Genomic DNA, 69,000 nt, shown 5'->3' with positions numbered 1-69,000 from the left:
CACACCGGGCTCAGCCATGGCACAGCTGAAGCCAGCGCCTTGTGCCCCCTCTGTGCCACAGTTTACGCCACCACCACCCCCCCCGAAAATCCATCAGGTTCAACCAAATGTAAGCCAGGTCACTGCCACCTCCTCGTTGCCGCCACCACCTCCTCCCGTGCCTGCCCCTCCGCCGCCCCAGGCACCCCCAAAGCCTGTCATGGCAGCTCTCCCCCCCCAGCCTAGTGGGAAGGCAGCGTCACCAGGGATCACACACGTCACCCCCTCTGTGCCAGCTCCTTTGCCCCTTGCAATAAAGAAACAACCAAGTGTCACCTTGCCCCAGGTGCCTCCACCGCCCCCAGCCCCTCCAGGCCCGACTCCCCCTCCAACATTCCCAAAGCAGCAAAGTTTCTCTGTGAAGCCTCCTCCCTCCCCTCAGTCCCCAGTGCCGTCGTCGGTGGTTAAACAGATAGTTAGCCAGTTCCCACCTCCTCCCACCCCACCTGCCACTGAGCCCCAGCCTCTGAAACCCCTTCCACTGAGCGTGGCTCCACAGTCGCCTCCAGCAGTGAAGGCAAAGCCTAAATGGCAGCCCACTTCTGCTCCCTCACCAGATTTCCCCCCTCCTCCACCAGAGAGCAGCTTAGTGTTTCCTCCTCCACCTCCTTCCCCAGCTTCCTCTGCAGGTTCTCCCCCCCCTGACAAATCAGGGTCTCCAGTCAAAAAGACCAGCAAGACATCAAGCCCTGGAGGGAAGAAACCACCTCCAACGCCTCAGCGAAACTCCAGTATCAAGTCCACCAGCTCCACGGAGTACCATGAGTCCAAGAGACCTTCAGTGGACCGCCTTGTCAGCAAATTTGCACACCCACCAGAGCCGTCAGGGTCTCCTTCTAAGGAGTCATCACCTCCTGCAGCCCCTCCAAAGCCAGGAAAGCTCAACCTTTCTGGGGTGAGCCTGCCCATTGTCCTTCCGCAAGGAGGGATCCCGGCCAAGGCTCCTGCTCCAGGGGTGTCTGGGAAGGAACCTGTGGTTGAATTTCCTTCACCACCATCTGATTCAGACTTTCCACCACCACCACCTGAAATAGATCTTCCTCTCCCACCGGTTGAGATCCCATCCATGTTTTCAGGCAGCACTTCCCCAAAAGTCGCTGTTGTCAATCCCCAGCCTCAGGCGTGGTCAAAACCATCAGTGAAAAAAGCCCCACCACCCACACGTCCCAAGCGGAACGACAGCACTCGACTGACACAGGCAGAGGTCACAGAGCCACCAGGGCCAGCTGGGCCTCAAGTGCCCACTTCACCCAAGTCCAGCCTTAGCGTTCAGCCGGGATTCCTGGCCGACCTCAACCGGACGCTGCAGCGGAAATCCATCACCCGGCATGGCTCCCTCTCCTCTGCACGGATGTCCAGAACAGAGCCCACAGCCACCATGGACGACATGGCCCTGCCTCCGCCTCCGCCCGAGCTGCTGGCTGACCAGCAGAAGACGAGCAGCTTTGGGGGCAGTCATATATCTGGCTATGCAACGTTACGGAGGGGGCCGCCCCCTGCACCTCCCAAAAGGGATCAGAACACCAAGCTGTCACGGGACTGGTAGTCAGTGTCCAGGGGCCGGCGCTCTCCATGACTTGTGGGCCGCTCCATGATCAACCAACCTGCGATCTTGCGCGCTTGGAGAGAACGTGGGGCTGCGGATGATAGCTCCATCAAAAGAGGTGATCTCAAACGGTAGCTAAGGCTAAACGTAAAGACATTCCCCTTTCATGGCTAGGCCAAAAAAACTGGGGGCTTGGGGGTGTTGATGTTTATTGGAAAAGGTGGGTAGAGAGGCATTGACTTGTCCTTTCAATTTCTTTTACCCTTCATATGGATTGGACCAAACCCCCATTTTCTTACTTTTTCTGCATTTAGGGGAGGGGGGGGAGATAATTTTTTGTAGTGTCTGTCCACGTGAGACATGTTTGTGCATGTATTATAAGTGTAGGTATATAATATATTGTGATATATTTCGTCGCAATTATAGAAGATAACCAGAATGTTTTTGTAGAACCGTATTTATTGTTTCAGTCACTATATTATCTGGAATTGGACTCTGTAACTAGTCAACTCTTACCACAATGATGAAGATGTAGGGGGCACTTTAAAGAAAGGAAGGAAAAAAAAAAACAAACACAAACAACAAAACCAACCAACCCACAAACCAACAAAACCCCACACACAAACCTCTTGGCAGTTTGTGGTGGATAAATGGTGCAGAGCTGAGGTGCTCTGCTAGTAACTGTACATTGTCCATTGATTGAAAAGTGCAGATGCAACATACCAAAACATTCTGGTCATAATACTACTGAAAATGAGTATGTTCTGAGGAAGAAAATAGATTTTATATATAGTGGGCTGGAGTGAAATATATTTATACTATAAAGAGCCTCCCCCTCCCTTCCAAACAGTTGAAAAATACACACTGCTACAAATTATTTCAAAGTTATTTGCCCATGTAGTAAGTAGGATAAATACCTATTATTCCAATCCATTATGCATTCTAACTTTATAGTAGTCTCAATCATTTTGTTCCTGTGGCTCAAGATGAATATATTTGTGTTAACCCCTTCTGAAAGCTGCCAGGACTCCTGCAGTCGATGCCGACCCACAAGGCTGACCCACGCCGATACATCACTTGTACGTGTAATTCTTTTCCCTGAATGAACAGGTAGGTTTCTGTAGAGAGTGTTACGGTCTCGCACAAGCATACACAGCGTACAGTCTCACCTTGTCTGTGCCTGAGAAGATGTATTATCTTTACAAAAACAAGCATCTGGAAGCATTCAAATAAAGTATTGTTTGTAATTCATTAGAAACTGTCAGGAAACTTGCCCTTCTAGAAAGAGAGAAGGGAGTGGTAAGTTCAGGCCAAGTGGGAATTCTCTCTTCTTTTCTTCCACCTGCCCTAGACTGCAATCAATGCTAAAACCTGTTAATTACAAAGTTGCACTTCTAGCAGTCAAGGGAGAAGACTAGAAAAAAACCAACCTTGAGAGGCAATAACATTTGCTAATATAAGGGCCCGTATGAGTAGTAAATAGACTTATCGTGTTTGCTTTATGGGTTTTTTTGCTTGCTACCGGCTCACAGTCAATCACCAGATCAAGTACTAGAGCCCTTTTTCTTGTACTTCAGTAGCTTGATTGTACGGTCTTACCCATATCTTGGGACACGGGTAGTGTAGTTAGCATAAGTGGTCTTAGGTATCCTGCACGTTCATTACAGGGTAGTGGTACACAACTTGTGTAAAGTAACTAGAATACTTGGACTGTACCTACCCCATCCTCAGTTGTTACAACTTCCCTCGTCACCACAGGGATACTGTCAAGGCTCAGATGGCAAATTATTTTACTGTTTACCTCTTCTCCAGAAGCAAATTTTAAATGCTTTCCTTCCCCCAAAGAATGAAACAAAGGAAGTAGCTTGACCTGACAGTATCCTCAAGTGTGTAAAAAAAAGATGTAAAACTAATCTCTCAATAGAGTAATTCAGGCTGATGGATTTAAGAAATATTGTGACAGTGTCCCCCATTCCTTTTTTTATAAGATGTTTTTTAAGAAATCCAAATAATAAAATAAATGTCTTTGTGAATAATTTATGAATAGGAAAAAATCTTTGCTAATTAGAGGGGAAAAATGACATCTATATATAGTTTTAAATAAGTGCATCATGAAAAGAGAAAAATTAATGGTGCTGTCTCTGCTGACCTGTTTCATATGATTTTTTAAAAATCTGTTTCAGCACCTCTGGAAATTGTTTTAATATTTCAGACTAGTTTTTTTGAGCAATAAGAGTATATACCATTGTGTGCATTTTTAAAGCACTGCTATGGAAAGGCACTTTTTTGTATCTTTCAAATTGTTCACAAAGTTTTGTTTCTACTATTTTTGTGCTTATAAAGTGTCCTTAAAAGCATTTGCATTGTTGATTTTAAGCTTGCTCAGTGTAGCTGGTGAATAACTTCACAGAGAGGTTGTTAAGCTATACTGCAATTCATGGGTGCTGTGATTTTCAACATTGGTCCTCCTGCTGCTTTGTACTGTACGCAGCTCCTGGGGCTCATACCCACCAGTGGAGCAAAAGGTGTGCAGACACAGTCGTAACTCCCCAGCTGTTACTGATGATCGGTAAGCGCACAGGTTCTCCTGCTACTCCCTGGCAAGATGCAGCTGGGCTGATGCAGTGTGTGCTCCCAGGTAGGAGCAGTCAGGGAATTCTGCTTGCCCCATCTGTTCTTCTTTCCACCCAAGACAGCTCCACTGGTGTGTGTCAGTTCCAGCCCTTTTACTTTTGTTCATTCAGCGCGGGTACCTCTGGGCAGAGCAATCGTTTGAGTGCAGTTTCTTCAGAGGCATTTGAGCTTTGTTCTCATTTTCCTGTGCCCAAGTTCATTTACCCAGTATCTCTCCCTAGACAACTAACCCATGCTTACTACTGCAGGCTGCTACACAGCTTGCTGGGAGATGGGAGTTTTAACTCTTAAGTTTGCAGCAAAAAAGAATGAGCGTCAGCAAAGGTGGCACCCTGTATTCCTTCTTGGTACAGCTTCCTAAGCCAATAGCGATACAGAAATGGAGTGGCTGCAGCTTTCTCTCAGCTAAGCACTGAAATTTGGCTACAGTGTGGTTCAGACAACCTGGTTGCCTTTTCAGCTTATGAGATTCCTCATTGTAACTTGCTTTTCCAGTGTATTTACTGGTTTTGTGACAGTAAATATTTATGCCTTATTTGCAAGTAAGTTATTTTCCCCCATGTGCACTGGTCTCACAATTGCACCATTATATATTTATTTAAATCGGAAAACAAAGGGGCCAGATCTCAGACACACAGCAAGAAGCTTCTCGCTGCAAACACGGGCTGTAATCCTTTTTGGTGGTATTAAATGAGCATGTGAAAGTTGAGCTTCCGTACTCTGGACATAAAGATAGCAGATGCTTTGATCCTAAAACACTAAGAGAGTACAGCTGTAGCAGTGTTACGTGATGGAGCGTTTGGCCTTTGACACTTGTTAAGGTGGGTGTTGGGAAAAGCCCTGCTGCTGCAGGGGCAGCTGAGAGCGAACAGCTGCGTTCGTTAATCTGTTCCAGATTTGGTCTTCATTTCCTCTCTGCCATACAGCAGTAGCATCCCCCTCTGTGAGCTGCAGGGTGTCCCTCCTGTTCAGCCAGGTCCCTCTGTGCCTGCAGCACAGGTGTAGAAAGCAAGGAGCTAGTCTGCTCTGACACTTTCGTTGTAATTCAGGTCTTGGGGAGTTGCTTTGGAAGAGAAAACTAGGCTCTTATATCAGCACTAAGATTAGAGGAGAAATTACTTTAAAAAACAGAACAACCACGGATTCTAAATAAACCATGGGTAACATGTTTGAGGTTGGGGGTTCCGTTTAGTCTTTCAAAATCTGTGGTTGGGGGAGGAGGTTAGGCACAGGTCTCACACTAAAATAATCCTCTTACTTTCTATGGAAGAGGAAAGTTTCTGCTTCACCCCGTGCAGTGGTTTCCTCCTGCGGCAAGCCACCACTGCTTGCTCTGACTTTGGTGCATGACCTCAAAACCAAAGAGCTCCTCTCCTGAACTTTGCGGTTTCCTGCAGGGCAACAGTGACTGACGGACACATCAGGGAAACAAAGTGAAGGTACCTGATCCCTTTGGTTTCAGGCCTGATGGGAGAGAGAGCAGTTTTTTTCAACAAGTGCATTTTAAGAGTGACTGTTCTGGACTTGCACATTTAAAGGTTTTCTAATTTCTGCTTATGTGCCCTTAGGCTAGTTTTCCTCTGAGTTAAAATTATTTTTTTCACAGTTAGTTGGTTCCTTTAAGTGCTGTTTCAACAGCAGAAGGGCAGAAAAATTTTCTGCTTGTTACAGAAAACTGCATAGAACTAAATTGGTTTACTTCAGTTGGTACCATTGCAGGTAAATTTGTTTCCTACTCAAAACAACATTTAAGTGGGTCTTACTATGAGTAAGTACTTTCAAATAGAGTCCCGTTAGAATCAGCTGCACTCCGGGAAAGCAATATAAATCCCTGACAGAAGCTAGTGAGGATGCAGCCAGAACATGTGAGTTTGTTGGGTTTTTTGTGTTTGGTTTCTTTTCACTGCTAAATTTTAGATTGTTCAAACTGCTCCTCACTTGGAGGCGAGGGGAGTCTGTCTTCTTTGTGGGAAGGGATGTTTTCCCAAAGCCCACCTGTGGCTCCTGGTGTTTAGCTTTGCATTCCCTCACACAATCAGGACAGACTCCAAACCATAGAGGATTTAACATTATGGGGGATAGTTTCTCCTAGACATTCTTGTAATGTGCTGGTGGGTTTTAAGCTTTTGTTTTGGAATTATAAAGTTTGCCTAAAGTTGAGTAATGATCCTTTCTGAATTATTTTTCTCCTTCAGTTAAAAAAAATGCTCACGACAACTGACAAAACCAGTGTTACGTTGCAGGGGGTCAGCACTCACCAATACTGTGATCCGATGAGTTACAGCCTCTGTCTAGTTTTGAAAAGTTTAAGACACTAAACTGCAAGTGAGGGGACAACACATACCTCACAATGTAAATTAAAGTAATTGCCACCAACATGGAAAAAAAAGTGATTAGAGTTGATGGCTAGTTGGTGCTCCGAGGCACTCAACAGGGCTAGGACTGGGTGAGCTCTCTGTTCAGCAGGAGTGTGTATCTTTGGGAGTTGAGCTAGAGAAATTGGAACAGGAACTAGTGCTATATGCACAATCCCCCATGGCAGGGATTTAGTGAGGGAAATGTGTGAGAAGGAACTTGAGTAACAGCTTTTGGGACACCCCACACCCACCCCCCTTATTTAAATACTTAAAGACAACTAGTCTTTTAAGAGACTGAGGAAGAGAACCAACTTCCCTACAGTGGAAAATAGTTTCCTCCCACCTTTCCCAAGATGCCAAAGATGCATTCAGAGCTAAATTCCAGGTCCGCATACGTGCTTGCACCAGCCTCACCTGAGGCTAAGGTGCGCAGAGCTGAAGTGCAGTTGGGCTGGAGAACAGGGCTGCTGCTGTTAGATGTTGTGCATCTCTTGCCTCTAACCAAGGCTGGGGCAAAGGACGGTTTAGCAAATGAACCTGTGCCCGAGGCTCCCTGCTGCTGGTTTGGTGCGGCACTATAAAGCTTGTACTTCTAAAAGGAAAACTAAATGCTTTGTCACAAGTTTTAATTGCAAATCTTAGATCTCCTTCTAGTGGACTGCAGTGGACCAGGAATTAACTGCAGTAGCAGTTTGTTTCATGGCTTAGACTAACTATTAGCAGCCACTGGTGATACTCTGTATAATACTGGGGATGCAAATGTAAGAAAAGAAGTGTCATTGCAACGATGATTTGTCTGTGCAGCAAACTTGTGCTGAGTGCTGTAAATACATTCATGTTTACTGCTTTAAAAAGAAAATTGCACATTTTATCTTTTAATGGGATTGCCTCCCCTCTTCTTCCCTTTCCAAAAAGAAAAATCAAAGCTCTTTTAGACTGATAGCTTCAGGTTGGGGGGAGCTTTGCCATATTATAAATATATATAAATATATGTATAAATATACTTTTTTAAGCATGGGAGAGGACAAAAGAAATACTACATTATAGAATACCCAATATAGATCATTATACGATGGAATATGCACAATTCAATAAAGATGTAGTTAAATTTAATAATCTGGTTTTATCCTCTGTCTTGCTATTTTCCTTTTTCATGAGTTCAGAACTCACACTGTGTTCTCAGGGCATCAGTGGTGCCCCTCTGTAGGAATCTGATACCTAATGGCCTACAGGTTACCATTTATATGCTCGCTCTCAATAAAATTGCTTTTTATTGTTCCTTTGCACAGTTCTTTCCAGTGGGTCAGAGCTGGCTGTACCAGTAACACAGTGCACACCAATTACAGGTCTAAAGAGGACCCAGTGTGAAGGCTCACCTTTCCCATCTGCCTCCTCCCGCAGGCGTGCAGAGCCCTGTCCTGCTCTGCTCACGCAGGAACTGCTGATGGCTGGTAAGTGGCGCTGCAGCCCCTCTCTGGGGGCCACTGGAAGGGATTCAGCTCTGTTCCCTTCCTGCATCAGCCACCAGCTTTTACAGCAGAGATTCGAGGTGTTGCATTAGTGGCAAATTCAGGAAATGCCAACGCTGGCACCTTTGCTGCGGGAGGGGCTGTGCTCAGCGCTCCTCTGGGACGGGGCTCCCGCATACAGAAGGGGCCGTCCCTGGCCTCGCGGTGTTGGGAAGGCTGTAGCCAAAGACAAGGAATGTGACGCAGCAGTGGCATGCTCACAGGACACATGGTGTGTGCTTTGTTCTTTTTATTTAGGGCTTGTAACAAGAGGGTTTAGTACACAGCAACAGTTAATTCCAAGTACAATTAAAAAAATTTAAAAATTGGGTTTTGCACTCACTGGAAGGTGGTTCAAATGGCACACACAATAAAACGTTACTGGCGGCGTACAGCTCCCCAGAGTCCTGCGGGCTTGGTCATTTACAGTGGGCTCTGCCCTCATCCACTGCATCAGCAGTGCCAAAAGCAAAAGCACAGGGTGCTTCTCCTGACTGCAAACCAGGGGGTGGGGGGGTATCTGCTTTCAGAAAAAAGTGCATGGACAAAATCCATGTTAGACACTGACATTTCCAGAGAATTCATAGAAACTACTTGTCCATGCAAGTTGCAAAAGACACTTTTTCAAATGTGAAAAGAAGCACTTGTTCTTTACAAAATAATCTCAGACATGTCAGCACTTTACCAAGGCGCTGCAATGGAAATGAATTTGTACACAGCTCTTCCTCATTAGTCAATAGCAGTAGGATTCTTCCGAGGTTTTAAGAGAAACAGGAACAAATGTACTGCACACATTTCAGCAGTGTCGCCATGTCAGTGGTCAGCAGGATGCTGGGTGTAGGCTTACCGCTGGACAGCAGGCTGCTGCTGACTTTACTGGTTTGTATTACGCCTTGTAATAACCAAAGGTGCTAATAAAATTCTCTGTTTAGGGTACCAAAGAAAAAAAACACTTCCTGCAGGGGCAGGAGATTGCACAAAACACAGGTGGGGTTTTCTGAATGAAAGCAGCAGAACACCATGGTCTGTGAATTATTCTTTGTAACAGCAGCTGGCACACCTTGGCCGCATCAAGCTTTCAGCAACTTTCCCATGGGTGTGAGATGGGGTCCCACTATTCTTGCAGTTTCTAGATCAACAGGACTGCTACTACACACTGACTTCAGCTACCAGGGTGAAAAAAAAAAAAACCAAAAACCAAACAACCACAAACTGTTCCCTTCTTGCACTATTCTGACCTCTGTGTAATACCATTTTATCCACAAAATGTGGCAGTACCTAATACTGAAGAGATGCCAGAAGGTGGGGAAGGTGAATATACCGGTAAGCACAGTAAATTCATGAATGTTACCCTGTAAATTAGAGCCCATCGACCTGCTAGTGCTCCATTTACTCCATCTCTAGATTAGGGTTGTAAATACTTGCCTTAGTGAATGCAGCAGTGCTGCACATTTCTCACTGCCACTGTTGTGAACATAGGAACCGAAGTCTCTGCCTGGGGGCTGTAATGGTTCCTGCCCTGCGCCAGCGCTCGATGCTCTCCGTGCCAGTACCGCTCCGGGAGGTGCCCCCGCGCCACGGCCTCTCACAGGGGCCTCTAGCACCCGCCGCCAAGTTGCCCAGCTGAGAATGCAGAGGCCACCTGTTCCACAAGGTGATATCCTGTCCCACCTCTGGGAGGTGAAGCCCTGTAAACACTAACCTGTATAACATCGCATCCGTGGCAGAAAGGAAAATGATTTATGCCTGAAGCCCAGGGATGTAACTGAGAGCTCATTTCCAGGGGAGAGGCACCTCCACGGCAGTTGCTAGGAAGTGGGAGTTGGGAAGAGCACAGCATTAAGTCACCATCAAGCACAGGCAGGAGACACGACAGAAGCACAACAGTTCATCAGTGCACGACTCTCCTCCCCCTCTAGTCTACGACAGGCACATACACAGCGGGCAGGCAGCCACCTCTGCCAGAAAAGGAGCATCAGTCCTGCTGCTGCACTTTCTTTTCATGATCAACTGCAATGCCCTAGGTAAAAGTGCCACTTTCCAGAAGCTGCATCACTGCCACTGTCAACTTTGGCTGTCACTAAAATCCCTCAGCAGAAAAAAAAGAAAATGCCCAGGAGCTGTGAAGAGAGAACCACCTGCTCTAGCGAGAACAAACTGGGTCTAAGCCCTCCCAGCAGGCAGGGGTAAGCCAGGGACTGTGGGGGGCTGCGGTTCAAACCAGCAGCAATCTGCAGCTGCTTTCAGGAACACCCAACTCAACTAACCGCAAGGCCAAGCTGAATGCCAGGAAGGTGGGTCAGCCTCCTGGTAACACCGACCGAGCTCTGCCACCTCCGCCGGGCCGGGCCATACCTCTTGGCCTCAGGGTAGGACGCTGGCTCTTCAGTGCATCCCCGTCTGCCTGTGCCTCAGCAGTCAGGCCAGCAAGTGTTCAGGCACTGCCTCAGCCCCCTGGCGCCTGCTCCAGGCAGTGGGCACGGGCACCCCAGCAGGATGCTCAAGCACAAAACTGGGCTGCTTGCTCCTCCTGCCCCTCTCACCCCTCTGCTGCAACTGCCAGAGAGAGACCCAAAGAACGTGAAGGGGGGTGGGGCGAGATAGATACACGAAACCTCAGCCATCTCTCTTAGGCTGGAAATAAAGCACCAAAATAAGCTGCTTCGGCAGTAGATGGGGACAGAGTCAGTCGGACTTCCTCTTACGCAGGCACATGGCAGAGAGGCTGCTGTAGTTAATAGCCTTGTCCCTGGGGCCAAGAGCAAGGAAATCTCTGATACAGCAAACCAAGGCAAAATACACAGCTAGAGGATGATGACCAATTTCTGTGCACAATGAAAACAGCTGGCTGGGCTAAGGCAGCTCTTACCAAGGAAGAAACATACTCATTTTGGCTGTACAGCAATCTTTGGGCTATTCTGGAGTGTCTCCTTCCCTCACCTCTGTCTCATGCATACACACTGCTGATTCAAGAGCCTGAGATGCAGAACACCTTCAGCTGTGGCAGCAAGACGCACTTGACAATTTTGTGCATGTATTTGAAATACTGAGGTGTTCCACTCCCATTCTCGACCCCCTTTTAAAGTAAACACATAAATTAAAAAGAGGCAGAGGGGAGAAGTTTTTGGAAAAGTACAAGGGACAAAACTGGAAACACAACCCTCACTGACTTCACTAGCATGCAATCTATGTAACATTAACATACAGAGCCTGTTAACCTTGCCCTGGTCTATGACCATAACATCACATCATCCCCAAACAAGCCACAGAATTAAAATCTGTACAAAATAAAAAATATGCATAAAGCTCAACAAATTTCTTTACATTTGAACTGCATAATAAAGCATAAAACCAGCAGGAGGTGACCCAAAGACTCCATTCCCAGCAGCTCTTGCAGGATAAACAATTCCACGTGCTACCAGCAGGGACCAAACTAACCCCTGGCCCATCTGACTGAAGTCTGATGTTCTTTAAGGAGCTTCACATGTTCCACTTTCAAGGTTTTGCAGCCTCATCCTCCATGCTGAGCTCTGGCAAGCATTCAGCACTTCCCGAGTTCACACTGCTCTGCTCTCGCCACACAGAGAACTTGCAAGATGAACAACCAACTGAATGAAAATGAAGGACACCCGATCCCCACCCGTCAGAAGAATTCAAGCACACGCTTTTACACAGACTGTTAAAAGACGTTCCACTAACAACACGTGACCTCCCAGCTGGAGCATGGGTGCACTGGGAGAGAGGTTCAGCTCTCATTTAGTAACTCACTAAGCTGCCATAACTGGATCTATGGGAGCACCATGTGCTCAGTCTTTCCACAAACATACCCAGAGCAAGAGACACCAGGAATGCTCTGATATCCTGGAAAACAGCCACCCTGCGAGCACCAAAGGCTTGTGCAATACTGCTGTTCAATCACCCAGGCTCCAAGCTGGGCTGCAAGCACACCTCCCTGTGTAAAAAGTGTAGCCCTGCCCTGTGACACCAGAACAGTCACTGCAGTGACTGCACAACCAGTGTTCCTAGGCTTGCTCCCAGAGAAACGATGGGCTGATGGAACTGAACGTGGACACTTCTGTTAGTCTTGCTGTGAAACAGAAGTTTTCAGAGAGGCAGGTAGAAGGGTATCTGTCCTGGCTAACATCCCAAACAATAATGCTGTCAGCTTCCAGGCAGAAGACTAGGGTGTCTTGGCTCCACAGCTGTGGATTGAGCAGAGGAGAAAGTAACTTCTACCTTCACTCCAGTTTCTTCAAAGTTGTACCTCCTGTAAGCTTCAACCAAACGAACTCCTTACGCACCATCGCAGGAGTTAACTCACTCTTCTGCAAGCAGGTGATCACATTCACCCATATCCCACAAACACTCACCTGCTTGTTTCCTCCTTCCTCCCCCATAGCAGCTATGGCTCTTCCCTGCCCAGGTTTACACCAGGCCTGCAGCTCCACCCTGACACTGCACTCACCACCAAGCGAGCAGATGGGGTCAGTTACCTGTACCCTTGCCAATACTGTCACAAACACAGCCCTGGCAGCGCTCTCTTGTGTAGGGCTCAGTTTTACACACAGGCCTCAGAAGACAGCTGCAGCACTGTCTCGCCCTGGACAACCAACTGTTGGTACCAGCTGGAACTTGGCCAGGCAACAGTCAAAAGTCATCCAGGAGGATGCCCTGGCCCAGGAGGCTTCATCAGTTCACTCTGTTAATTCATGACATTTACCCAAAGATAACACTCAGTCCTTCATAAGGGCAGACTAGTACTCCCATCACTTTACACTGCTCTGCTAGGCAGAATCACTGAGCAGCAGTTTTAACTGAGACTAGATTAAAAAGCAAACTATCAACACAAGGGGCTACAGAGCCTTCACTTGGTTATTACTCCACCCCAGATCCACCAGTACAGCTCAAAATATCTATTTCTTTATAATGAACAATGGAGAGGGCTGGGTGAAGAGCTAGGACTACTACTAGTTACTGCTTGGATTTCCATGGGAAACCATTACACACAACAGCCCTTTTTACTTCCACTGAAGAGATTTTGGCAACAGACATGAAGACGACAATTGCCGTTTGTCCTGCCTCTGCACAGGGCTCTCACAGTACATATGCAAATCTAGTCGTCAAGTACAAAATAGCCAATTTACAATACCTGATTGGATTTTTAAGATTATATTGTGCATAAGACTAAAGTTGGGGGTAAGTTTCTCTAGTGCAAGCAGGCATGAGTAGATTTGAACCTTAGATCACAGCCCCTAGAGTTTATCCTCAGACCCCAGGAGGACCTGTAAACTTTGTTTCGCCTTCACTGTCAACTGCCTCTGTGAGTTCTGTTTAAACCAGCAGCACCCATGGCGAGTAACTCACTGCGCAGAGGAGCACGTTTACATCGGTGCTGAACACGAAACAAATCTGTGGCATTAAAAAGATGAGGAAATGGGGGTGGGGTCCTCTGGGCTGCAGCCATCTTAAACGTCTAAACTGAAAGGTGAGTGAATGAAAGCCAGCTCTGTGTGCCCCTGTGTCAGCCTACATGTGCAGAGCAGCTGCAGAAGTGTTTACGCTAAAGACGTAGCCAGCTATCTGGAAGTCAGTTACAGGAACGGCTCTGTGTGGAAATCCCAGTGTTTCCTAGCACAAGACTGTTCTTCCAGCTGCACAGGAGTGTAGTGTAGAAACAGGAGGGATGTCCACTGGCCAGTAACCCTTCACCGCAAGCATCCAGGACATCCCAAGCGCCAGGCACTGCTGCCAAGGGTAGTACCATGAGGGCACAAAGGATTCCTGAGACAGATCCCAAAGCCTGTCAGAAGTCATCAGAATTCGAGTGAAGTATCAGCTACTCAACAAGTTTGTTACATCTGAATGGGTCAGCTTAATTCAACATCAGATGGCTCAGGATGGCCTCTGCTGGCAGCTGGAAGAGCCATTTGTTCAAACTCAAATCACTATTGTTTTATAATGAGGGGAGGGAAAAAAACAAACAAACAAACAAAAAAACCCCAAAAGAGTGGTTGTTACAATTATCCTTCATTCAGTTATACTGGATGGGGCCCCACAGGCTGGTGGAGATCTGGGAAGCCCTGACAGCTCCTGCAGCAGGAGATGCAGTGTTCTGTCCTCTAGTCTTCACTCTGAGTAATGCATGATCGACTCCACATAGTTCCCTGGGAAGAGCCCCGTCACTCCATTCATGACTCCCTCATACCAGCCGTCATCATTTTTCTTGATAACATAAATGATGGCACCTTCCTGAAATGAGAGCTCATCTTCTTTGTCCTTCGTGTAGTCATAGATCGCCACCACTAGGAAAGAAGAGAGCATGACTGTTAGGAGAGGTACAGGGAGGAGGATGAAAATCAGCCTACCTCATGCAAAGTTCTCCACATTCAAGGCAATCCCAGAGAACTGCACTGCCGCACCTCTGTGTGTGCAGAATGACCTGCTGAGGGGGGCAGTTTCGTCCAGCCCCTCTTATAAAAGCTCATGCTTTGAAGCACATGAGCCAGGACGACTTTAACTCTTCTATTCCTATTATTTCCATACCCACCAGAGGTAAAGGTTACAAATATGAGTTTCACTGAGGGCAAATGCTGGGGGCTGCCCTTGGGCCACAACAACCCCCAGCAGCGCTACAGGCTTGGGGAGGAGTGGCTGGAGAGCTGCCAGTCAGAGAGGGACCTGGGGGGTGATTGACAGCGGCTGAACAGGAGCCAGCAGTGTGCCCAGGGGGCCAAGAAGGCCAATGGCATCCTGGCTTGTGTCAGCACTAGCGTGGCCAGCAGGGACAGGGAAGGGATCTCACCCCTGTACTTGGCACAGGTGAGGCCGCCCCTCGATTCCTGTGTTCAGTTTTGGGCCCCTCACTACAAAAAGGCCATTGAATGACTCGAGCGTGTCCAGAGAAGGGCAACGGAGCTGGTGCAGGGTCTGGAGCACAGGTCTGCTGGGGAGCGGCTGAGGGAACTGGGGGGGTTTAGTCTGGAGAAGAGGAGGCTGAGGGGAGACCTCATGACCCTCTACATCTACCTGACAGGAGGGTGCAGAGAGCTGGGGATGAGTCTCTTTATCCAAGTAACAAGCGATAGGACAAGAGGGAATGGCCTCAAACTGCACCAGGGAAGGTTTAGACTGGGTATTAGGAAGCATTTCTTTCCAGAAGGGATTGATGGGCGTTGGAATGGGCTGCCCAGGGAGGTGGTGGAGTCCCCATCCCTGGAGGTGTTCAAGAGTCACACTGACAGCACTGAGGGATCTGCTGTAGTTGGGTTAGTGTAGTCAGTTTTAGGTTAACAGTTGGACTAGATGATCTTCAAGGTCCTTTCCAACCTAGCTGATTTTGTGAAATATACAATAAAACTTTTAGTTTGGAATGATAAAAGGAGGTGGATCTAACTCCCCATAGCTATGACCACTCAGACCTACTCCAAGATTCATGTATTAAATACGTGTGCTAAACCAGATCTCTGCACAACCAACAGTCAGCTGGAAAACATGGAAGAGGATAGGAATAAGAGCTCTCTTCAGATCACAGTATGCCCACAGTAATATCCCAGACTTCCTCCACATTTAAATCTGTAAAATGTGTATGTGGAGTCCCAGGAGCTAGAAGTCACTCCAGGGTATACAGTGCCAAGGTGGGTGAATCCCAGTTAGGAGCTAGGAAGAAGTAAGGTAGTTCTCTTGAAACAAAATGTAGGCCTACTGTATCAGGACATTTTTTTTTACAGCTGCAGAATATTTTACTGAAGGCACAAGAACTGTTAGGAAAGTCAAAGAAATTGGACAAAGCACTGACAAATATTAAAGAGAGCATTGTCCTGAAATAGCAGAAAATAGACATCAACTTGGTATGTTTTTCCATTCACAGTCCTATCATTATGTGTTCCATACAGAAAATTAGCTATGCCAGACTCTGAATACTTTAATAAATAGCATCAGTCACTGCTTTGAGCACTTGGCAATGAAACATGCAGTGCTGCCATTGAAATAAAATGGATGTTGGACAGGGATCCTAAAATCCTGTACTGGGGATAGAAGGAAACACAGTCTAAACCAAAGCAAGGAGAAAAAAAAGTTAACAGCATGTGTTCATGAGCCCAGTGTCCAAAAGTCCTACTAAATTCATCATTCTTTTCAAAAGAAAGTAAGTCATTCCCTTTTGAGGGAGCAAAGGAATCAATACAAATATTTACTAGGGAAACCTGGATCCTGAAGAGATTATAAAGTAAAATATACAAATCAATCCCAGTGGAGAATCAGCTTATGTGTAGAGATTTTTTTTAAAATAAATAAATCTCCCAAACAGAAGATTCATATCATTTGACTAGAGCATATTTAAAAAACACATGTTGCTGGCTCTATGCTTATGCCAGGAGAGTTGTTAAGTAACTCATTCCAACAAGTTTTAGATATATCATTCTATGGAAACAAAACACAAATAGAGAAACGAGTAAATTTTTAGCTTGAAAAACAGAAGTCATTATATGAACACAATACATTCAATTAAAGCCCTTCAAAATTCCTTTTCAACTGCCTTCTATACCTGGTTCATTTTAAAACATTTCTTCCTAGAGTCAACTGTGCTGTTTTTCTTCACTCTCTTGTTAATAACAATCCAAGGATCGCAATAACTTCCAATTCCTTTCTCATTTCTGAGTTTATTCTAGTCCCTTGTGACATGGAATGGATTCATTATTTCACAATCACAAGCAGGAAACTCTTCCCTAAATTTGTGATGAAAATTCGCTTCTTGTTAAGCCTCTTATAAAATTACCTGAAACCTGGGTTTTTTGATACGTCACCATTGCTTCCTCCCGCATGTTACTTTTGTTTCTCTCTCTTTAAAAGTCTTGTTTAATCCTTCTGTCTGTAGTTCCACTGGTTCAAGCTGTGAGCTTGTCACATACCACGAGTTACCAGGAACCCAGGCCAGTATTGCAAAGAAAAGGCTCCAGATGAGACAGGAAGCAGCAATAGTGACTCAGGAGGTGGCATCCTTCCCTGCGAGAGTGAGCCAGGACCTCTTTTAGTTTCTATCCGAACACGTTTCAATGTAGATATGAAAAACAGAATTACTCATTTAGCTTGATATTCTTCCAGTCAGTGATCCTTGGTTCTTCAACAATTACACAGAGTTTGGCTGAACTCTGTTACCTCAAACCGACCACAAATGTAGCCAGACTGATTATCCAACTGAAATCTGATAGCTGTGACCACACACTTTCTCTGTGTGGTATAAGGGCAGTTTGTCCTTCTGGATACCCATTTCTGTTCATCTGATTTGCAAAGTTGGACCATTTTCTTACCTCTTCATACTATGCACCCAGACAATATAGCCCAGTGGAAAACTGCAGCGTGCTTCCTTGGACATCGCAGGTTGGCTGTTGTTATTACAGCCACATGGTAGCATCCTCAAGTTCAACATCCCCAGTAAGTGTATCCCACCTAAGAGTTTCTCCATCTGTTCAGAACGGATCTGTTATTCACTTCCTTCCTCCACTCTAAGTTAGAGCATGACAATGTTATACATACCTCCCACACTGCACAACTGCTTTATGGACCAGGATCATACTGAATCCCACCTCAATATATAGCAACCCTCTGTATTTGACACCTCCCTGGTGTCCCAACTTCTACATTCTCACTTTTGCAAAGGTTATCTACACTAATCCTACTAGAAATGCTTTCATATGAACTTAAACAAGGGAACAGTCACACCAGGAGGACATGCACAAATCCTAGGAATTGCTACTTTACTTACTGGGGAAAACAGTGTTTGAACAGCCATTTCCTTCCATCAGTTTTGTCTGCTTTGAATCATGTGGCACAGAATACTACTTATTGGAACTTAGGGAGTTGCCATAGGGATAATTATTTTGCAGAAGATAAAGCATTATTAGTTCACAGCAGGGTAAGCATACACATTATTTGAGTATGAAAGTCTTCTTTTAGCATAGGGCTTCTCATCAACTTTAAAGTTTGTTTGCTACAATAAAATCACAGCCAAGCACTTCTCTCCCAACTCCAGCAAAGCAGTCAAATCTCAAGACGTGGGCTGAATACAAGTAGAACTGTTCATGTAACTACAACAGAATCCACACCTATATCAGTATCTGGTATCTTAAAACTACTATTTAACAGTTCTTCATACATTGCAAGCACTTTAATTTTTTATTACTTTTATGATTGTTTCTAAGAACAGACCAACCTTTTAGATGTTTTAGTCATCTAGTTACCAAAACACAGATCAAAATTATGTTTTTGCATTGGATTCTATATCAGTGTGAGAGAATGTTTGGTTTCCTATACTTTTGTTTTTCTGCAGGAAAAACGTTCTGACTAAAAGCCTGACTATCTCCAGTTTTATCTTTGAAGACTCCCATTACAGTTTTGCTATCCCATGTGATTTTCCTTGCAAATATCAAACTACAAGTGCCTGGACTGCCTGCTGAGATTAATAGATCTGTGCATATATGCACCTATATAAATTATTTTAGTTCACAAGCTCATAGAAGTCACACAGAAAAGCAGATCAGAACAGTATGCTATATATAGTCCAAATGTCATTATTTCTTCAAATAAAAAGTTGTTTCCCCAGGCCATGTGCCACATGATTTTGTGGCTTCTCTCCCCCTTCCACCTTCCTCTTGGCATTAGTATGAGATACTATAAACAGGCAATGCACATCAGGGTCCTCTTTTTCCTCTTTTGCTCCCAGCTGAAATGCCACTGAGGATTTGCTGAGGGCCAGGTGGCAGAGGTAACAGAAACATAACATAGATAATGATATGAATGTAGAATTAGGCTAAGGAGTGTCTTATGCCTGGAAAAATCTTGAGACTCACTCTCCTATCAAAAAGTAACATATATGCAATCTTCATCCAGCACAACATACATCAGCCATAATGAAACTGAGCAGATACTGTGCACTCTCACAACTACCTGATAAAGAGGAGTTCATTAAGTAATGTAGCACATCCAGTATTTACTGAAATTACCTGTACTGGTCCCAAGTTGAAGAAATTTGCCATCCTCCCCCAAAGAAAGAAATGTAAGACCAGGAACCCCACCCTACTCTAAAAACCTGATTTTGTGAAGCCAGGTGACTAATACCAATAATCAGGAATACCCTCCAAACTGCACAGCAAGAGGAGTACTTTGTATAGAAGATCCCTTTTTTCTATATCCTCCCTCAAGGAAATAAGCTTCCCTGACAAGAAGCTGAAGCAACTTTTAATCAAAGAAAGAGCTGGTGTGCATCAACAGAATAATAGTGACACTTGCTGTCAATCAGGGTGTCGAGAGGTCAGTAGATAAAGCAAGTCATGTAGACACCATGCAAGTCAGCCACTTTGTCTGGCAAATGGTCTCAGCTTGTCAGCACACCCTGGGTACTCCTTGCACTAAACACACCAGCTAGACAGAGGGCAGAGGAATAACCAAAAACTTCCCACATATTCCACCATCTCTCTCAAGAATATTAGTATTTTCTTTGGGCTGGAGTTGGTAGAAAGTGCCTCTTCCATCTTCTTTGGTTTTTTTTCCTCCCCTCAAGTCCTGCACTGGGTTTATCTTTGTGGCATTCTTGAATTTTTTTCCTCAAGGAAGACTGAATGTGTCTGTCACTCAGCTGAGATGCCTGGTTGCTTTGCAACATTAGGTTTTATAACACCCTTTACTGAGAGGTACATGATCCTGTTTCACAGTACAACATCAGGCAGTAGATTTCTTCATATTCAAGTGCCCCTAAGCCATTTATCTACTCAGGCTATTTTATCTTAGTTTTACTCCAACATGTTTCCACACATCTGAAGACATCTGGATGCAGCCACACAGCAATGCCTTGGTCGGTCCTACGCAGATCCAGCGCTTTTCACCTCAGCACAGAGCCCCAGACACACACTGCAGCATTTCTCCAGATGCACCCACACATTCGAAGTTCAGGTGAAATTGCAGCACCGATTCATTCATTTTTTATCTCACAGGAGTTTGATTATTAGGATTAAGGAGACTACTGAAAAGTGAGTCTTAAGTAAGTAAATTACAGAGATTTAAAAAATATGCAATTAGCCAGCTAATCATTACCTTCTCTTTGTGGAGAAAGGGGTAAAAGAGTCAGACTCAGAAGAGTAGCTTAACTTCAGTTCTTTAAATTTTCATTTGGAGGAGCACCTCTACCACAATACCAAATAATAGCTACGAGTCTAGGCACACTCCAGGTCCAAAGTGGGATGGCAGGAGCTTATATAAAATGTTACAAACACAACCCTACACCATCTCTACTAGCTCTAAACCTACCCTTTTCTAAGTAGGTCCTTGGTGCCCAAGGAGGGTCTTCCTCAGCATATGGATCACTGTACTCCACCACAGCTGCTTCCTCCTCCTCATAATCCTCTGGAGGTGGGGGCGGAGGTGGAGATTCATCAAACACTGGCTCATCCACAGGCGGTGGTGGGGGAGGAGTATCCGAAACTGAAATTAAGCAATAGTATAACCATGAAAAATGTCTCTAGAACCACGGTAGCAGGTTGAAGTATCCCTGTCTCAATTAGTTGCACTGGGACCAACAGTTAGAACTTGTGGAAATACACTAGAATCAATAAAATTCAGAGAAGGAAGGATCAGGTTCCTCCAGTAAAATTATTTCCTTTTCCCTCCCTCCACAATTTCAGACAAACTTGCAGTCAGTAGAGAAGGCAGAATTCTGGCTATATACAGACAGATCTTTCATCCACTCAAAACAAAAGCCACATCCAGTGATAAATCATAGCACAAGGAAGCAGCAAACTTACTGTTTTCTTGAACTCTGGCCACAAATCCCATTAGCGGTAACTGTGGAGTTACCTGTAGGATGGAGGGGGGAGGAGGAGCAAGGGAAGCTGCCACAGAAATTAAAAAGAGAGGCATTCAGTTAGAAACACAACAAAGCAGCAAACAGGAAAGAAGACATCATCGCTACTCAGACAGCGTAGGCCTGCCAAAAAGCAGGGATAAGAGGCTGACATTCAGAGAAAAATGTCTCAGATTGTTTAAGCATATTCCTAATCCTTACTTCAAGGCAATATCTCTATTTTTAAATTATCCAGTTTAGCTCTTTTTCATAAGATTAGAATCCATCCTGAAGTATTTTTCTGATCCAACTATGAGATTTCCTTAAGCTGAAGTTTATTACTACAGCAATACAGCATTTTATGAACAGATCTAACTAACAAATATATCAAGAGGATTCTCTTCCTAATAATCCTCCACTTTCAGATCACATTGGGATTTATAGATGTGACTTGCTTAGTAATAAAAATGAATATAACTAGTTTTCTCCATAACAAAGGCCAAAAAAAAAAAATTCAAATGAGGCACTTATTTTAGGATAAACAGAAAAAGACACCTTTGAGAACTGAGCATACTTCAAAGACACAGGACTCCTGACCTTACAGGTAGAAGAAAGCACACTGTGCTGCTGCCAAACAGGGCCTATTCCAGATGTGCTGCCTTGTTTCCTTCCCACTGATTCGCAGACCACTGCACTGAACTCTGAACAGCCCTTTCACTGGTGCCAGAAGAGCTGTCTTTATACAATCCATGTGAATTCACATTTAGAAAGACATTCTCAGCCAATAGCAAATGTTATAAGACTGAATGGTGGTTTAAGGCAGGTACAAAAGTTTGAATTATCTAGTTAAGTTAAAAAAATAGTTAACCAGATTTATCTAGTTTTACTATCACTTTGCAAGGGTAATGCAGTAATAGTCTCTAAGCAAATTACAAGATTATTTTTCAGAAAGCACACCTCAGGAAAAGCACAACTAAGTAATTCTCTTGTTAGTAGTGGCATACAAAACCATCTAGTCATATCCAAAAGAATGAGGGAAAAAGGTCTAAACTTCATACATCAGGACATTTATTTAGCTTGCAGAACAGTATAAATTTCAGACTAATTTCAGAGCCAGTAAGAAAACTGCCAGGTATGATGTAGCATTTTTCAGAATTAATTCACATCATCATAGTAAATGAAAAGAAAGAACACCAGGGCATTTAAAATTCATGTATCAAAATTTTTTCTGTTTATTTCAGTCACCATTATCTGACATGCTTTGAATTTCTTCTGTCACTCACATTCCTTTCACAGTCACACACCCCAAACAAAACAAACAACAGAGCAACCATCCTTTTTGTTGAAAAAATATCCTTGTACCTCCCTATAAAGCAAGCTCCATTATCTTGCCATTTAATTGGTATTTTTTGAGAAAAACTGAAATACATATCTAATTACAGCTTCTTTGACTTGAATGATGTGACCTCCGAGAATATTTGTTCCTTAAAGTGTAACCACAGTAGCTGGAAAATTAGTTTTTCAAAACAAGAAAAAGGAACTTGAAGTCCTACTGAAATGCAGTGATATTCATTAATTCAGCATTCTTGTGCAAATATTCAGCCCCTGCCTTTTTAATTACATATGCTATAAAAATGTTCAGTTTCAGAATGTTTCCCCTATTTAATCTCACATGGATTTATATCTATCATAGGAGACTAGCTTCAGTTTCCTAGGTCCCTTCAGTGTACTTTGTGTGCTATATATATTTCTTTGAAATACATAATGAGGCTTTCCATGCAGAAAAATAAATCACTCTTGACAAGCACTCCAAGCAAACACAAAAAAAATCCCTTAGTTTTGTTTGGGTTGTGTAGTTTAATCAAGATAGTGATACTAACACTAGCTGACATAATCAGTTGTAAATCTTAACTATTTGGTTTGTGCTTCAGTTTATGCACAGTGCAGGGACTATCATATTATACTGTCTCTACGTGATATATAATGAAACTAAGCCAGTTTTGACCTTTAGGTGCCAATACAATAGATATTAATAATGACTTTGTTTATGAAGTGCATCAGAAGAATGTTACTATACCTCAGCCATCTCAAAAGAGAAGATGAACACCAGTTTAAACATTCCCATCCAGCTTCCTTCCATATAGACCATTGGTAGATTAAGAGTTCATCTACACAATGGCTGTAAATTAATTCAGAAATGCTCAAGAGCACCTTCCACTAGATTGTTTCAGCCTGGTAAGAATTCAGCCATACAAACAGTGTGTCGCACAGACCACCGTCTCAATACTTGCCCAGTTTGTCCCATAGGGTTTTTAGCCTGTGCTGAGCTCTATACCGGCTTAGATTCTGGTACCTAAGGCTGCAAAATTAAAACACCTGTTAGTTGGCATGGCTGGCAAAAGTAGCTTTGGGACAGACATATGCTGAGATTATTTAGGGTCTGCCTTTCTTAATATTTTCTTTTCAGTTGTTTAAAAGGTGTCACCATGAAGTAGAAGAATTACATTAGAAGCAGCATTCAAAAGCACAGGGCAAGGCAAGTATCTTTCACCGTCCTGTGCAATGAACAAAAATGACTATGCCAACATAATAAAAAAGGAAGTGGAAAAACCCCTACTGCTTTATTGCCAAACAGCCTGCAAAGAACAAGAAGCCATAGCTGGCACACTCCTCTGCCTGTTGTAAAGTCTCTATTTGACCTCTTAAGTTTGCATTTTCTCCCTCTCTTCAGGAATGCAGAGAAGCGGTTGTGGCCCTGTCCTGTCTCTACTAACCCTGCTCCTTACAGACACAACAGTCCCTCTCTTCTTAGGGTCTTCATCAACTATGCATGCTTGAGCATCCTCTCCTTTCAAGGTACAGGCCAAGAAAGCTTGGGTTAGTATAACTGCAAAGCCAAAAATTCTGTATTCTGCTAGGTATATATAAAAAAAGTCTCTTATTACCACTGCTTATTCATGTTTTATCAAGTATGCCAGCATAACTGAAGTATTTTGTTGTGATTTACCGCTCAAGTGACTAATCACCATAATCATTATTTTCTTTCTGGGTACACAGACCGAATTGGGGTTATGTAACTTGAAGTCTATTTGGCAGATTCTTTGATTACCTATTAATGGTGCAATGGTAGCTTGCACAGAATGATCCCTTTGCCAAAGCAGAAAGGCACAGCAGTTATCAGAAACTCCTGGATATACTGAAAATCCTCTTTACTGAAAAGGTAATCCTGAACAGTTTCTTTTATTGCCATTATCATTTCCTTCTTGCCTATTCCCCTTCAGCATGCACATAATGTGCTTAACAAATACCACATATTTCAGGCAACTGGGCTACAACTTAGTGATATAACCTCCTCGACCCTCCTGTCCTCAGCAGGACCATAATTTCCTTCTCAAGCACACACTTCTCTTTGCAGAGTAGCTCACAAGCAATATTTGAACCTGATCAAATCCCTTAAATGCAGATTGCAGCATCTGACCTAATTCCAAATTCAGTGATTTAAAAAAACAAACAAACAAACAAAACCGACCCCAAAACAACACAAAACACACCAAAACCTACCACCACCACAACCATAAAACACAAATGCACTGTATTACTTGCGTCAACATTCAATCTTTCTGGTAATAGGACATTTCCTCACAAGGAACCTTCAGTATGTCCCCTGCATCTTTCTGTAGCTTTGTCAAAAAAAAAAAAAAAAAAGTCTCCCCTTTTGCTATCTAAGCCTTCATGTTGCATCAGAAGCACCAGGAAAAGGACTCCCTAGATAAAAAGCCTGACACACAGAACACACCATTCGTTAATATCTCATCCTGCTTTTTAAGACACGTCATCCATTAAAATAACACCAACTATGGACTTAGCAGTTGACACAGCTCCCTTGCATCCCATACCAAACACCACCGATGTCTCTAAGGTGTCACAATGCTGACCCTTGTATAACAAGTGCAATTTCCTGAACTGTCCATTAACCAGAAAGAAAAAGCATACAAGATAAAGACTGATTTATGAAAAATCAATGTTCTGGTGCAAAATCAAATACCCATCTCACACCAGAGCAGATACATGACACATGGTGTAGTAAACGACTAAAATTTGTCTAACAGTGACTGTAAGATCAAAAGTAATTTATTTGGCAACAAAGCCAGTATCATTTTAAGCTGCTTGCAATAATGGAAACTGAACACTCCGTACTTGGACTGCAGCTTTGGCATTGGCTATCAACAGCATACTGGAAGTTACCTGAGACTAACTGCAAGATCTTCAGAGGAGACAGAACGTAAGATTTCAGAGATCTGAAGGCCACTCCATTCACCACTCTGTTGAATTCAACAGAGCAGAAAAACTTTCCTACCTGGGTTCTGGTTGTAGAACGGTCCTCCATTCATCTGGTTCTGAAGGCTCGTCTGCGATGTGATTGAAGGAGGACGCCGATATGGCAAAGATCCCCCTATTGTTGGGGGGGTGTGTCGAGATGCAGGTCTGTTCATGCTGTAGAACTGAACTGGGTGACCTAGGTTAGAAAGAGAAATACATTAGCAAAGAGAAGAATAATGCTTGCCTTATTTATATCTGCATTGAAGTTCCAAAGGCTTGAAAAGGTTTTTGTTTTTAAGGTTTTTGGGTTTTTTACAACAGTCTGCATCTTAGGAGCAGTCAGCCAGTTCAGCTGCCAGACTGGCAGGACATTAGATGCCTAAATAGCAACAGAAAAAACAACTCTCCCAACTGCCTGTACTCAACGCTGCTCACAAAAGCCGGTATGAAAATACAAAGGTGTCTAAGCTACAGAGCTTCAAAACGAAAGAAAATAATTCCTAGTTATCCATTTTATGTAATGTATTATAATAACTTCTTGCAAATATAGTTATTTATAAGCCTGCAAAAAAATAACACTTCACAGCCCAGCAATTAAGCAACATACAGATACAAACTATCTGTATGCTACTTCAAAGGCTCAAAGCTGTTACTTGCTACAGCTGAAAAATAAAACACTATTTTAGTGCTGTTCAGGAAATAGACAGAGACTCATCTGGGGAGAAGAGCATGTCAGAAACTGTTTGAAGGATGGAATAAATAAAGTCATACTCAAAGACCTGTCAATTGATACAACTCCTTAAAAACTTGCTCTCCATTTTAATCACTTCCTGTATCAAAGTAACTGATCCTGAAACTAAGCAAGCAATAAATGAATCTAGACCATTAAGCTATCTTCTGTGCTCACATAAAGTTCTCTGGCTTATACACTGTATATAACAGTAAACTGGATTTATTATACCCATATGGGTTATTACCCTCTCTAACTATTCTGCCTCCACCATTTGTGCTCAAGGTAAATTTCAGAGTTTGAAAGAAAACAAAGGAAGAAGGGACAGTCACTCTGGTTGGAGACATGCATGCAGAGGAGTAAATAGTGAAACAGAACAAATGAATGTGCAATTTTTTAATAAACTGCATTGTGCCCTACTATGTTTTGATTGCTTTGCAAAACTTCACACTAGGTCAGTAAATACAATGCAAGTTACTTGCTCTGTTATTTGTTTCGAAGAGCAAATGCATGAACTAAAAATTCACATTCCTCCCACTTTGTACATCTCAAAAAATAAACTTTTTACAGATGAGGAAGAAAAACAGTTAAGAAGCAATCCACCTAGTATATAGGCTTTTTCATTTTTTTTCCAATGCATCTTTTCAACCTGTCTCCCTGTTACTTAGTGCACTGGTAGCAATTGGTGGTGAATGGAGAGAAGGGAGGGGGGAAGAAACAGGGATAAGAGATCCTTAAGGACCAAAAACTACAACCTCATATATGGTAAACTATCAAGTCTCTTTAAATACTTTACTTCAGAGAACGCATGCACGTAACCTCACTAACAGCACAGGGAAACAAAAGATCTTAAAAATAGTAATCTATCTGAAATTTCTCTTATGGAATTGTGAATGTGAATTATAGCCATTAAAAATTAATCTTTGCTTGATTTTGACATATCAAAAATACAGAAGCAATATGGCTTCAGAACTGGGATACTAACAGTACATCAAAACTGGAAAACTGATCGAGGCCCCATTGGGCCCCACTGCCCATGTTCTAAACATGAAAGTAGTTCAGACATCAGGATCACCACATCACAGTTTGGCAGCTTCTAGTCATAGTCACAGATTCTAGTGTAAGTATTTTCTAATTTACATGAACCACAGCACCTTAAATTAAATATGATCAAGAATGGTTCTGGTACTTGGTGAAATTCTTATTAAGAGATACCAACACTACTAAACACACAAGCCAATTCATACCATTGTGATCAGCCTCCACTATAATGAAAAATAACAAAACATGCAGGTAGCTATATATGAATTTGGCTGCCTGAAGATCTTTACAATGCAGGTGTAACTGCCCATCAAAAGCTGACACAGAACAGTGTTATGGTTATAGGTAGCAAGCACTATATGCTGCAACTTCAGCATATGAGAAAATGAAAAATGTAAGGTGATTTCATAAGCATTAAAAAAAATGAAGTGCCAATATATACCATAAGTAGCACCGATTAAAACAAAATGCTTTAGTACTATTCTGCATAATAAAAACTTCTGTTTTCCCTGGCAGTGAACATCAAAACAATCGCCCTTTTTAATCATTTTATTGAAAGGAGACGTCATTTGAAAGCACTAAAGAGACAAGTCATATAAATTACATTTTGCTTGATGCACTTTTTTTAATGCCATTACCAAAAGAGAATAATCAGACACAGAACTATCAGTTCTGGTAGCCCCAAACAAAATTATTCTTTGAGTTGCTTAGTATCCAAACCACACTGAAATGATAGTGTAATAATTAACTATATAAATGCAAAAATAATAAAATTGTAAAATTAAATTATTGCTGTTTATAAAACTAGCACACCTTTAATTATTTACTATAACCATTATCTTACAGATGGGTACTAGCAGATACTTCCTAGTTACATTTAAAACAAAACAAAACAAATCACTGCTTCTGAAGTAACTTTGAAAAGCCTGGGCTGGTGGTCACACCTGGGTTCATCTGCCCACCCACTGGAGCAGACACTCACCTGCAGAGGGTGTGGAAGAAACAGCAGGGGGAGTTGGAGAGGTGAAGCCATCAGCAAGGGGCTGAGCTCCTGCAGCAGCAGCAGCAGCGTCTGGGGCAGCGGAGGAAGGGGCAGGAGCAGGAGGAGTGGGGGCAGGAGCAGAGGTAGCAGGAAGGGGAGAGGTGCCAGCCGAGCCAGCAGGGGCTAAGTAAGAGAGGAGGAAGAGGTGGAGTTAATCAGGAGATGTTAGCAAGGGTTAGAGAAAGCCTTTGACTATTCAGTGTTAACTATTTATTAGATGTACAGTATTTTAGAATGCACGAGGAGATGAGAGAAAAATGGAGCTGTTAAAAGAAAGGCTCATTCCTATGTAGACAGGAAATGAGGGTCAAGCAAATCCACTACTTCTTTCCAGGTCTCGAGGGAACAACCCAGAACTCTTCACTGAAAGCCATTACTTTTGAAAGATGTCTTTACACCTTGTTGCTATGCTTTGATCTGTAGCATGGCTGCCTTTAGCTTTTGTACAAATCAGAAAACATAGAAGAGGAAAGCCAAAAATTTCCAGTTCTTTGGTTCAGAAGCATTGTGTATTTCAGATCACACTGCAAGCCAGCTATACACTCTTCTTCACCGAAAGGGCTGAGCCAAGGAAAAAGGAGTACTAATATATCACTTCCTATTTCTGGAAAGACTGGGGCGATTACATTGAACAAGTGCCTTTTTATGACAACACTGTTAGGCTTGCATTAACATACTAAACATTTACTATGTGCCTGCCTCTCATTTAATCTAATTTTCTAAAAACATGCCTCTATGTATCTGCATGAATAGTCAACAAAAAAATAATTATTTTCTCAGAAGGACAAGGGAGGTATTTCCCCCAGCCTACTGAAAAAGGTGTTGTGTCCTACATAGTCATATGCAGGCAGCCAGGCAAAAAATTCTAGTAAACAAATTAGTATATAAAAGAGCACATCAGACACTCCAGAAAAGATTCAAACTCACACTATCAATAGCAAGCGTTTTTCAAGGGCTGCAAGTTTCTGGATAACGAACTTTGAGACTTCTCTTGGGGTTTAGGACACTCGCAAACGTTAAAGGTTAATGCTGAGTCAGAAAAGAACAGCAAGTTTCCATTCACCTGGATAGACACTGGGAGGAGATGGTGTGGGAACAGCAATAGGAACACCCACACTTCCACTTCCACTGTTCTCTCGACTGCTGCTCCGACTACTTGGGTGGCTTCCTCCACTACTCCCACTGCTGCTGTAAGAAACGATAATAACCCAGGGTATAAATTATGCTGCTGTGCATGCTGAAACAGGTTAACACCCTACCAATTCAGAGAAGTAACAGGGAATAAGAGAAAAGAAACAAGGATGATATAAACTTATATAAAAAGCTTAGATTTCCTAAAACTCTTCACTTTGACTACAACACAAGAGGTTTTTCAGTTAGTCCTAGCAAACTTGGCCAAAAATGAAACACTTCCAGAATCTTGTTCCAAAGCACCTCAGTCCAATATTGTTAAACCTCTACTGAGCAAATACAGACCTTTTTCCTATAACTTAGAAAGCACAAAGACTGTTTAGACTCTTGATTTATAGGCTTTCATATGAGACTACTGAAACCTGGAAATTGTAAGATAGTACAGTAGAAGTCAGATTTTCTTATATTTTAAAGTTCACCTGTTTAGCCATCCTCAGGTACTTACAATGTTTAAAAAGTGAAGATTTCAAGGGAAGCATTTAGACCTGTCACATCATGGAACTCTTACTATCCAGAGAAAAAGGCTAACATTCTGCAGAACCTTTTGTAATACAGTTCAGGTTTATTCTGTGTTTAAAGTTATCAGTATTCTCAAAATATAATGCTCTTTTTCAGCTTCTCAATACATAAATATCAAAGACTGTTCAAACAAAAATGTGAACTATAATCATACTATGCAGTCCTTCAACATGTAGAAGTCAAGCTGTATACAAAGTCATTCTCCAGTTTTGTAAGCATTTCATAAAATCACTAATTACCTAATTGAAAGACTTCACATTTTTAGTAATTAATTAAATACTGTAACTAAGTGATTAGCAGTAAAATTAAGGTGACTAAGGGATTAAGTGAGCAATCTTAACATGATTCACCATTCTGGTTTTATTAAAGTACATTCTTGTCATGCCAAATTTTGTTCCCAGTCCGTATCATGAATTAGCAAGCTTCACTGTAGAGGTGCAGGTGGATCTGGATATGTTTCATAGCATTTTTTGTCCATATGCTTATACAGTACTAACCACACTTTGTACAGGACTACACTGAATACCTGTATGTGCGATTCCTCTGATTCACAGAAGCTGTTCTAACAGGGCTCTGCTGTGAGGGAGCCATATTGCGTGTTGGGCTAGGCACGTAGTCATTTGGTACCACCGGAGGACGTACTGGCTCCAATGTACGATAGGGAGAGTGACGCCTACACAAGGACAAGCAAATTTCAGAAGCAAATAAAGATAATACAGACAAAACCAAAGACTTTTTGTTCTTTAAAAGATAGCTACGTACTAATCTGTAATGGGAGCTAAAACCCCATGTTTTTCTATGTTTGCAGTATCTACTTTGTAGGATGAGAAAAAACAATTAAAGATGTTCTTCATGTTCTTCAATCTTCCTATTGAAAACCTCGTGTCACACATCCCACTCGTTTTAAAAGTAATCCATATCTTGTTTTAAAATAAAGCACCATGGTCTGTATGTATATACATAATCACATACCAACAAACAGCATTCATGCCAGTTATAACACATTACCCTAAAATCAAAGTCAAGTTCATAGACATAAGAGGAAAGTACTTTTATCACACCCAGCACAAATAATTAATGAACAGTGCCACATACTAATCTTCCAGTTGTTCAGCACCATCTGTCAAAGCCACACAGTTAATGACTTTTTACTCTAAAGCATGAAGTTATAATACACGATAAAAGTCTTCTGCAATGATAAAAAGCTTCCTGTTGGGAAAGGCTGATGAGGCCCACTGTCTCCTGGCAGAAATGTGCTAACTGATATATAAGACGTGATCAGTACAAGAGGATGCAGATATAACTCCTCTTAACCTTTGTGAATGGTTAGAACAAAAACAAACAAAAAAAACCACAAAAAACACCCAGCCACACTATAAAAAAAACTAAGAATCTTCCCTTTTTTCCCCTTCTGTTCACCACAGATGTTTTACACATTTGGTAACTGCACTTACCCAATAGTTCCTTTTCCCGACATTGGTGGACTTGGTGGTTTCTGGGTGGGTGGTGTTGTACGAGGCAGCCCACCCATCTTCATATTCTGTGTGCTGACCTGCATGAAAGAATGGGGAGAAAAACAGCCTTCACTAAGCTCAGCTTCTAGGGGGAGAGACACCAAGATGCCTTTAGCAATTAACTCTAAGTAGGGGAAGGTTTAAACAAACAAAAAAACTGAGAGGCCATGCATTCTATATGCAATTTCCACTCTGCTAGAAGTCAAGAGTTGCGCTCAAAGGACTCTATTTTTACATAGGGTTTTTAAAAATTGTATATACAAAAAGTGAATGCCTTTAGGCAATCACATAAACATTAAATCAGATACAGATACTGTATCTAACTTGGTTAAACCTCCCAGTCATCTTTTGAGATAAAGGCAGTTATTTCAGGTTGCACTACCGAATTGTAAATTTGCAAAACTATTTTTGAATAGTCTTTAAAAATACTAAGGTTTAACGAATAGGCCACAATTTAATATAATTCATACAAATATGGAGAAGTCAAAGTAAACTCCAAATACAATCCACTAATGTTTTAACATTTTCACACTATGATATCAAAAAATTTTAAGGCAATATTTATGGTAAGTATTATTTATGTATATGTAAACAGAGAGAAAAAGCTATATGGAAAAACATACAAAGATGTACTCTTTTTCCCCCCCACCAAATCTCTGTTTATGTTAAATAAATGTTAAATAAATGGATGAGAAGAAAAATATTTAGCATGTGATATAACTGAGGTTGTCCCCTCCCCCTCTTTCAGGTTAAAATACTAATGAAGTAAATTCTATGTAAAACAATTTACTCTAACTTCTTTTAAAAACTCAGCTGCATTCCTGACTGACTGATCAATCTAGGAATCATAAACAATTGTTACCAATGTAGGCATTTTGCTTATCTGTATACCGCCAGCCAAGCATAATTCTTTCAAGGCGTGCACTCTTACACGAGTCAGTACACGGTCTTCTTACAAGTCTTTGTTAAACAGATTTGATTTATGAATGCTCAAACGATTTCTTAGACACAGAGATATTCAACAAACCTGAATAAGTACGCTTACATCCCTTTCTCTGTTGTTCCTGTCATGCTCTATTTCACAGTGATTCTTATTTCCAAAACGTTGTCTTGCTTACTGCCCCCACCTCCCATATAAAAAAGGTATAGTGATCAAAGCATTAAGAGTATTTGCAAGCATCATTAAAGGCAAATTACTCCTTTAAAATTTGACTATAACAACTGGCTTAAAACCCTGGCAGTGTTTAAATTTGTGAACAGTGTAAAGAGTAATATTCAGTATTCTAATTCACTGAAACTTGATTCCCTGGCTCTCTATAATCCCCGTGCTATTACGTTTTCAATCTGCTGGGAGGAAAAGAAAACCAAACGTTGGAAGGGGTTTTTTGTCAGATCCAGAAACAGATGTTTGGATTCAGTTGTGCAAGAGTACTTTGTAATGTCAGTTTAAGACAAAATTCTTTTGCACAGCATTATAAAGTCCTTTAAGCCAACTCTAAGCAAAAAGAAATCTAAAGTTAATTCAAGTGAGGGATGAGGTAAGCACTGAACTACAACTACTTGAAAGGAAGAGGGAAAGTGTAAAATGAAGTACATTTTATTCTATACACGGAACATTGAGAAATAGCACAAAATCTGTTGGGTTTTTTTTTAAAGTTGCAGCACCTCCTGTATTTCCTCTTTCATTAAAGACATCTGTTTCACCCACCTACCTATTTGAGTTGTCCAAAAAAGCCATAAACAAACAAAAAAAACTCCACCATAATTAAACAGCTGCATTGTTGCTTGCTGTATTTCAAACAGCACACTAAGCCCAGTGGGGAAGGGGTTTTGGATATCTTTAGAGGACAGAGGACAGCAAACTCAGACCAATCTGTGTGCCCCTGAATAGTCCATTTAGGTGTTTTAACTGGCTACACTATTGTTTCTGACCAGATGATGTAACCACTAGCTTTCACTTCACAGTTACTATAAAATTACATATATTTAATCATAAAGAATCTTACTATTTGTACATAGTCATTGCAGGAACAAAAATGACATTTTAGGTTTCCACTGGGCTAGAGCTACATGAAACAAAAGGACAGTAGAGGTGGAGGTGGCAGTGACATCACACAGCATACAGTAAGATGTGGAAGTAATACTTGCCTGACTAACGCAGAACTCCAGTAACTGCTAGTTACTTTCATTAACACTGAGAATACACATATCCTTGACATAGGATGGAAAGAAAGCTTTAGAAAACAGGGACAAAAAAAAAAGGTGATCCTTTTTTAGCCAAGGAACTTTAGTCACAAAGAAGCTGTCCTTAAGAAGGGCTAAACTGAAAGATGTGAAAATGCACTGACAGTAAGGTCTTCAGGCTCTTTGAAATTACTTTTCAACATTGAAATCATTCAGGCTTAAAAGAACAACTACTGAACATTTACAGGGCTGTCTTCAAATCTGACAAGACTGATGGCTTTAAGATCAGCTACTGTAAATTAAACCCTATCTGAGTAACTTGCCCTTTGACTTATAGCCAAACAATCACAGGAGACAAATGAAGAATATAAAATTATTTGAACAATTCTGATCAAAATGGACAAATCTGTGGAAGTAGTATCATGCAAAACACTAAAAAAGGTTATAACTGCCTTGAGGAATTAAAAAATAAGAAAATTTAAAGCTACACAAGTTGCAACTTCAGTTGAGATACAATCATTGTAACATTTCCAACTGTCCCCTTCTATGATGACTTCTACTAGGAAGAAGAAAAATAAGAAAAAGAAAAAAGGAGCCATTAATGTCCCCCTCTTGCAAAACTTTACTCTATTGCCTTTTCCATTTTGCACATGTGGTTGTGAAGATAGTTTCCATACACAAATCCTTCTTCACACACACCCCCTCTTAGAAACTTCTAAAATCCAAAGTAACCATTAGAACTCAAGGTCACATTTGCATTTGCTGTCAAGTCTCAAAAATCCATTTTCTGGAGTAAGTTGGAATTTGCCAGAAGTTGCACTGTTTCTGACGACATTTCCTAGCTCCACACGGCTGAACTATCCAGATACAACTGGTTTAATTAGAGGGTGAAAGCAGAGGAATTTATCTGTCTGTTGGTGGACTGCAGGCCGTAGGACCCCACAGATCTGTGGTTGGTTTATAGTTAAGAGCTTGTGAATTCTTTTTAGGAAACTGCGCGGCAAAACAGAACTTGCAACCAGAAACACAAAGGAGTATCTCTGCCTTTGCTCACAACTGCCAAAATAGCTAACCACTGTGCTAAGAAAAGGAAAAAATTAACAGAGGCCATAATGGTTTGGACACAAAGCTCAGAAAAAAACCCAAGACCAGCTGACTGTTCTAAAAGCAGGAAGATGGACAACCCTGTGAACAGACAAGTTAGTGCACGGGGTCTACACAGAATCCATGCAGGGATTTTTCCAATTCTTTTTTGCCTCTTCCCATGGAAGCAAAAAAGTAGAAAACATTACCAACTGAAATTCCACAGAGGAACACCAAACAACTCTAGGGAGATCTTGGATAAACTTTTTTTTTACTGTATACCTTGCAGAAGCTTTTTATACATGAACTAGCAAGCACCAGTGCTACAGAAAAAAATGTCTTCTACCAAAGCTGTAACTGTCAGCACTGGAGTTGCACTTTGAAGTTTTGCTGAGGAAGAAACTACATAAACAAAGTACACAGATCCTTGTTAAGTAACACATCCTGGAGGATGTTCTGAGATCCAGCTGCACAGCCAACACCATAAAATAAACTGTAAACAAATGGACCACTATAGACCATTCTTTTTTAAATGGGTACAACAATATTTCATCGAATATTTTCTGTATTGAGCTAGTGTCAGTTTTAGAAAGGTAACATCTGATGTTCATCCAAGACATGATACAGGCCAGACTAGAGTCCCTAGAAAATGATCATTTTAAGTTTAGTTTTTTGAATAATTAAGACTTACTTGTCCAATTTCTATTTTTAGCAACTAGTTTTTCATAGATCCCAGTGACTAAATCACTTTCTTATGGTCCCACATATGACTGAATTTCCTTCATAGTTAATTTGTATAAACATTTAAGAGATTGAGCTTCTTTAGCACTCCACTGTATAAGAAATTTGTAGTGAAATAAACTGGTTAAAACTGAGTGCAGTTCATTCAATTCAATTCTTGGGAATGTTTTCATGAGTAAAAAAATTACCGAATAAGAAGTACAGAATCACACGTTGGTCAGATAAAAGAGCTGGTCATCAGATGTGCAAAAACTATTTGCACCAACGCATTGTGTATTTATTTATGTAGCTGTAAGGCACTTACCTGCCACAAAGATTTCAATCCACATTTTTACTCTTATGAAGAACATCTCCTTGTCAGTACAATTAGCAAAACAAAGTGGGTTGGGTTTTTTTTCAAAAAATTCTAAATACGGGATATTCCACACAATCAACCTCAGGAGAAGCTACTTTCTAAAGGGAAAAGTTGGACTCAGCCTAGAAATTTTTAAGTGGTGCTTGGTGACATTGAATTTTCTAGAACTTTCAGGATGTCAAAAGAATCACCTTTTGCCCAAAATCTAGTTAATGAAAAGTGTCCCATCAGTGATGTTCCATGGATTATATTCAGAAACTTCAAACAGCTACCCAACCTTCTGGAACAATTTAATACCTGACTCCAGCAGAACCACCTAATGCTGAACGAAAACTATCTTTCTGTGCCTTGCTTAATCTTGTTAACACTACAGAGAGGATGAACAGATTTTTGGTCCATCATTTGTACCTCAAAGTAAATTCCTTTTCCTGGCTGTGGTCAGCCACTCAAATACTGACTCTGCATCTCTAATAAAACATGTGTTTGTCAGTTGATTAACCAGTTGATATGGAAGTGAAATGTCTCAATTTTAATCCTGTTTTGGAAAATGACCACAAGAAGCTTCAGCAAGTGAATTTACTTGTTTTTACCATATCCACCTATGTAAAGTAACTGAAGAACCAAGTCTGGTAAATAGAAAAAAGCTTAATGTAATTTTTAATTGATTTGCTGACAGGACATGCTATAGAGACTCCTCTGACTTGTAATTGGAATTTTCTTCAAAATCTGTTTAAAATTTAAATTTAAGCTACTCAAGACATTAAGCACAGTAAGTCCTGCTACAGTCAGTCAGTTCAGTATTGTAACTGTTGACTCAGACTAAGGATTCTTTGCAGCCACAAAAAATAAATGCAGGCTAAACACTTCATATCCTATCTCTCATAAATGGAGTAAAAATATTCACATAGAACTAGGGTTAGCAGTTGCCTTTTAATTTTCTTCTTTCGGGGTCATGCACAGTGACTACAGTGAGACTTAAAGAATAACTTATGTCCACTGAGAGGTGCTGTGCTGCTTTTTCCTTTTTTTTCTTTTTTTTTTTTTTTTTTAAAAAAACCCTCATGTTCTGGCAATAAGAAGTTGATTGATATATTGTGATTTCCCAAATCAAATTTCTGATCAGGCTCACTCTAGTAAAAATAAGTAAATATTTTAACTTGAATTATAACCAAAAAAATGTTATTTACATTCCAAACCTGTAAATGGAAAAAAAAAAAAATTTCCTCTGAAAAGCTGGAGACTCTTATCACCACTGCAGATGATGCACAGATACAGCAGTTCATACGTAATCTATAATTATACAATTTAAATTTTTTTTTTAGGATAGTCATTACTTGTTTATAACTGCAACTGCAGAGAGCAACAAAAAAACCCCCGAGTTTGCAAATTGTTTAAGATCACTAAGAAAACCATCATCCAATATGAACTGTGCTCAGAAAAAGGCATATTCGGCATTAGAAGCATCCCTTTTGTGCAGGCAGACAGAGCAAGGCAGGGAGGAGATATATTTTGCAGTTCTCAGTAAAAAGCACTTAAACACTATGTGACTTGAAATACTGTACCTCACATGCTTATGTAAAACTAAATTTCAAATGACATGCAAGAAATCTCTCATTCATTAAACATTTTTCACTCTGATCAGATGTGCTACATACACTGAAATACCTTATTAAAAGTACTATCCGGCCAATTCCATAGGGACATCATTGGGGTATGTACAGTAACAGCTGGTTTTACAGGTAATCTTTTCAGGAACGTGCAGGCTTTTCTTTTAGCTTTTTCCAGTCATGGAAAATAGTTATGTCATGAAAAATACTTCACATCAACTTGGAAATTCATTTAATTAATATACTCATACAACATATTAGTATTCTATGTTCTAAAACACAGTTCCATCTTGGTGGCTGCTACTAGAAAACTTTTGTTCCTTCCTTCCCCAAACCAGCTGCACTTCAGAAGGATGATGATATCACAATACTCAATAAAGGCTATAACCTATCTATTAATTAATGTGCTATGTAGCATCCTGCAACTTCATTTAATAGCTTGTCTAGTTGATTTGATGGATTTTATTGCCACTTCTGCAGCCACTAAGGCTACTAACATTTAAACCTCTAAGATCTTTGAGAATTCTTTGAGAATACTTTAGTCTGAGTTCTTTGATGCACTATTCATTTAATATTCAACTAAATAAATCACTTAGCTTGTTAAAGGTTATGAAATACTTTACACAACTATCAAATTTGTGAAAATTTCCATATCTGAGTGCTTCTCAGTATTTACATGGTGCTGGCAGTTTCTGAAAAAATTAAGGATACTGCAACTTTAAAAAAGAACATACAGATTTGAATGTTACACACCTTTGGAGCCCATTATCTGAGCAATCTCACACTGAAACATTAATCCAAATCAAATCACAACTTAGACCGTATATAGGATAAAAAGAGTATTACACAGGGGGAGGCTCATATTCAGCTACTATCTATTCACTGTATGTTTGTGTCTACAGACTATTAGCACAACATTCCTCCCCAGTAAATGATCTGGTAGATATGATGAAGGCAGTCAATTATTTTGCCACAAAGCTTTTAAAATTAACTTTGTTAGCTTCCTTACAGGAATACGTCAATTTATATCACAAAATGTTTTTCTGTAATAAAATCATTCAACAGAAGGTCTGAAACACAGGAGGGAGAGGGGGGGTTGTTTTTAAAAAAATCAGTAACATTCATATCAATCATCTCCCCGTGTGTAATAGTCTCAGAAGAATAGGAATGGAAATCCAGCCCTGGGGTTTCTTACCTTAAATCTAAGCAACCACTTAATGCATAAATGGAGCAAATAAAAGAGGTAAGGAAAAAAAGCATTGAAAGGTTAGTTGGAACTTCAGGATATGAAGAGAAAGGAAAAAGAAAGAAAAAAGTTAAGCATTCAGCATTAACAAAATAATGTATCAGTAGATCATAGAAAGAGTGATTAAAGCAGAATGTGTCATGAACAGAAGATTTTCAAGCTGAAACTTTTAATATACATTAACCACAAAGCCTTTAGATTAACACCTTAAAATTAACGCTCAAATGCTTGTACACTGTTTACTCAAGTTCTTACAGTGCGAACAAAAAGTCTGCTTCTTTCAGATTGGATCATGAGATCTAGATGTAAGATTACCTTCAGAGATTAATTTATTTGAGCTGTCAAAGAATAGCCTTATCGATATCCTGAGCTCATTTAAATTGTCATACACGTTAGCATACTTACAACTAGCTGAAACAGAAGCCTCTAGAATATTAAGCCAATGTGTGTTCTTTCCTAGACAATGTTGTGAGTTACTCTTAACCTGATGCCATGGGGCATTTCTTGAACAAAGATTAAAAGCAAATCATTACATCCTGTAAGAAGTACAGCACTCCATATGGATACTGCACCACATATCTGTATTTTCCAAACTATATATTAAGACATTAACCAACAGCAAAATCTTATTTTAAAGTCTAAGTGCTAGCTATTTGACATTAAGTCCTACACCTTACTTGCACAACACCAAGTATCTTCTTACACCATAATAATCTTTTCAAAAATATTAGTCTTTCCATTTGAATATCACTCAATCTGTTTTCAGTTCAGCTAATAAAAAGTTATCATTACATTTCTTACATTTTTTGTAACACTGAACATTAAACATGCAAAATCTCAACAGTGGAGCATCCAAAGTGACTACTCTGTTTCACCCATTTAGAAGAGACTCTAATGTATTAAAAAAGAAACATGATCTGATTTACTAGAAAATCTCCTGTCTTTGAGTAAAGTTCCATGGATCTATTAACCAAAACAGCCTCTGCTTCATAAAGCTACAGTGGGAAACCAGGTCCCCCTGTATTGGCCAGGGTGGCCAATTAGAGGGTCCATGTGCAGCATTGCCTGATAATTACAGTGCCTTAATACACGCCACTCTGAATGGAATAAACCTTTGGGGTTTTTTATTTTCTTTGGTCATCCTCTTTGACTAGAGAAGTTTTTGGAGGGAAGAACATACTGGAAGACTTTGACTTTGTAACTCACAACACAGTTGAAAAAAAGCAAAAGCAAGTCTCTTTCAGACAACAGGTTTTTAGATTTTTGCAGCACTGTAGCTTCAAGGAGGGAAAATGAGGAGAGACTGCTGGAATTATAGTGTGACACTCAAATTCTCTCTCGCCTAGTAAGAAACCATATCATAGAGCACTTTCTCCTGAAGATTGTATCCACCGATGCTTCAAATTTCTAAATGGAAAAAACAGGTGCTCCAGTGCCTATACTAGTTCTCTCAACATGGCATGCTGGATTTCTTGGCCAAGGATGCTCGCTTTTTCACCTGTATTATTCTCTGTCCAGTTAGCCATCTTTATTTGGGATCACAATGAATGCGCTTGCATTTGCTCTTTGACTGTCCTGACAATGCATAATTCTGGGTCCAAGTACTAGGGGGAAAGCTCTATACCAGAAAAAGCAGAAAGAGGACAAAGAATGCAGACCAAGGAACCCTGATGCTAACTGAAACGTTAATGCTATTTATGCAATAACTACATCTGAATACTTACTTGAAGGAAAAAACACCACAGCTCAAGGAAAAAAGAGCTAAAAATAGGCAAATTAAAAACTCCTACCCCTTTTCTTTTTTTGTCTTTATTATCCAGCCAGAGATCTAGTAAAATAATCTGTAGTTACTCAAGCAGAACAAAAACAACAGGTTCATAATCACAACTGGACGCTTTCTCCCCATCAGCAAGAGTGGTTCTTTGTACTGAACAAAGAATTAACCTGATTGGAACACATCTACGGATCTTAAGGATAGCATCATTTCAAGTTCTCTGCTTATTGTTTCACAAGTACACAATGCTTTTTCGTTTTCTAGATAAATACAGTACATTGTACACATCATTTTTAAGATGTTTCAAGCATATCACAAGCATAATAAATGGATGCAAATACACATCCATTTGATGAACTATGTTCTTTCAGAAGAACATAATTCCTTGCATCACAGTATGTTTCTGCTACCTTGAGGTAAGTGGGACACCAATTATAATGGTTTAAAGCCAGTGCTAAGTCCTTTTCTGTGCTGCAGAAAAATTAAAAACTATTCTTTAGTGAGTTCTAAAATAATATCTTTAAAACAAAACTGATCATTAAAATATTAGCAACAGTAATCCTACAGGTTAATATGCTCCATCCATATCCAGAAGGAGTTCTGCTGACCTGCATAAATTCAAAAGTTTATGAGAACTGGCACTAGATTTTAACACAAGACTGATAATAATTTCCAGGTCAAAACTGTCACTATTAATGTTGGAGGGGTTTTGTTTCATTTGATTTTCCAAATCAAGCTTAAAGAGTCACTCGTCTTTTTAAAATCTGTTTAGAGTTACAAACTGAGGTTGACTCTTTTAGTAAGAAATGGGGAAAACAGACTTTCTGTTAATGAACAGGATGTTGAGAAGACCTTGGGTAAAACTGCTTGGGAAAGCTATTTAAATCAGACTGCTCAGAATCTGAATTTTAAGAGTTGCCACTTAAAAGGCTATACAAGCAGACAGTTCAAGCTGAATAACATAAATAACCTAATGCAGTTAGGTGTCAAGCAAAAGAAATTCTGGTGTACTTTGACTGGAAGAAGCATCTTACCTTACTGCCACTTAGCAGGTTTACAGATTTGTTAGTCTGTCATGTAAAAATGACACTGCTTTGTGTTATTTACTTTTCTTCTCCTGTAACTTTAACACTGTCAGTGTTCTCATTTCCCTATTTGTTTTCCTGGCAGCACAAGTTAACAATGAGCTCACACCTGCTAAGACTGTGTTTACATTCAGGATGGGCTTTTAAAAAGGCATATCTTGTCTCAAACACGGTATTACTGCTGTTGTGCACGCTGATCTAACACTTGCATACAATAGCCACCAGTTGTGTCTCAGTGTGATCTTTGCCCCAAAATTCCTCCTTTTTTCCTAGTCTTAAAAGAGAGAACCAGCTGGCTTCAAACTTGGCAGAAGTGTTCCCATTCCAAAACTCCATATGGCACAAAAGTTGTAGAGAGCTCTCTTTAACAAAGCACATCACAGGATATGCGTATAACTGACTCTGACAGAAAGAAGAAAAGGAAGTACATGATACTTCTTATGCAAACCCTTTCTTTGGGTGAGCTTCAAAATAAACCAGTGGCAATTACAGCTGGATGATACTTTGTGGTTCTGATTCAGGAAGCAAAGTGATGGTCATTAGCCTTTCACTCCCCCGGTATATCCCTGGCAACTGATTCAAACAATAGCAGCAGCATCACACAAACAGGTATGCAGAAGCATTTTAAAAGGTGAGACCCATAGTCCTGAAAATCCTCAGAAATAAGATTCAGTGGGTTTGCAAGGTTTAAAAACACAGGGGCATGAAAATGGGAAGGGGCAACTGCAGATTGGACACAACCCCTCTTATGTTTATAGACACACTGGCCAGGCAAGGAGAAACTGGTATATTACCATGAAAAACATCAGGTTATTTTGAAAATATACAAAGACAATGTATTTGCAGTTTGGCTGTTTTAACAATATCACCTACCTTCACTCCATGTCCAATATCATCTAGAATTGTATAATCAATAGGTTTCCTGATGTAGCGAACTGGTCGCTCCAAGTTAGCTGGTGCAATGATTTTGTGAGTTCTTGAGGTGTTTTTGTTTGTAGTCAAGATACCAATTTCTCTTCTAGCAACTTTCTCTTTGTGAATGTCCACCGTCTACAAAAGACGCAGTGTATTTACTAACAGTGGTATGCATTTGAATACAGAGTCAGTATAAAAAAAAAAAAAAAAAAATTGAACCAGTTCCAAAGTTTTGAAGATCTCTGTATACTATGTTAAACATATCACTACATATACTTGATTACATCATCTGTGTTCAATTTACTGTTGAACTTGCAGCCTCTAAACCCACAGTAATAGCTACAGATTCTTTGGGTTTTCTGTTACTCTTGTTCTTTACAGTTCAGCAAAATTCCTTCTCCCTTCCATTCTTAGTAGTTCCCATTAATTTATTGACACTGTTTTATACAGTTCCTTCAATTACAATTTTTAATTTTACAATTGCTCTCTAAGCTTGGAAATAGGCTCCAACTAGATGAAGTGTAAGGATACCTTCCCAAACCTTAACTTTTAGGACCTGAAAAACAAACCATAAGCTGGTATTCTTACACCGTAAAACAGCTTGCTAAACTAGGACTGGTAGTCATACGATAAAATAAAATTTGACTCAGAAAAATCAACACGGTATTTCAGTCATTACAAATCACTCATCACAAAGCAACGATTAGATTTTAAAAGGTGCTCAATACTAATTCATCCACAACGAAGCCAGTGGTTAAGCCCAGTGTCTTCACTTAGAATGCCTAAGACCAACACTGAAAATCCCTCCCTCCACACACTACAGTTAGTACTACAGGAGAATCTCTAGTAAGACAAAGATCTGCTGAAAATTCATTGCCTAAAAACATGTACTTGAATCTTGTTTGGTAACAAGACTAGGAAAAACTTACCAAAAAGTCTATCTATCCCTTCCAGGAAAGTAAAATCTCTTAAATCACGGTGCATGGAGTTGCTCACAACATTTAAAAACAAAACAGCTTTCCCTATAGGAAATTTGCCAGAGTTGTAAACAAACATTTTAGCTACAGGCTAAAAAAAAAAGTAAGAAAACGGGCAGAATCACCACCATTAGGGTTTCTAAACATTCACTGGATTTCCTGTTACCACTTCAGTGATCATAAATGCTACCAGAAACACTTTTCACAGTTAGAGACAGGCTCTGTAGCAACTAAGAAACACATACAAATGAAAACTCATTTTCATAACACACATTTTTTAAAATTTCACTGTTCTTTGTGGAAGGATTGGGACAGTGGGGTTGGTTACGCTGTTTTACGCTTTTGTTTGAGCTACTGATAGCAAAACAAGCAAAATGGACCCTATACTGCAATCACCACAACTTTTAAAACTACAAAAATTACAAAAAAAAACCCTAACCCCCCCAAAAAAAATTGTTTCTTTGCATTCTTTCTAGAGAATAATTGCGATAAATACCAGGGGCATTATATGGAAACTTAAATTACTATCTATCAAGACTACCTAGTATTTTCCAGGCACATGTCTTCAAGACCTTGCAACTCTGCTAAAATTAAGGCACAGTTTTGTTATGTACATTTCTGCCACCTCTAGTGCCACCTGCCTAGAACTAAGGTTTCTAAAGCTGCACAGCCATTTCTTAAAACAAAGCTACAGAAAAACAGATTATTCAAGGTCAAAATATGTTGGCAACCCTCTCTTTGGAAAGCTCGAATTTGTTGAGCAATCATTTGAAATTCAATAGGGGTGGTTAAACTATCTGGGACACATCCTCCATCATCCTCACAAAAACCCACCCAGATTTGGCCAATATACAGACTCTGCAGAAATTCATGCATGCATGTTTAATACAAGCTTAACAGAAACATATATTTGTATGACTACTTAACAACTAAACCACTCCACAACCAATTTTGCCAAAGTTCTTCCTGAAGCTCCCTGCGATGACCAGGTCTATATACCATCAATACAACAGTGCAGATCAGATCTTCACAGCTCTTACGATACTATTGATTATACAAGCACCAGCACAAACAGAGTACATAACCATGTTCCAGGGAAGAATACCAAAAGTGTACCATTCCTCATCAGGGTGAAAGTCAGTATTTTATCTTCCATCACAAGTTTTTATCCATTCTGTGTCAGATCTTTACTTTTACAGCATAGTGGAAGAAGGAGTTCTGAAACAAGCAGCAGTCATCCCAAGGAGATCATCTACAGAATCCTCACCTCATCTGTTGAGGAGTTAGAAAGCACATGCTTTCCTGATAAGCTAACAATATGCGATTGCACAATAACTTGGAGGACCATCTCATGTTTAATACCACTGAAGAATTCAATCCCTACAATTATCTCAGACTTTATCTTGACATGCCACTGGAGAACTTAAAAACATTACACTGACTCTTGTATGCTCCGGGTTTCACGTGCTACTGATACCATTTGCTAGAAAAAATTTCAGCTGCACCTCAAATGCTATATGATGTTTCAAATGTACTGAAATATCAACATCTTATGGGTCTGAATCTGTTCATTCAAAACTAGTTTATGCCTTGGACATTACGCTCTCAGAGCCTTGATTCTGATCTACAAATCAGAAAGAAAACAATTAGTGCAGTGTTGGTAAGATGATTTCTTCCTTTCCCTCCATTTCAAGTGCTTGACCTGCAACTTTAAAGATGTTCTTTTAGTATTTTCTTATGCAATCATCTATAAATACAATGGGAGTACAGATATTTAAAGCATAGGTTATTGTAGTGATGGTATCTCGGCACTGTGGAAACTTTTTTCCATGAATGAAAAGCATGGGGTTTTTAATTATTCATAGGAGTTGTGAGTACAACCAGTTTCCTTAAGGACTAACGTGATCAGTGAAGCATAACTACAGTAACAAACACTGAAATGCCTAAAACCTAATTAAAACCTGAAGCTCATTTAATGGGAATTCTCTTGCATGATGATTCAGAACATCTCTTGTACTTTGAATAGCCGTGGAATGAATAAGAGTATAAAACCAGCACCTAACTCTGGTACATACTCCCAAAATTGTATTGAAAAGCATTTTGCTGGCAGGTTTTTCAAAATTTCATTTCCTTGTTTAGTAGGCTACTGGAGTCATAAGATCTTAAGACACCTATAAAACAGCAGAAAGGAACATTCAGGTATTTGATTAGTGGAGAAAGGAACAAAGATTAACCTGCTACTAAAGAAAATTAAAACATTTACCCTCAACACACTGGTAATTATTGCCTCCAGTACTAGCATAAATCCCTTAAGTGAGACAGGAGAATGCTAGCAGAATGTTTATTCAGCAGCTTTGAAATGTCTATTGGGAAGTTTTTTGGGTTAGAGCTGCACTGACAAAACACCTGGCTCAGAAAGTCTGTCAGGAAAAGCAAGATGGGATACACTGTGCCCTTCTATAACTTAAAAACCAGTTTCCTAACGAGCCCTTTCAGACTCCTGACAGCATTATTACACTTTTTCCCCCCATAGCTCCAATCCCTTTGGCAAATCTTTTAAATGACAGTTAGAGGTTAGGCTCATTACTATCATCTTTTCATATGCTTTCCAAGATATCTGCAATAAGCTAAGGGGAAAATAAAGTATAAACCAATGCACTTTCTTCTATTAGGAATTTTCTGGCCATTTTGAAACATCAACTTTCCATGTGAATTCAGTAAAAACAGCCTCAACATCTGTAAAGATTAAAATAAAAAAAAACCACCCAACATTAAGTCACTTCTGGGATTCCAAAGTTAACACTATTTACCATTTCACTGAAAAGTCACTGAACTCAAGAGTTTTGAGAAATATTCTCTTCTACCTGTAAGTGAAATTGCTTGAAGTATTAACACTTGTGCTGGTTTTGGTTAGGATACAGTTAATTTTCTTCACAGTAGCTATGTAGGACTGTTTTGGATTTGCACTGAAAACAGTGTTGATGATACAGAGATGTTTTTGTTACTGCTGAGCAGTGCTTACACAGGGTCAAGGCCTCTTCTGCCTCTCACCCCACTCCACCGGTGAGCAGGTTGGGTGTGCACAAGACATTGGGAGGGGACACAGCTGGGACAGCCAACCCCAACTGACCAAAGGGATATGCCAGACCATATGGTGTCATTCTCGGCATATACAGCTGGGGAGGAGGTTGGCAGGAAGGCTGCTGCTTGGGGACTAGCTGGGCATCAGTCAGTGGGTGACAAGTAATTGTTTTCATTTACAACACTTCACTTGCTTGGGTTTTATTTCTCACTCTTCATTAATTCCTGTTTCATTACCATTTCTCACCATCATCACTATTATTATATTTCAATTATTAAACTGTTTTCATCTCAAACCACCAAGTTTTGTCACTTCTACCTTTTTTACCCCACAACCTGCTGGGGGGGGGAATGACTGAGCAGCTGTGTGGTCCTTAGTTGCTGGCTGGGGCTAGACCACAACAACACTTTGAAAGTAAACTGTAGTGAAATTTCAGAAATAAAAGTCTCCAGAAGCCTTGATTTCTTCCTCTTCTCAAAACATTCTAATTTAAATTTATCAATTTATTATCAGTCTGTTAGTCTAGGCTTGTAAAATGCAGTTTAAAAAAAAGAAAAAATCTTTGATGAAAATGTTGCTTAAATACGTTGTCACTGGGGTTTTATTTTTTTAAAATCTAATTTGATAGAAATTAAACAAACTAATTGCAAATTACCTTGAAAACTGTATTATGACATGTTAAAATGAGTAACTGTCTAATTTTGACATGTTAGAAATGTGACATTAAGTGCCTCGATTCAAGTTGTATGTAATTTATACACAAAGAAGGAGGTGACAATGACACAAAAATGCTGAAAAGATACTTGATCCATAAACCAGTAATATATACCTTGGAAAATCAGACGTGTTACCATTTTTGAAAGAGTTTGGCTATTCTTGTAACTTGCAAGAATAAGACAACTAAAAATGGTTAAAAGCCCTTATTGACTTATCAGTGGAAGGTCCACATGAACTTCCTGCAGAGACCAACCAGCTCACACATGTTGCTACAGTTCAGCTACGCAACACATGCTGACTACAGGGAAGTTCAAGTCTGTAGTTTATTCAAGATCTGTTCTCACTGCCAATGTCATAGGAGTCAGATTCTGTAAGAAAAGGATGAAGCAGATTTTGTCATCATGCAGTGCCATTGGAGATAACTCATCACTATCACTCATATTTGTGATAACATTGCTTGTTTATCAAATTAGCAGCAGAGATTTTAAAGATGACCTTACTAACTAGGAGTATTCTGTAACTAAAACCTGAAAAAATATTTCTCATCATACAAACATTAAAACCTGAAAATCTGCCAGATTAATTTAAAGAATTTGGATGTTAGCAACATTTCAGTGTCTGCTAACTTGAAAACTGCAACACAATTTTTTAAATGAGTATAAATATTTATACAGATCATCTGTATTTAGGATTTAAATTTTCAGCCAAGTATGAAACACTGCATATCATCTAGTTCTGGACAAGGTTCAAGAAGGCAAGTAAGAATAGATTCATCAGCTTTCAGACCTAATCAAAGTAATCCTAAATTTTAAACCAGTAGGATTTAATCACTTGCACAAAAATAGTTTCAATAGTAACAATTTCCTTATTCAGGACCTATATATAATCTGAAAAACCACAAATTATTATCAGTTTCCTTTTCAGCTATTTGATTAAGCTGGCATTTAGAAGGAAACACAGAAAATGCCATAATTTGGCATTCTATCAATGAACAGATAACTAGAATATTTTATAATCTAAAGTTAATCACGTCTCTTCCACTTTGAGCTACACTTGAACAAAACAAGCACTTTTGAAAAAGTTTTCTTACTAAGAGCCAAATGATTTTGCCCCTCTCTTTGGGGAATATGTGGAATTCAGAATCAGAATTAAAAGAAGGATTATACATCCAAACATCATAATTTGATTAATGTTTTTCTAAACTTAAATATCAGTACCTACTGATGAAAGCATTAATGCAATAATGCACTGCAAACAAATGGTAATTACCAACCTGTTTTCTGTTCTACGTTACTGACATCATTTCAAGTCAGACTGACTGGAACCATAATTTGGCAATAAGGTATTATACCATGAGGCATTTTAAGTGGTACTAGAAACAGTCCACTAAACTTTACACCCAACATAAAAAAGACCGAAGAAGTCGTCTGCAGGTTAGGCTTGTTCCAGGAGACGTATAATCAAATTCCCTGTAAAGAAATTATTTATTACCTAGAAACTGTGACAAAAATAGTTCATTTTTAAAAGAAAAATAACCACTGAAATTAAGACAGATGACATAACCATCTACAACATCGGTATCATGGGACAAAGTAATTTCTGAACATACTGAATCTAAACAAGGTTCCTTGGATCAACACACTTCATGCATGCAATATTCAAAATTCAAATACTGTCTGCTTCTCTGATAATTTCTTCCACGGAGATTTGGGGAGTATCCTACATATGGATGATACAGACCCAAAACAAAACCAAACTCAATTTTCAATTTTACAGCAATATTTTTAAAAAACCCACAAACTTTTTTTTGGTTGTTCCAAGTGCAGCCTATGAATTTTGGTAGACACATCTTCATTAGGTGTTGGGCACTGGTAATTTAGTGCTCCATTTTAAATAACTATACATTTTGTACAAATGCCAAAGACAATCTAACCTAGCATCCCAATCTGTATAAATCTCAGCTTCCCAGAAGGAAAAAAATTAAACTGCTATGGCCCTTCCCCCAAAGGTACTTTACAGAAACTGTGTGACCAAATTAACTTTCCACATCTGTAAAACGCAAAATCCAGTGAACTCCAAATATTTTTATTCATATACTGTCTTTTGCATCAGGCTCTCAAATAGCTGAAATACTTGTCAGCTGCACTAGCCTGTCAAGAAGCACATACATACACACACAAGTACACACTCAGAGGCATATGTGCACATACACTGCATATATATAGCACATGCATACACACACATACCGATTAATCTGTGACATTTTCGGGGGAAAAAAAAAAAAAAGCATTGACTTGTCCCTGGATTAACAAACAGCATGTAGCAGAAGAAATCAAATTTTTCTGCTTATTTCTGAGGATGCAGTTGCATGAGACAACGGAGGCAATCTAACAGTGCACTACTACCAGAAGGGAAAGTGCTCCCTTTGCACCTGGTCTGGAATTCATCTGACTCCTCAGTGAGCCAATTCAGCTCATTAAGCTAGCATAAAATTATTCACTTCTTTTGCTGATTCAAACTTCTACTCACTTAAGCAACCCTTTCAGCACCTGCAATTTAACACATCAGCTCAATCTGCTTCTTTCCTAACCTTACACAGCTCTTACTTTCAAATGTCTTTATAAATATCACGATATTATTTATTACATTATCACACAGAGATCAAGAAAGCCTAGCAGCCAAAATATATTGGTCAAGTAAGACACAGAATATTCAGTAAGGATGCCAACCAACTCTCCAGTAACAGAAACGAAGTGCTGTATCATTGCTCTTAATTTATCTTTTAATCCCATCATTGGCGTGTAAAGCTCCACAAAATCTATCATACATCCTCAGCCCATTCTGGCAGTCAAAAATTCTCTCTATCAGTGTGGTGATGGGACGTGGGTTCCTGATCAGAAAAGCTGCAAACAATGGCAGGAGTTCTGCAGCCAGACACAAGCTTGAAACATTAATTTTGTCTTCTGTTCATGTCATTGCAAAGTACGTTTCATTAAGAAAAGCCAGGAGCGAACTATTTTTGTCATCTACGCTTTTGTCATTAGATACCAGTATTACAGCAACAGGAAAAGTAAAAATATGACAAGTACTGTTTTCCACCATCCACTTCATATTTCTTTCTTTTAATTTTAAGGGCCTGTAGCCAATAAATACCAAGCACAATCAGTAATAGGAGTTGGAAATCTTAATCTGTACCTTAACATAATATTCTGATTTTTCCATTAGGGATTTTTCTGTGCTTTCCAATTATATAGAATGGCCCCCCTCTCCAATCAATAAACTAGCTAAGAATACATTTAATCTCTTATCCTATGTAAAATGCTCACACTAACAGATATACAGTCACATAAAACCTATTCCCAGAATTAATGAGAAGAAATGCAACCATGTGACTATTTTTCTCATTCACAAAACGTCAGGTGAGAGTTTTACTCACTATGTAATTTCAAGAACAAAAATCAAAATTAAAAGAATATCAGGAAAAAAGTCTCACTTGTGAAATATGGTTGATTGAAGATTCCATGCGTCGAAGTTGGGATGCCTGGATATCCAGCATTTGGAGAACATTGTTGGCCAAAGTGTTGATCAGATAGGCTACACTTGCTAATGACTGGGTTGTGTAGGCTTTGGTTTCTTCCAGGGCTCGCTGCTTATCTGCTGACTAAAAGTAGAAATAAAAGGTTTATTTAGTAAAGTCTCTCACTCAAATATTCTTGGAATTAAATCCTCTTGCCTGTCTTTAAAGGACAAAGAATTATACAAGTCAAACTAATTCTACATCAAAGTTACCATTTTTCCTCCTTTCCATTCATTCCATAAAAGATACTAACTGTAATTTTAGAGTTTCTATGCTTTATAAAAGGAATTAAGCTAGTATACAACATACTCATCTTTTCTTCAAATACTTAAAGTGCAACTTTTTATACTGCATTTTAGCAATAAACTTTAAAAGAACTCTGAGATACTTCTTAAAAGAACTCTGAGATACTTCTTCTTTCGTTGTTCTAAACTTTGTACTGTTTAAATATTTAGTTCTTCCAAACTTTATATTTCAATTAGATCTCATAAGAGTCTGGAAGGATCTGCCAAATACCATATTCCTCATCTCTCCCAGTTATTTAGACCTCATTATTGCCACAAATGGTCATTCACGTGAATGAACTATAATTATTCCCTTAAAATGGTTACTGAGTAAAATGTGAGAGGAGTATTTTTAAAAAGAACAAATCCATGTTTTCTTTTTAAACGTTTTCTGCTTCTTCACATTGTCAGTAATTTCTTCTATGACAAATTAGTATGATTCATTTTTCTAGTAGTAGTAAAAATATTTAGGCTATCAAGCCAAAAGACATCCCTTAGAAGTTTAAAAACACACATACATTTCAAACAACATTAAAAATAATACGCTAAGAGTCTAGTTGTCAGGGTTCTGTGTTTCTCCTCGAACAATAGTTAACATCACTAAAATCTAATTCAGTAAAAAGAATGAAGATTAAAGCACTGGTAAAACATACAATTAAGATGCTAGGAAACTTTCCAGTTTCCAAGGCTTTGGAATATACTGAATTTCACTTTTAGGTGATCTTTAGCCACCTCACAGGCTGATGGCGCTGTTTCTAAAGCAATGGTTGACAAATGTTTTCTACTCCCAACTGCCATTATAATACTGTATTTCATAATTTCCTTTCCTTTAGATATTATTTACAGAAGATGGGTATCACTTTTCTTAGAGGGGAAATATAAAGTCATTCCATATCTTTCAGCACAAGCTGAATCTACCATCCATGTTATTGTATGTAGTTTGGGAAACACTGGAAGAAAGCACATCTCTTTCAGAAAAATAATTCTTACAGCCCAAGGTATTTCCCGAGATCTTGTAGTAAGACTCTTAAAAAAGGTTGCTAGCTTTCAGGAAAAAACAATGCCACACATGTAAACACAGACACAGAACTTCAAGTAAACACTCACATGAAAGATACTGACCACTTTTTCTTTCCTGGCAACCTCTCCTGAATCCACAAACAACAACGGTAACTTGGCTGGCCTGTTAGCATTCCTCCTTCTTGCAGGCCATACTGGTACCACTGCCTAGCCTGCTTCTCGAAAGGAGGGGAGCAGCTGCTGCTCAGCCGTCCAAGAGCTCCTACGGTGGTGCAGGAGGTGAGGAATGCTGCAGCAGGTAAGCATTCTTGCCTGGCTGTTTCTTTCCCATGCAGCAGACAAAACCAGACCCAGCAGCAGAAGGAACTGAAAATTTTAGGAGACAGCTTCTCAGGGCACAGTATAATGATGTTCCCCAACAGAGCAGGCTTGTAAAGGCTGCCTTATATCCCGCTATATAGAAGTTAGATAAATGCTATCCCCCAGACCCCATTTAAGAATTCATGACTCCTAGCCAACTGGATAGCATGTCTTTTATATAGAAGAGCTCCAAACTCAGGTTAAGGACTCCCAAATGAAGGAATACAGAACTCTTTACCTCTGCTCTCACATTGTTGGCTTATAAACGCACTTTCTTTCCCTCTCCCTACTCATAACCCCAAAACTCAGTCTGCAAATATCCCCACAGCAGGCATACATACAACAAGACACTTTCACAGCTATTCAAACAATATCTAAACAGCAATAATAAAAATGACCAGAAGCCTGTCAGTTTTGCTCTGCAGCTGCAGACCAAGTCTATTTATAGAAGCAGAAACTGCTGATTTACATTAGCACACTGTACATCCACAATAGCTGAGTAGAAGCCAACAAACAATTTTTTTTTCATTAATAGCCAAAATGTTTGAGAACAAAAGGAAAACAATCTATCATTTTAGAAATGATGAGCCTCTGCCGTGGTTCTACTGCTTAAAGAAGCACAAATATGAATACATTCAGAGCTAGTCCTACTAGTATAATCTAATAGCTACATTCAAGCCATCCCCATTCACACTAGTTCAAACCAACATGGAACCGGCTTCTGGCACATTAAAAATTTCATAAAACAACAATCCTATAAACACATTTGGAACTGTTATTAGCATAAAAAAAAACCTTCTGATTGAGAGGTCTAGTTTGTGTATTTGGCTGATAACCTGAACAATTACAATTTGCTCTGCATGTCTTTCTAGAGGCCCAAAATTCTCTAAACCAAAAACTCCACTCCTGTCTGGCACAGCAAAACTGAAGCTTGAACTTTCTCCCTGTATACTGAAAGATGCAGAATGTGTTGAATTTTCAAATTAAAATTACTGTTTGAACCTAGTATTGTCAAGCCATGTCACACCAACAAAAAATTAATGAATGACAGTATTTTAAAACAATCAAGTTTACCCTAAAAACTTTCAAGGGATGAAAGCTTGGGTCTCACACAGTGACTAGGAAAAAGAGTCTGGAATACTTAGAGCAAATCTGAAGTCCCCTTGTAGATGTAATACTAAATGTCAGTAAAAATTTAACTCAAAATGTTGTGTTCGGCACAAAATTTAAACATTTAATTTGGAAAGTAGACTCCCAGAGAATGCTCCTATGTAACAAGCTCCTCATGTATATTCCTGATGGACATCAGATTCTATTGCTTACAACTGCTGCCATGCTCAAACCTAGCAACTGATTTAGATAACTAAATGGCATACTGATAACTACCTGAGTATGCAGCTATGTAACTACAGGGATTTCTGCAAATAAGAATGATTTCAAGTTATCACTAAACCAAATTCAAACATAACCCTCATCAGACTGAGATCTAATACTCTGATCTTCAGAACACCAAAATACCAGCCAATATGCTTCAAACCTGACTGTAAAGCAGGCAAAAAGTTATTTCAATATCCACATCTTCCAAAACTCTCTAGTTAAAGATAAAAATACTAATTTGGCTCTAATCAAACTGATAGCCTCTTTACAGTAGTTTCAGTAACCTATGGAATACTGTTTCTATGTAAAATATTGAAAACAAGAAAAACATTCTGCTATGTTCATTAACAAAATGAAGACTCATTACCATGAATACTTAAGGATATTAACCAGAGCCGCTGAAGCCCTTCAATTCTCAGAAGTGTTGGGAGTCAGCATGATCAAGAACTGGTAGCACATGTTTTCATTGCCCTGACCTAAATTAAATGCCATGAAACAGACTACTGAATATCTCTCAATGTTAAAGTTTTTAAATATCTTTAATCTAGTGTTCATGTACATCAAATTCTGCATGTCTATGGAAAAAAAAAAACAACCATCCTATACACACATGACTGTTAGGGAAGCAATGCTTCCAACTATTAGATCAGATTATCTGCACTTTTTAAAATAGATCTTAAGAAATCAAAGATACCGTTTGACAAATAAGTCTTCTACAACACTGTCAGCATAGGCAGCCTCTCATTCCTAGTCTTAACACATCCATACCTTTGTGATACTACCCTATTTGTAGGGCTGCATGGCAGATTGAGTACCTACTCTAGTTTATGAATAACCCAAGAAACAAATGGTTGTTTTAAACTTCGGTCAATTACAGTATATTCCCTGCCATGCAAACTTGCAAACACTTGCCCTAGCAAAACTAAGCAGATGCCACAAAGGAAGGCAAATCATGTTTACTGAATTATGGTTTGAGCAACTAATCATGGTATTATGGAGACTCAGGTTCTAGTTTGATCAGCAGTACCTGTGGAAGTAGAGGTCCCCAGCACAAACTGCACACTCCATCCACTGTAGTGAATTAGACCAGGAATTAAGTCTGAAATTAAAATTATCTGATCCATAAAGCAAAGTATGGGTTTTGTCTCATCCAAACCACTGCATGGCCACAGAAACACAAGGAAGCACGCAATCAAGAATAAAGAGGGAAGAACCACCTAGAGTTGTTCTGCTTGCTAAAGAAAAGTAACAAGTGCTGGAAAGCAGACATCACTGTAGTTTTGCCTGCCCTCCATTACCTTTTTTTTTTTTCCCCCCACAAGACCTGCACATTCATTTGTTTCCCTTAATATTTTTCCATTAACTGTGTTAAGAATGTTACTGCATTTCCACCTCTTCTAGTTTCAACTTTTCAAACAATGTTAAGAACACACTTGAGCATCACAGCTAGACCATCTTCACAGCCTTAAAAAGACAAAAACTTCGGATCATTGATGTCTTCTGTGTCTGTGTTATTCAATTTACATGCAGCAGCTTAGCATCTATTCTGTTTATCATTTCTCTCCACACAAGGCACACATCGGGTGGTCCACACTGAGTCACAAAGCAGCATCCTTTTCTCCTGCTCTCAGCAGTAAATAAGAGCACTATTTTAACTCACCACAGAGAGCTCACCTGATGCTCCTGCCAGCCACATATGGGGTGAGGATGGTGTCAGCTACTGCTGGGAGAGGCTAACTGCTGCAGCAGGAAGTGGTACCCCATGCACCTAGACACTGCAGCAGCCATTGCTCTGAACAGCTCTCCCCTGCAGGATGCTTTCTATTTTTAGGAAAACATTACTAAACCAGTTGGTTTTGCTTTCTGGAGGAAGTAAACCAAAAACCCCACAGACTAGATGGAAATATTTCACAGGATGGATCCAGTCTGAGAGCTACAACATAGACTACAGAGACTACTCTGTACAAAACTGGGGCTTTTAGATAACAGGAGATCGAAGTCATTGAAATTAGCTGCTAATATAGCTTCAAATATTCACATTCAGTCTTCACATACAGACTTCACATTCAGTCAGAAAAGGCATGTATGTACATACACAGTGCAATAGTATGTGCTTGCTTTCAGACACTGGAGAACTATTAAGTTTCTATTTCCACATGCCAGTCCAAACACAGATGGACACTAATTCTAACACAGCTGAAGAATGATGACACAAATGTTCACCTAAAAATATTTCTCATTTTTATATTAGACTTGTATAACCAAAATTTCTAGCATTAGAAAGGATGTGGAATTCAACCTGCACTAAGTGCAAAGATGACTACTTTTCATGTCAGGATACAGAGCCTAGGCATAATTTTTTCTAGCCACTCTGAAAGTTCCATTTACATACCACAATTGCATTACCAGATTTGAATAAGAAATGGCCTGGACTGCTGACTATATAAGATATCCTTTTACTTTAGAAATTAAACTTCTCAATGTTTTTTCTCCTGCCTAGGGAAAACCACATTTTTGTATTTATACAAGAAATATAAAAACAAATTACAAAGAAGAAAAAAATTATACTGGAGAGTGTGGGGCAGATGAGAGAATAAAACATTAATATAAAAATGTATGTAAAATGCCAAAATAATGGCTATATGAACAGTAAAAGGAAATGTTACATGAATATGGAGAACAAAAAGCAAGGCTAGAAGGGAACTGAGAATTTAATTCATTCTCCCACCCCAAAGTGAGATCAGCCAGAATATAGTGATGAAGTCTGTTATGCCACTGCTAAGACCTTGAACAATTTTGTACAAAAAGACAGCTATTAATGTAGAAAGAAATTCTACAAGGAAGCAAATGATGGAGGCAACATGAGCACTATAGTAAGATTTACAGAGCGTCAACCCAACTAGATGAAAGAAGAAATGCTACCAAATGTTACATATGCTACCAAATTAGAAGAAAATTAAAAGACTTCAAAGACAGCAACATGTTAAAAAAGAAAAATACAGCTCTTATTAGTTGGAAAGAGCTAATTAAGGGGGCTGAAAGCGGTGCATGAGAGAAAGCGCTGAAAGCTGCTTGCTGTTTAGTTGATTATTGTAGCTAGGTTTCTCTCCTGCTCTAGTTCTAAAATAAAAAAAAAATAATTATTATTTAACCACTAGTCATCATCAACTTGGAAGTTCAAAATTTTCAGTTGGGCTAATAAAACTTATACAACAAATTCTATTAGATGAGCCAAAAAGTCTGAACCTATGAGTTGATAAAGAAAATTTTGTTTCTTATTACAGAAGATTAACACAAGTTGCCTTTAATATCAGTATGACAAAAAAAAATTAAAAAAAATTTAAAAAAAATATTCCAAGACTAATACTCAGGGTTGAACTCAGAAGGGGGGGCAAGGAGGGGGGAGGAGAGAACTTTTCATTCCCAAGCTTACAATCACTCACAACTAACCTAAACCTAAAAATCTCTTAGACAAAAAGAGAGTTCTGAATGGAAAAAAAAATAATCTCAATTCATACTCAAATCAACTCTTCAGCATACAATGCATTTAGTCAATAGTATTTAGGTGTCAAAGTAAAAACTGAGGTTAGACAGTTTGACACAGAACTAACTAGACTGAAAGGTGTGTCCAGAATCTGATAATCACTTCCCCAACACATCCAGCATCAGTTGCTATTGTTCAAAACCGTGTTATTCTTATATTTAATATATGTGACAAAAACATAACAATGAAATTTTAAGAATGAGACAGAAGATTTGTTTCATATAATCAATATAACAGTTGTTTCTTTTTATTACTATTAACACAAGTCCAAGCAGGAATTTGTCTTAAGACCAGCAAGCAAACCCCCTCAGGTTTCTGTTGAGGTTGCAATAGCCTCAAGAAGCCTGAAGAACAAAAGCTGCATGCCAGAGTTCAACAAGCTTGCCTTATTCAGTGCGAAATGTGCCCAACTGTGATACTGACAAAGCACACTTCAGTTTTTCTGTGAAAGACAGAAGACTGTGCTCTTATATCATCCTTTCCATTTTAATTGTTGCTAAATTCCTTGAAGTATCTGAAAGCCTCATACATAATTAAATATTTTACACATTTATTCAACTGCACAGATGGTATTTGCTTAGTCCATCCAAGCGCTTTCTGAAGTCCTTTAGTAAGCTAGAAAAAATGATTGAGAAGAAAACTGAGCATCATTAATCCAATAATTATGCCAAAATCATGCCAAAAAGTTACATAACTGCCAGTGAAAAATACAATAGTTTCTGTTTTAACCAACTACCTCATTAAATACTTACTTGCTCAAGAATATCCCTTACTACTACTTCACTACCATTCACAGCTGGAAAAACATGTACAGTACAATTTGTAAGTAGTTGGCCTATAACATGCAGGTGAAACCTGCATGAAAAGGCAGAAGTAATCCCTGCATGTAAGAACAGAAGGAAATGCAATCTCCCAGAGCTCCTGAAAAAATAAATGGGATACAACCACCAGAAAACCTCAACATTTCTTTTTCAGATGTGCAGGAGGATCCATGTACTCTATTAGCACACTGAACACAGGGGGAAACCCAGTCTACCTGTTCTTTAGCATAACCAGAGCTCCAAAGTACTTGGGAGTTGGGAGTAGATTTTTTTGTCTTCCGTCAATTGTAATACTATAATCTCTAAACTATTAATCTCTACATGTAAACATTTTTCTCTACATAATTGCTTATTTAATTACTGCTGTTACCATTATTTCAGTAAAAGGGAAGGCTAGATTGAATGCTTGGTGACCCTACTCAAATGTACACACACTTATTTTAAAATTAAGTAGATTTAGTAGTCATCTTGCCCGTTTTCATGTACTCTACACCCTACTGAATTTGAATTATTCAAATGTTAAGAAACATAAGTAAACATTTCAGATATGAATAGGAAACACTTATTTGCACATGCCCTTCCACAATCCCACTGATAAATTCTCTGACAACTTTCTATTATTCTGTATTCAAAAGAATACACAAGCAACAAGATACACTGAGATCATGCAACAGGGCAAGCAACAAGATTAACGGGACTGGTAATTTGGCATAAAATTTAGTAGAAATGGCAGCTCTAGACTTTGGAGATAGAATATATTTACTTCACAATAATTTTAACATGACCTATTAAAGTAACTTGCTTGATAACTCTTTGTCCCATCTGTCCCATCTGTGAAGAATGGAGCAAGTTAAGTCTCCTAGTGACACGATTCCTTCTGAATACAACTCAAAAGAAATGGGATTAGGACAACTCTCATAGTACTGTGAATTCTATATACTCTAAATTTGATCAAGCACATCACCTTTTGAACTGAGATCACACAGTAACCTAAGCACAGCAATCAACAAAGCTGTATAAGGAACTTTAGGCCGAATGTAATCATTACAGAAGATACCAGTTTTAGAATTGAGAATGCATCAAAACTATCATTAGATTTTATAATTCAAACAACATTCAAAGAGCAAGCAATAAATGTGATCTTTAAAAAAGCCATTTCCAAAGGCAAGGTTAATTGCATTCATCATATTCCACTGATATGAATATAAATATAAATAAGGATGTTTCCTTTTTTATAATTAAATTGATAACTTAGCTTTATTTATCTGCATACTAATAACAAGCATGCTGGCTAAGGAATATACCCTTTGTATTAATACTTTTTGTAAAGTCTTTGACATCAGCTTGTTCTGTTTTTTAGATTACTAAAAAACTGTAATGATCCACGAAATGTCACTAGGATTTCTTGATCATAAGTGTGACTTTCTAATTTTTAAGACTGCTGAAACTCAGTATCAATAATCTGCTGCAGGTCAATACCATGTCATTCACATTAAATTGAAGTATTTTGTTTTCACTGTAGTTGATTCATTTCATACTTTCATTTCTGCGCTGAGCCTCAAAAAATGTAGGTTTGATTAACAGCTAGGAAAGCTACCTTTCAAAGAAATATACACAAAGCCTAATCTCCTAAATGGAAAAGCAACTTTTAAAAATACATACCTCATCCAAGGCTGCCAAAACTAACTCATAGGTTTGAAATCTATGACAAGAATACCAGTCTACTGCACCCAAAAGATAACAAATGATAGCTGTGGACAAGCCCGGCTTCCCTGACATCTAATCACTTGCACCACTGTTTTCGTGCTGTCAGCATCACTGCAACAAATCTGTCATCTGTTTCCCATAACCCTCACCAGGATCAAATTTAGTATTTATTTCCGTATTTTCCCAAAAACAGCCATCCAGTTTTCACAGGCAAATATTCTGCTCTCACCAAAACTGGCAAGTTCCTATTTCTTGAAAGTAAAGCCAAAGTACTGTTTATGCAAAAAACCCCAGGACATGCAGCATTCACATAAACCTACTAGACAAGATTACAATAGTTTGTTCAACACATAAATAATATAGTTTAAAATGATAGATCACAAGAAACTGAAGAGCATGAAAGCATCCAAACGTGTTTACATCTAAAATGTACTTTAAAATGCAGTTATATTAATAGCTATTCATCACTGCTTTACGTCAGATACAGCTCCTGCTTGAGAAGCAAGCAGCAGTGAGAGAAAGCTATCCCCCACGAGCATTTAAGACTCCCTGCTCATTCTGTTAATCAATGCAGGCTTCACCTTACTCTGTCAGCTCTTCTGCAATAACACAACTGAGAGAAGTGGATCATTTTCTAGTTCATACAACAACATAATTATTATTAGAGTTTAAAATACAAGGGCAATTGTGGCCGTAATGCCAGTGTAAAATCAACATATTTGTGGCCGTAAGAGACTAAGCCAATACAAATGAACTGAATGAAGAACCTCAGAAACCACAAAGATCCACAGGCTTAACTCTACTATCTCATGTATCTGCTTTTCTACAAGTCTGCATTCACTGAGGACATTTTAGCGTGCAGAGTTTTTACTAAGTGTACAATTAAAATTCATTAATTCTATTCAACTCAAATTTGATTTTACAGCTACTTGATAAAAATAAAACAAGTCATTGTAGCATTCATAAAAGTTACTTTTCAGATGCAAAGTAGCCTTCAGATGTTAGAACAAACTACAATCATATAGTAATTATATTCCATTGTACAAAAAATGTTATTTGCACCAATTGTTTTCTCCTTAGCAATATCAGATGAACAGATTTTCTCTCTCTCTCAAAATCTGACAAAATTTACCATTTCTAAGAAAGGATGTCTACTTCAGCTTCCCAAAACATTATCCAGTCACAGGGGTTTATGTAACATCTGAGTTATTTCCCAACTTTGCCAGTTTCTTCGTTCCACTATAAATTCTCAATTCAATTCATTACATAGCAACAACCGAGGCCAACTAACAGCTTTAATTTAGAATCACAGGCAGAGTTATCTGTGGCAGTAGAAGCAGACTCTGCTTCCAAGTGTCCACTGCCAGACATTACAATTTCATAGCAAGAAAAGCTAAGTAGGACACGCAGCCATGTCATCCACCATCACAGTTTATAGCCTAATGTAATCAGTCAGATCTTGTAATTGCAGCATATAAGGGGAAGATATACACCCTATTCAGCCAATAGCCCCCAAAAGAAAGGCAGGCAAACGTGGAGATGACACCCACATTGGTTACCACAGCTGCACTGAGCTGTATTGCAGAGTCCCATTTCACCAGGCACTGAAAAAAGAAGTTAACTAGCCCAAGGAACACAAGCTGCTGGAAAGCCTTTGCTGTCTGTCCACAACAAATACAATGCCGTTAGCCTCAGAACTCTTCCCACATTGTCAAGCCAACTAACACACATCTTTCAATTGCCATTCACTCTCTACTTCCTCACATGAGCACACCCCAACATTTTACCATTCTAGAAGTTATTATATTTTAAATAATTAAATAACTATGGCTAAAAAAACTATATAAAGAAATAAAGAGGCATAGCTACCAGGTAACAGGAGTATGCTTTTTCAAAGACAGTATATAGAAGAGAGGGCTTAAACTAACTGGGATTTGCATAATCACTCTTCCATTTCTAGGTAATAATCACACTTGGATTACACAAATCCCTTCAGTGATCAGTTAACTCTAAATGTGAAATTATTCTTAATCGGCACTTTTTAAAGCTGCTGCCAATTCAGACATACTGAAAGGAACAAACTGTCTTCAGATACATGCCTACAATCTGACAGAACAACAAAAAAAATATTCTATTTCATATTAAAAAAGTAAAGATCAAAATAAGAAACCTTCCCACAACAGTTACAACATACAATACTCCTCTGAGGCAAAAGAACCATTAGCAGCAATCGAGAACTCCAAAACCTAGAGGTTTATGTTCAAATTAGCAGAGCCTGAGAGAGCTGCAGTGGCAGTTGATCAGCTCTAAAACACAAAAACTGAAAAATCAGAAGAGGCTTCCCTGCATTTCTCCATGAAAGGTTCCCCACCCAATCTCTCCCTCTTTTTCTTTTTTTGCTTTTAAACAAACAAACAAGACAGCTTTCCTTGCCTGTTGCAGAAAAAGGCCAAAGTCTCTGGCTCCTCCAATGCTACACCATCACACCTGCCAGTCCTACCACCCAAAATGCACATTTGCACCCCGTTACGCGACCAGAAATGACTGAAAAAAAAATCACAACAGTCCACATAACTCTCAGGCTTGCCAGAAAGCAAGCCAAAGCAATTGCCGACAGGTCAATTTTTTCTTGATACCCCTGCTGGAAGCTAGCCTGTTGTACTAGCCATCTGCTGAAGGAGGCGGTACCACTCAAATGAGACCCAGCCATAAGTGAACCAAAGATGAAAACTAACTAAACAAACTATCATGACCAACAAAAAGAAGTGAAAGAAAGAAGTTCACTCTGAAAATTGCTAAGTGAAACCAGTGCCTTCTTATTCAATAGATTTGTTCCTATGTGCCCTGAGCACTCCATGCGCTCACTTTTCTGGCAAAGAATGTTTTAACAACCTTTTGCTCCTGTTACCATAGCGCTGGACAAAACACAATATCATCAGAGTAAGAATGGGATTCTAGCCTCTTATGCAGAGACTTAGCCAAACTCTAGATCTCTGTTCTGCACTCCTGGAGTAACCAGTGAACATATTAGAAATATAAAAGTCATGCCCTCAAGAGAGGAGTCCCAGCTTAATTCCCAAGGCTAGAAATAAAGGTTTTTCAGAAGTTTATCCATTTTGTTCACATTTGTAAAAGAGCTGTCGACACCAAAAAAAACAGAAGGTTGAAGGAGGCTTTTTACTTAACTATGCTATGCTGCTACAATTTAAGAATCTCAGAAAATAAGCAGGAAAAAAAACCCTTTTCTGCAGGCACTGTAATTAGTAGCTATTCTCTTTTCTGCAGTTTAACCAGCAGTTTCAGTCCATTTACTTCATAATTAGAAGTAAACCTTATGTCAATTGCTATGTAGCTCAAGAACAGCAAGCAAAGTCCCTATATTCAACCTGCAGCATATAACTGAACACCACAGCATCAAGTTTTCTATAATTGTTTCCAGTGAGATCTGTATTTTACACACACATTTTCCTAAGCATGACCTACTTCCACACTAATTGCAGTGCCTCTTGCCCAGAAAGAGACTGTTCCATGCAAGCAGTAACTCAATTCTTTGAAGCAATATAAGGACATTTTACATGCATAAAAGGATGTGCATTTAATCTCCCATATTAACTATAATGCAACTGTAAAGCAGTCATCTCCACACAATTAAAATTCTACTTCTTTCTGCAAATTAGCCAATTACTTATTTTAAGAATTAACAAGTATCACACTGAGGTATAAATAACTATGCCTGACAAACAAAACCAACTTGGGCAAAGTTTTTCTTCACACACAATAATTCTCATATTCCCTAAACTGGAAAACGCTATGATTGTGTTGCAGGTCACAGAAGCATTTCAGTATTTCTCTTTAGCAATATGGCGAGTTTTCCATCTGCTAAAGAAAAGACAGAACTTGAAATGCATAATCTACTAGCAGTAAGGGTCTTTTTGCTTAGCTACAAAGGACCATGGCTCAGAACACCAAGTCAGGATGAACCCAAAGAGACTGTATCTTTCTGAATGTACCTTCAGAACGATATCAAGGACTTCATACAGTGAAATGTTTAAGATTGCAGTCTTGAAGCAAAGCACTGGCATTACCCGATAGCCAAAATAATGGAACTGGACAACTCAGCAGAAGCTCTGTGAATTCTAGTTGTTTGTTTTTACTCTTTCACCCAAAGAAAGTAGATTATGTACTGGATACCTTATTTGAATCAAGAGCATAGGAGTTTAATAAACATAAAAGAACATGACAAACCCCATAAGAGTAACAGCAATACCAAACAAGAGCTTCTATTTCTAAAAGGTTTAAGTGCCTTTGTTCTAACATTTAACTGTCAGTTGAAGACAGCACTTAACTATAACTTGTGTGATTGCCACACAAAACTACATGCTAGTACTCTAAAAAACACAACTTCAGCAATAACCCTGTCTACATGCAGAAGCCAATCTGTGCAGGACCTTGTAGAGACAGCAGTCAAGGACATAGTTCTATCAGCGTACCTTGCAAAGAATCAGACAATCAATTTATTTAGGATCCAACACAAGACAGAGCTCTGTAAACTTGACAGCACCTATAAAACAAAAGATAACGAGCACATACAATGGCACAAAAAGTTCTACCAAGTCTGTCCCAAAAAAGTTGGTTATCACAAAAGCTGAAAGGGTGCTTCAGAGGACAGATGAATGAATTGGACAAGGCCTCTGAAAGTAGTAGAGAGCATCTGCAATGCCCCCAAATCAGCAGCTGCCTATCTTCACACATGTATTAATGATGTTCCACACCTCAGCTTCCACTAAAGAACACTTTTTACCCCAAGAACACTTGCAGGGACTGCTTTAACATTATTTCCCCAAAACACGCACAACTTTTTTTCTTTTCTCTGTCTAATGCCAGCCAGATTTCTACCAGGCCCTTTTAGATCTCTTCAGATACTGATTTCTGCACGTACTGTTGCTGTTCTGCCTAGGATATGCATAAATATCTCTTAGTCACTTCTATATCAACCGGGACTTTTTTTTAAAGGTATGGAACCCCATTTTTTTTTATCCAGTCAGTATTTGTAGAGCAGAAGAACTGGTATGGGACAGACAAGACACCATCTGTCACAGACATCTTGGCAGGAGCTAAAAATGTACTCCTATTTTTCCCCCCTACAAAAGCCACATCCAGAGTAGCTCAATAAAACAAAACCCAGAACTTTCACGAAGTAAATTAATCCATTATTATCCTCACTAAACAAAATTCCTACTAATAAACTCTTTCAGATGCAATAGTCTTAATAGTCAAGTTTTACACACAATTTTCAAAGAAAAGTCATATACAGACCACAGTTGTCTCAAATAGGGAAAACTCTCCCCACTACACAATGTAAATTAGGTCATGAATATTTGAGTAAAAGTGTAACTTTAATCCCGCAGTTAAGAATTATTAAACTGTTCCCCATATGGGCCAAATTTCATCATAACCAACTACAGTAGAGTAATACCAGATAGTTTTACATATTCTGATAACTCTCACAATGGCAAGACCACTCAGCCACAAAATACATCTCTAAGGATGCAAGTATGATGTGCAAACTTGAAAACAGCCTATTCAAACTGCACTACCAGCATACCTGTAAGCACTATATTGTAACGTAGCGACTACTCGCATCATTGTGCTTAGACAGCATAACAGGGTTACACTGAAGTTAAAGAAATGAAATATTATAGGATAAAAAAATAGAAAGTGACACTGCAAAGTTGTGAAAGAATGCAAGATTCCTCTCACAGCAGTTTTGTGCTGCATTACAGGATACAAAGAATCCTCACCTTTGTGTTTACATTCACCGTGACACAGAATGAGTCTCAAACTTCATTTACTGAATTTCAACGTTGTTCTTCTGACAATTCTGAGCTCTTCATTGTCACAAGAATTGAAACATTAGAGAAATGCAACAACCAAATAAGAACATTTGAAATGCTGAAAGCCTTTTCTGTGTCACAAAAGGTTCTCTTCCCTCACATTCTTTCATTTTTTTTATTGTGAATTCATTTGTTTTCAAACTGTCCTAACAGATTGTTACAACTGTATATTCAGCAAGTTCTACTACTATCAGAAAAAAAGGGACTTCTCTCTATACCCTAATGAATTAAAGTGCTACACTAATGACCTTTTCATTTAACATGTTTAAGTAATATTACCTCTCTACCTATCTAGCTATAGCAATAAAGAAAACTATCCTAGAAAGGAAAGGAGAGTTTCACAATATGAATGGTAGAGAAGCTTTAAGACAGAGAGGCACAGAGAAAGCAGGCATTTTCAAGCTGCTTTTAAATTCTCTCCATTTTGCAGAATGCCACGCCAACTGCATAACTTCTGATCCTCCACTTTCCTAGACACAGGCAGTTGGGTTTTTTGTAACACTCACCATTTTTCAGTCATCTTACTCAACAGCTTGTCCCTAAAACACAGGAAATACCACCCTTTTCTAGACACACACATTCAGCAAAAGAAACACATGCAAATAATTCTTGAAGGGCTGTCTGTGTTCAAGGTGCGTATACAAAAGGTCCTTGAAAAAAAGCTCCTTCTGCATTGTTTGTAAACAAAAGCAGTACTTACCCTGATTCGTGTAAAGTATGAGATCTAGAGAGGAAAAGCATCACATAAAGAGCTGTGTTACTTAAAACCAAAAGAATTAGGTGGAAGCTGACTGCTCAAGTTATTTGGCTTTGTGCAGAGGCATGTAATGAAAAGAATGGCATCTATTTGTTTAGCAAAAAAAAAAAAAAAAAAGAATGAAAAAAAAAAAGAATGCAGTTAAGATAAATTAACACAATACATACAAAACGAAAAAATAAGAAATCCTCACATTTCAACCTCCACAGCTTAACATCTCCATCTCTAACAGAACCTAAACAACAAATATAATTTTCAGAATTCTGGCCTTTCAGAGCTGCCACTAAATAGAGCATCTACCACAGGGTAATGCCAACAGGCCTGCAAACTAAGGTCAAATCAGTTCAAAAAATACCACAGGAAGACTATCATTTCTCTCCCTGTTAAAAAAAAAAAAAAAAAAGGATTTTTTGCATCAGAAGGAGAATTGAAGTCATGCCCGTATAGTAATTCTGCAGTAGACCCCCAAATCAAACTTCAGATCTAAAATTGGTGCTTCAATCTTGAGAACACCATTCTTCCTCAAATGATAAAACACATCCCACTGCCTATGGAAAAAGACAGGTCCACAGAAACTCCTACTGCTGCCAGTATCATTATGCAGCCTCAAGGGTGGCACAGAAAATGGAATAAAATGTTGCTTGGTTTTAGGGTTTGGTTTTGGAGTTTTTTTATATAATTCATTTAAAACTGAAAAGAAATAATTTCCTTAAGTATGCTTTTCATTTTAAGATATTATGTCACACAGAATATCTGATTTGAGATTATATACACTGAATATTAAAAAGTTGAGCATGCTGCTTTTAAAAGAAGCTAAATTTAGTAAAACACAATACTTTGAATCTTCAGCAGGAGCAAAGAAATCTCTCAGTCTTCTCTGGATCCTTAACAAAAGATACAACTAAAAAAGGTAAGAAAATTTCACGGAAGGTGAAACAGAAGGAAAATACTAACCTTTGCCCATTGTAAGAAAATAAGTAAAGGCAAAATCCCCTTCTCTTTATAGTACTTTTAAGCACAACCTTTCCAGATGACAAGTTGATTACTGGCACTCTATTCCCCACCGAATCATTTCATGAAAGATTTCTTTTTTTATATGTGTATAAATGGTTAAATAATTTATACCTCTCCATTAATTATCCAACTGTTGATCGAGTGAGAAATAATTTATACCTCTCCATTAATTATCCATCTGTTGATCAAGTGAGACAATTCATAAGAGCCTGTCTTGCGTAATACATACAATTATAAACCTTACATAAATGAGTGAACTTAATATGCTACAAACGTTTACAACAGGCTCATTACAGCAACAATTTTTGTTTTCAAGAATCTCTGCATTTGGTATTACAGACTTACGTATACCAATGAGAAAAACAAAAATTACTTTTATCCTTCCCTCTTGCTCCAGTCATCAAAACTGGATTCACCCTATTGTATCTGTATTATATATCGTTATTGATCAAAATAAATGTAAATATTGCATGTGTATTTAAAAAATCTAAAATTTAAGTTATAAACAGATCACAATATGGTAATGATTTACAGTAGTTCTAATAATGCATCCCATCAAGTGCTTATAGAAGTGTCCTCAATTTGGAGACGGTTTAAATTAACTATTATCACCACCAGTCAACTATAAGAGGAATTCAAAGTCTATAGGCAGCTTTTTATCTTTTATTATCCAAACTGATTGATTTATACAGATGCACATATAGTCAGAAATATTTTTTTTTTCCTATTAGGAAAGGACTGCTCTTACGCCAATGCATTAAGAACCTGACAAAAACAGCTGCAACAACTTCCTCAACAGTTTAGGCTACACCCTATTTTTTCATCCAGAGATTGCTTCTCAGGGCTTCTAAATGCTCAATCATTCTGCCCCTTCCAAGAGACCGTCACTCCATGGGCATCATTTCCCTAGGGACACAAACACAAAGAGGCCTAAATCTCTGAAGGTAAGTTCTGAGATCACCAATAGCTGGATAAAGTGAGAAAACTGAGAAGTATATCAGTAAACACTGCGCACTGATTTATCATAAATAACAAATACATGCAGTGTCGCAGTTTTATGCTTCTCTACAACTCCAGCCATTCCCTGTTCTCTAGTTATTAGCCATGGTGGGAAAAACCAATTAATCTCACTAGCACAATTTCAGCACTCACATATATACTCCACCAACATAAAAATCTTTAGTTCTCTTGCCCACTAATGAAATTTATCTAGATCCTACTTAATTGACACAAGCAACTTTACACACTAATTCCCTCTCCTTGGAAGGCCAAACCAACACCTATTTGTGCAGTAAGCAATTCAAAGGATACAGGATATATGGTATTCAAGATACAGAAAATATGATATTAAATAGAAGCAATATCCACAATAATCCAGTGAAATGCATTATGGTGGACAATACAAAATGCTTCATATAACGGTCATAAAACTCCACCATGAACAAATTCAGAATAAATGCCAAGCAAAAACACACGAAAGAAAATTATAAAACTGCTCATATTCTTATTTAAATTTTCTAGCCTTTTTTAGAATACCATTAAATCCTGAGCCTGAACTCACAGCAATAATTCCAGATTATGTTAAGTAGTATTACTTATCAAACTAAAT

General features: G+C 39.1%; 2 protein-coding genes across 4 annotated transcripts; one reads left to right on the top strand and one right to left on the bottom strand.

The window, feature by feature from the left end:
• Positions 1-6: 6 nt before the first annotated feature.
• LOC113482551 (ras-associated and pleckstrin homology domains-containing protein 1-like) lies at positions 7-3,485 on the top strand. The gene has a single exon (XM_026853280.1). It carries the CDS (start codon positions 17-19, stop codon positions 1,583-1,585), a length of 1,569 nt encoding a protein of 522 aa, XP_026709081.1. The 5' UTR covers positions 7-16; the 3' UTR covers positions 1,586-3,485.
• Positions 3,486-8,299: 4,814 nt separating this feature from the next.
• Positions 8,300-60,876, bottom strand: ABI2 (abl interactor 2). 3 transcript variants are annotated; one of them, XM_026853282.1, is made up of 11 exons: positions 60,859-60,876; positions 50,530-50,697; positions 42,219-42,395; positions 38,436-38,453; positions 31,211-31,308; positions 30,283-30,429; positions 29,110-29,234; positions 25,271-25,429; positions 20,876-20,962; positions 20,382-20,555; positions 8,300-14,386 (listed from the first exon to the last, which is right to left on the bottom strand). In XM_026853282.1, the coding sequence occupies exons 1-11, from the start codon at positions 60,859-60,861 to the stop codon at positions 14,211-14,213; spliced, it is 1,332 nt and encodes a 443-aa protein (XP_026709083.1). In that variant the 5' UTR covers positions 60,862-60,876; the 3' UTR covers positions 8,300-14,210. The 3 variants fall into 3 exon arrangements, with proteins under 3 accessions (XP_026709083.1, XP_026709082.1, XP_026709084.1); XM_026853281.1 differs by lacking the exon at positions 60,859-60,876 and adding an exon at positions 27,987-28,169 and having other exon boundaries at positions 50,530-50,701; XM_026853283.1 differs by lacking the exon at positions 38,436-38,453 and having other exon boundaries at positions 14,211-14,386.
• Between the last annotated feature and the right edge of the window lie 8,124 nt (positions 60,877-69,000).

Source organism: Athene cunicularia (genome assembly GCF_003259725.1).
Source record: "Athene cunicularia isolate RWA chromosome 7 unlocalized genomic scaffold, athCun1 chr7_part2, whole genome shotgun sequence".
NCBI classification, from domain to species: Eukaryota; Metazoa; Chordata; class Aves; order Strigiformes; family Strigidae; genus Athene; species Athene cunicularia.
Note: the sequence above shows the minus strand (reverse complement) of the source record. Positions and strands in the feature narration are given on the sequence as shown.

Excerpts from the sequence above, each read along its gene's own strand:
- LOC113482551 (XM_026853280.1), top strand. The coding sequence starts at position 17 with ATGGCACAGCTGAAGCCAGCGCCTTGTGCCCCCTCTGTGCCACAGTTT.
- ABI2 (XM_026853281.1), bottom strand. The coding sequence starts at position 50,592 with ATGCTGGATATCCAGGCATCCCAACTTCGACGCATGGAATCTTCAATC. Across the intron at positions 29,235-30,282 it reads CAGAGGAATCGCACATACAG|CAGCAGTGGGAGTAGTGGAG; the intron begins GTATTCAGTGTA and ends CGTTTCTTACAG. Across the intron at positions 20,556-20,875 it reads GGCCAGAGTTCAAGAAAACA|TTTCGGATACTCCTCCCCCA; the intron begins GTAAGTTTGCTG and ends GCTTAATTTCAG.